This window comes from Nyctereutes procyonoides, unplaced genomic scaffold (assembly GCF_905146905.1).
Source record: "Nyctereutes procyonoides isolate TBG_1078 unplaced genomic scaffold, NYPRO_anot_genome, whole genome shotgun sequence".
In the NCBI taxonomy this organism is placed as follows: Eukaryota; Metazoa; Chordata; class Mammalia; order Carnivora; family Canidae; genus Nyctereutes; species Nyctereutes procyonoides.
In genome coordinates this window covers 4,813,085-4,885,173 of record NW_026575148.1, presented here as the reverse complement: position 1 = coordinate 4,885,173, position 72,089 = coordinate 4,813,085, and the positions used below count along the sequence as shown (strand labels likewise).

Sequence of the window (72,089 nt, the reverse complement as noted above, 5' to 3'; positions counted from 1 at the left end):
TGCTTTTGAATGTTGGCTATGTTTGGGGGAAAAGTACAAATTGGATGTCAGCGTGGCAAAGTAGGCGTTTGTAACCACCAGAGGTCTTAATGATTGAGTGTCTACACATTACATTTAGGTGATGATCCACGTTGGTTATAAAGATGCTCGAATGGTTTATGTGAACAGAGTGGGGCACTCCTTACTGGACCATTGTAGGTGCCCATTTCACTAAATAAGCCATGTAAGTGCCAGCTTTTCATTTTGGTCATGTTATTTGCCCATAATTATCATCAGATGGTTTCCATGAAGTAGTTAAAGAGTCTCAGGAAGGATAAGATGCACATTTTACTGGCTGTTGATGAAAAGTCTTTGATAATTCTGTGCAAAAAAGAGAGCCGCCTTCCTCTTCTTTCTTCTTCCTCCATTTCCTCCTTCTCCTTTCTACAAAAGTAATAATAATAATAATAATAATGATTATTGTACTAAGCAATAATAGTAGTTTCTCCTTTAAAGTAACTAAGATTCTACTTCCATTTAAAAAGTAGACAGGCTATCTTCAATTGCATCTATCTTGGAAAATATTTTCCTTATCAAATAGTAATTTTGCCAAATAAATATTTTGGTAAAGTTTAAATAGGCTAAGAAGAAATTACCAAGCCAAATGCTTGTTTTGTTGAGATGTGTTTTAAGTGGAAATAAAAATTTTGATAATTGTGGCAAAAGACAACCTTGCTGTGTGAGCACAACAAAGGATTTGTTGCTGCTAAGGATTAGCCCCATGGTCCCTACAAGGTGTTCTTACATGCCAGTGATGCCTAATCACGAGAAATTGAACAAATAGCATGAATTTGCCTGATTAGGAAGTAAACAAATATTTAATATAGAAAAATCTTCAACAGCATTCTTTGCTGACCCAAGCTGACAATGCTATATTAGTCAATGGCCAAAGACTGAAAAACTATATTTTCTTAATGACATAGTTTGACAATGATTTTTTTTTGCAATTTTTATTCTGAGAGACCTTCTGAATGGTTTAGTGCTTATGTTAAATCATTAAGATGTCTAGAACACTTTGATCTTATGGGAAGACACCTGAATAGCATATCTGGTATTGATATTTTATGATCTTTCTTCATAAAGGAAAATATGAAATATATGGCTATATATTTACATGTAAAGTAGAGATTTAGGTTGAGATAGTGACTTTTACAAGTCAATTTTTCAATTGTGACATCTATACTGATTAACGAATTCAAGAAAATTCACTTAGTTGAGATTCATTAAACTACCAGCATTTGTTGATTTTCTAATTTAATTCTTAGTAACTTTTAAAAAGTTTTCATACATAATTGTGATGATTTTTTAAACGGAAAAAATACCATAAAAAAATCAACAAAGGGTAGAAGGGTAGTTTTGATTCATTTACTATGATTCCCTGCCTTATGGAAAAAACTATTGGTGAAACAATCTGAGAATTGGCATACTTTTAGTGTTAATCTATAAAGATGCTTTTAATCTGCTTGTTGTATATCCAAGGTGCATTCATTTTTTGGTAAAATCCTTGATTTTTAAGAATAACATTAGGATTCCAAATTCCAGGAAAGTTTCATTTTGCATAAAGAGACACCTATGAGGCTTTAAGCTTTTTTTTTTTTTTTTTTTCCCTAGATCAGGTGAGGCAGAACCAATTATTTACCTCAAGCTGGAGAAACCCAAGAATGTCACTTCCCAGGATCCTATGAGGCTAGATGAGATTACTTTCCCTTGACATCCTTTTCCAGCTTGGAGAAGACCAAGGTCAGTCCCTAGAGCTGCCTGACATCAGATTGAACTCAGAGCTTAATACCACAAATTTGTAGGTGCATCTGGAGAACAGAACCCAGTCATTTTAGCCTCAGTGGTCTGAGGATCTTTTCACATACTATTGACCCTAAATTAAGCATTTAGGAATTCTTTCACATTACTCAGATAATCTGAAATATGTCTCCTTGACACTTTTCATCAGAGTCCCAGAGCAAATGGCACAGTGAAATCCATTCCTGAGCTGCTTAAGGAAATTGTTGAATATTGCTGCCTGGTGCTAATGGGAAAATCTATATTGTCAGTTTAGTAGAAGATCAGAAGTGTCTCAGCAGGTGGAAGATCCAGAATTAGCCATTGAAGAATCAGGATTGCTTTTAACCCTCTGAGACTTCAAATTCTCTCTCAAATAGATGGCACTGAGACCCTAGGAAGTGCCATTCTTGGATCCCCAGCCTACCCTTTGGAATGAACTTATATGTAGTGACAGGTCCAGGAAATGTAACCACAATTTCTGAACTATCTTTTGACAAAGTCTCCAATGCTACTTGTGCATCTAAATGAAAATGAGGAGACATTAGAATCTAAGATGGATATTTCCTAGGCTTTCTTAGATCTTCTAGACAAAGCAAGGGTTTTTACTCAGGACTTCTTTATTAACTTGTCAAAATGCTTAGCTGTATATTTTGGCTAAGATCCCCTGAAAGTCCATACTCTAGGGAGATAATGGCTCAGCTGCAAAGAAGACCAGAGGGAGCTGGGAAGGTCAATTAAAATGTATTAAAAAGCTACTTGATGCCAAGCACTATGCTAGGTTGTTCTTACAACTCTATCATGTCTTCATTAAAAAAGGGGAAAAAACCCAAAGCATTTTATTACTATAATAGTGATCATAACAAACAAAAAAAAATACATTTGATGTTAAAGGAACTAAAACTAAGTAGCTCCCAATCAAACTCTTAAAACCCTTCTTAACGTGCTGTTGGATCATGGATTTTATAAACTGGAATCATTTTCCTGCTGGCAGTTACTTTAGGTCATAAATTGAGCTTGTGACTGCCTATGCAAATCCTTCCTCCTGGTCTCACTGAAGTCCCAGTGGGGACTTGACTCTCTTTGTAGAAATCAGGGGTAGCTTGTTGAGCCTGGAGAAAAGCCAGTGGTATTCTGGGGGTTGTGAAAATCCCAAGGGCAGAGATGTGAAGTCTCACGTGGGGAACCTGGAGAGATTGGTTTAGTATGACTTTTAAAACTGAGCTGGTATCAGACAAAGTAGCAGGGTTGGAAAAGGCCTCCTCTGACAGATTATTTGATGGCAAACTCTATGTTATTTTAGAACATAAAATAGTGACTAACCAAACCTGGCTGATATTACCGTGTCCTTAATAGTAAACCTTCATGGCTCAAGGTTGCTGTATGTGTACTAGATAAGGCAGTGCATAGGAAGATAGGGCCAGGAACTAGACAGAAGAGAGTGGAGATCTCACAGACACCCTCACTTAAGAGTTGCTGATTCTGGATGGGATGGCTATGCCAAGCTAGGAAACAAAGTCACCAAGGATATGGACTTCCTCCCTCCACTTTGTCACATGTTCTGTTGTGATTTAGTGCAAAGCATATCCTACTGCTGCCATCTCAGGAGCAGCAAGGGACATTAGGTTGTGGACTGTGAAATGGACCCATCTTGTGTTGCTGAAATGGTAAGAACTTCAAACTCGTCTCTTGAAGATGTCAAGCTCAGTCTCTACACGCAAAAGGGATAGTGTGACAGCATTAATTCTTACTCTCTTGATTTGGACTCATAAGGGTTTATGCCAACATAAAAGACACTATTAGCATCTGGAGCACCAGGAATTATTAAAAATTAATTGCATAGTTTTTGCCAGTTTTCTCTGCTCTAAGGTAGGGGACCATCAGGCCATGTTTATGAAGGGAGCATCAAAATCAAGGCAGTTAGTATGGAACAATCACGTGTAAACACCGTGATCTAGGGAGTCTGCTATTTCTTCTGCTGTGGCTGAGTACATAATCACCCCCAACCGTGCTGATCACGTCTTAGATTTAGATCTCATTTACATAATACATAAGCATGCAGAAAACATCCTAGAGGGCAAATAAACACATCAAGAAAGAACGAGGAGAAACACTGAGAATTATTCTTTTATTCATTTTACATGCCTTTTTTTTTTTTGGATCAATTTGGAGCGCTAGCTAAGCCACCAAATAATTTTTCTCACAAGCCCTTCAACATAGAAGGCATCCAGTATACTAAAGTCTAATACAGTGCTTTCATTCATCTTCCATTTGTAAGCAAGTCTGTGGGTTCCATCGTCATGAGTACAATTCCTAGGGTTTTGGGGAAGTTCCTTGGGAGATGCTTCAAAATGAACATGTTATTTCAAAGCACTCAAAGCTACTAGGTTCTAGAAAAAGTAATCTGCTTAGCTTTTAACCATTCTTATTAATTAAGAAGCACAATGGCAATGTTAAGTCAATCATGGCTCCTTTTTAGAATGTTACTTTACATTTTCCTCACACGTTTTTTCATCCATATCATGGTGTCACATTTTTGTGACCAAAAAAAAAAAAGTAATAAAATTTTCTGAACTTAAGCCAACAGAAGGTCTAGTAATTAGCAGAGGTCCCCAGTCGTCGTCGTCTTCTTTTTTTTTCTTTTCTTTCTCTTTTCTTTTTTTTTTTTTTTTTTTTTTTTGTGGTTCCAACTGGAGAAGGTTAGAAGCTAGAGGAAAGAATATTTTAAGAGCAAATCCTTAGGCAAGTAGTGACAAAATCCTTGTCCTTGAAGCTTATATAAATAACTTTCTAGTGTTTTTTTAACCTTTTCTCTCCCCTCCTCCATTCCCTCAGCAATGAGGCATGTCACTCCACTCGTTCACATCCATCTTTTTTTATTGATGTCCACTTTGGTGTCTGTACAGGTCATCAATTTTGCTGCCTCTTAGGCAGCCAGTGGGAATGTACAAGTTAAGTCACTGGACTTTGTGTGTCGAGCTTGAGGAGGAGGGAAAGGGAGGAAGTGTCAGCTTTCTTTAGCACTAACAGTCCCAATCAGATACTGGCACTGGGCCTCATAAATCTTGTGGCTGACCCAGGTGAACCCTTGAGGCGCAGCGCTCACTGAAAACTGATCAGGCCTCTGCTTAGCTTAACAGGCCGCTCTCGGTGACAAGTGAAGGGTTCAACAAATGCACAAAACAGATATATATTAGTTGAAAAACTAATGGCTTTTAAAAGAATGTTTGACAATTGTTTAAGGCTGTCTGTAGATCCATTATACTGATAAACGACCGACATGGTGTATACTAAAGTGGAGCTGGTTAGGAGGACGCCAACTTAAAGTTTGTTTTTTTCTTCCTCTCCTTTTCTTTCTTTCTCCTTGGTCATCTAGGGGTGGACTCCGTAAGCAGCACATCACCAACCTGGGAAAATACCTGTGCTGCATAAATTTAACCTTGCTGTCCAAGTGGAATTAAAGAGATTCTGAGACTGCCCTCAGTGACCTGCAATTGACCGCTTGAACTTCTAAGGTAGGGTCAGTTGGGGCCCAGAATAAGAGGTCAGAAACTGGTCAGCTTTCTCAAGCCCCAACATGCTGAATAGGAAGACTTTATAGCTGTGATTTATGCAATTTGCCGAGACAGGTTAAGGAGACCTTAAAACACACCACGGGGCTCACTTGCACAGGGACACCCTCCTCTTGGAAAATAAATTCTGATTGTCCAGCGGGAAATCTCTTGGGGATACGCCTTGAAGTATTTTACCCTCTGTGTCTACAGATTCATTCCCACACTCGACCCCTGAACGTGACAGGGTTAGTGTTTCCAGATTTATTTAAACAATACAAATGCACCAAATGAAGCACTTTCAAACCTGATTAATTGCGAAAGCAGAATAACCATTGGTAATGAATTATTTGGGGGAGCAGTAAACTCCCACAAAAGTTAACTCTTAAATCAGAGTTAACTTCAGAGGCCCAACACAATAAAAGTTACAATATTTAAACCTTTCCAAAGAAAAGATGTTGGGATTTGTGTTTGTCTTTGAAGCTTGGCTCTTGCAAACTGTATCAAGGCTTTTCTGGATAACATAGATGAGAATTATGCTGTTTTTATTAGAGTAAATGTTAGAGCTCTTACAGATAAGTTTCTGTTCCTCTTCTGGGCACGATGGAGTCAGAAACAGATCAACACTCATGATTTCCACTTTTGCGGAAATTTGCAATGTGTGTGACATTCTTTGTTCGGCTTCCACGTTTGTTAGCAGACAAACAATCTGGTTTTTGTGACGCAAGTCATGATATGGCCATGAATGTCAGTTTTACTCAGCCTGAAAGCAAAGAATTGAACCCAGGTCTTTTACAGATGAAAAGCTACTTGGTGCTATAAACCTTCAAGCTACCTTTCTGCTTTTTCACAGGGCATTTAGTGCTTCTGGGTGCATATGCCTCTATAACTCAAATTGGCCCTGATTTAATAGATGCAATTCATGAGGTATTAGTCTGTAATGTGGTCTAATTTCATTTGGTAAATGAAAGAAAAAGGTAAAACCGTGAAAGATCCTCACTTTGAGAAATGGCTAGTGTGTAATATTCAGCAGCTAATTTCCGGGAGAGTTTTAAAGACACACTTTAAACAGGTCATATGCATACCCCAAACATGTGTTTAAGCGTGCAATTGGGATGACTTACTGAATTACCTATCAGCTGGTCAGGTAACTAATAGCCAACCTAGCTAGGTGTATAAGCTTATGTCAGGAAAAACTCAAAGGTTATGAATTAATAAATGCTGTGGAAGAACTTTTCTGCGCAAATATTTAGCTGATTGACCTCAAGACCCCTTTGTTTTATCAAAGTCACACTGATTTTTCTTTCCCTCTCTTTGACACTACCCAACGATGAATTTTTTTGAAAATAGGACTTAGCTATAAAAGGGACTTCTTTTAAGGGCATAGAAAAGCTTCTTGTGTATTTTTTGAAAAAGATGTAAGATTCTATTGTATGGGGACAGAGGAAAGGAAAGGACTCATCCTCTTGCACACCTTACTATAATGTTTTGCCTCTGGTGGTAGAAAACTGATCCTCACGCAGGTTAGAGGTCTTGTAGATGCGAATGGGGCCTGCTAAGGGTTACTCAAGGAAAGTTAAGGAAAGGACAAGAAGCTTTGAACAGGGCCTCTCCTCCCTCAGATCAGACTGTCATAGCCTTTGTCTTCTCAGCAGCACAATTGACTTTTGCCAGTGGGTTCCCACACTTTAGTGTGGTTAAAATGTTGTTTTCCTGCTGCATTTAATCTGTTGTAAAAAGGGTATCTTCATTCTTGAACAATAAAAATTAAAGCTAATGTTCCCAGTTCACTGTAAATAGCTTTTTGGAAACTCAGTTAATTAAATCTTCCATTATGAAGTATTTTCTATTACTAGAAGAAATTAAAAGTAGACAGGGAGCACAGGGCAGCCATTAATGAGGTTACTGCAGATCCAAAGGGAGGCTGCATTATGAGATTGGCTCCAGAGAAAGTCTGTGGTTAAGCAAATCCCTGAAGGAATGAAGGTTCACCATACCAATGATCACTATTGATCCATTAGTATTTTTGAAAGCTCTTGTAGCAGTCAATGGGCAGTTTTGTCTTTTGGCCTTAGTACTAACTGTTGATTGATTTATAGATGGCCTTGTTAAAAATAAACAGATTAACACTGAAAGCATGTTAGTAAGTAATGAATGAATTAGGCATTTGGTGTACTCTGTAGTATGGCCCTCTTAGGACAGTTCAGTCCTTCCCATTCTCCTTGGACTAAACCCCTTCAACTTTTTGTGTTATTTCTTTAATCTATGCCAACTCAATCTGTGGGATTTCCTCATCACTTGTGTTCAAAACCATTTCTATATTGACGAATATTTGGAAGAGTTGAGTCCTTTCCAATTGCTTTTCCTGCCAACTCTGCTGGGGTTTTCTCTCTTTGGGTTAAAATTAAAATATCAAAATATGGTCTTGTTTTCTTATCATCACCAATAATTTTTGCAATCTTAAGAACATTAACTTTAGGTATTATGGCCAAATTCCAGTTCAAACAACATGCAGTTTATTTTTTCCAGAATGCAAGCAATATGAATTTACTGAGAGAAAATGGTTGTCTTCTTAGTGAGGCATTACTGGCAATAAATAATTGGCCATTGTGTTCCAGACCTGAGACACAGCAAGTTGCTTACTCCTATGCTTGGCAGTTGGCTTTCTTCAACAGCTCAGGTCAACAACAAGGGCTGTGAGGTTTGCTTCTCTTGATACCTTAAGGATAATTTCATCCCTTGTATATTTCTCTGCAGTTCTAGAATCTTACACTTAACTTATCTCAAAGACACTGCCTAACAAAGGAAAAAGTGTTTAAACTGATAGGAGGCTAATTTTCCTGGAAAACCAACTAAATAATTACAATGGAAATGTTTTTATTAATATACCAGTTCAATATTTTGAAGGCCCACAATCACAAACACGGTATCTTCACTCTTTCTTTATGTAGCCTGAACAATAGGTTGATATACTTTTCATCATTTATTCTTACTAAATAATAGGAAACAATACATTAAGGCTTCACTCTGCTTGCTAAGTGTTTTTACCTCTTTTAACTCTAAATCCTCATAACAACATTATTAGATAGGTATCACTATTATATTCACTGAACAGATAAGGAAATTGAGGCACAGAAGTGGTAACGTTTAAGGATAGTCAGAAACTGATGACAGGGTTTCAACTCAGCAAACCTGCCTTTGGAGCTTGTGCTGATGAACATGCTAAACTACATCAAACAATTCATCCACATAGAGACAGAGTCAAACTGGGCTGGCTCTAGACAAAATCATGCAAACTACTCGACACCTGTGGTGTCCTTTCCCAGTGCCCTTCCCTTGTACTTGGGATCTAGCAAGAAAGAATGTAGTATTTATTGTTTATCCATTGATTAAATCCATTATACTGTGATACCTTCTTTTAAGAAATTTATATTTGTTCATTTGTTCATTCCACAGATATTTATTGAGACTTTATCGTGTCCAGAAGCAATTTTTTCCTTCCTTCCCCCATCTCCTCTCTTTTTCCTTCCTTCCATCTCTCTCTCTCCATCTTTTTCTCCTTCTTTTTTCCTTCCATTGTCCCTAACTCTCTTCCTTCTCTCCTAAAGAAGTCCAGGGGTACCTGGGTGGCTCAGTCAGTTGAGCATCTGACTCTTTTTTTTTTTTTTTTTTTTTAGAATTTTTTATTTTTTTTTTTATTTTTTTTAATTTATTTATGATAGTCATGGAGAGAGAGAGAGGCAGAGACACAGGCAGAGGGAGAAGCAGGCTCCATGCACAGGGAACCCGATGTGGGATTCGATCCCGGGTCTCCAGGATCGCGCCCTGGGCCAAAGGCAGGCGCCAAACCGCTGCGCCACCCAGGGATCCCGCATCTGACTCTTAACTTCGTCTCCTGTCAAGATCTTGGGGGCCTGGGATGGAGCCCCACATCAGGCTCCATACTCAGCAGGGAGTCTCCTGGAGGACTCTCTCCCTCTTTCTGTCCCTCCCCCAACTCATGTGCACACACACACACACACACACACACACACACACACACATTGTCTCTCTCTCTCTCTCTCTCTCTCTCTCTCTCAAATAAATATATCTTCAAAAAAAAAAATCGTCCAGGACTCAGTAGCAAACAAGTGGAGGAGATGCAAGGTCTTCTCCTTACTTTTGAAATTCTAATAAAGTACAGACTGGACTCAAGGTAAACCTTCTTTAACCATTTTGGGAAGAGGGAAACCAACAGTCAGGAAGTCACTCCACAAGGACCAGATAGTGCTAATCCCCTGGAGAAGTTTTAAAAAATACACACAGATCTCTCTGAAGCCTTTACTAAGTCCTCTTGATTTTAGAGGCTTAGCTTCATAGACTTGGCAGACAAGCATTTCATTAGAAGTATACCAAGTACAATGATTTCCCAGTATGTACTGGAAGAGCACTTGCCGTAACTTCTCAAGGGAATGATGAGGCATTTTTGTTAATGTGATATAGTATTCTAGAGTTTTGCTTTTAGCTGTGCATTTTACATGCACAATTTCAAATGAAAAGTTAATTGAAACTATCATATTTTACTAAACTTTTATGGCAGCTATCCAAAGTATGAATCACTTCATTTGAAATAATCCCAGGTTTGCAACAAGATTCGTGCTTTTAATGAGCCTGGTCTAAACCATGGATTTAATGCAGAACCAATTCAGTTAAACTGTGTGCTTTTTCTGATCCTGTTGTAAATGTTTTTTATAGTTTTAATGCTTAAGAGACTTTTGTCAAACTTTTTGGTGACAAGTAGATCAAAAAACCCACAGTTATTTGGCTCTATCCTTCTCCAAAGCTGGCAGAGAATAGGAATTGCAGAATGCAATTGGCAGAGCCACATGCACACAAAGACAATGTAATAACATTTCAAAAGGACAATTCCATGGGGTTCTTTGTTGAAAGCATTATTTTGTCTGGTTTCAGTGATTTACTGTTTTTTCTTTCTAGATTTTATTCCAGAACTTAGAAAATATCATATTTAGAAATAAGAAGAAAAAAACAGTGCTTTGTACCTTTCAAAGACCACAAAATACATATAGGAAAAGACAAAAATAATAAAGAACTTAAATTGGAATTTGTTGAAATGCTACATTTCTTTGACTTTATTTTGTATTTAACTTATCTTATGCATTTATACTCATACTGGTAATGCACTAAGTTTCTTCAATAACATGGAGAAAAAGCAGAATTATATAATAAATTTAAAAGAGGTTGCAAAAAAAAAAGAAGAGAGAGCAAAAGTGAACTTAGAATTAAAATGACCAAGGAAAATATGTACATGAAAAGATGTATAATATTCTTAGCTTTTAAGGAAATTCAGATTAAAACTTCAGTGAGATAATACCATACATCTAGTGGAATGGCTTAAATAAAAATCTTGACAATACCAAGTGCTGACAAGACTGAAGCAAATGGAACTCTCACACATTGCTGATGGGAATGCAAAATGGTATATCCACTCTGGAAAACAGTTTTAGCAGATTCTTATAAAGTTAAACATATATCTACCATCTGAATTAGCAGTATCGCTCCTGATTTTTATCTGTGGGAATTAAACGTTATATTCACATAGTGTCTATAGATGAATGTTGATAGCAGTTCTGAATGTTACTGTTGTGAACTGGAAAAAAAAATCCAAACTGTGGTATACCCATGATGTGAAATAATACTGAGCAATAAAAAGGAACAAACTACTGATACATGCCATAACCTAGATGATTCTCACAAATGACATTATGTTGAGTGAAAGAAGCCAGTCTTAAAAGGCTATGTAATAGATGAGTCCATTTATATGACATTTGAGTGTAGAACAGCAGAGGTTGCCAGTGTTGTGGTAGAGGAAGGATGTAATTATTTTGGGGATAATGAAACTGTTTTGTAGCCTGATTGTGATGGTCTATACAAGTGTTAAAATACATAAAATCATGCAAGAAATAAAAATAATAAGTCTGAAGTATTTAGGTTCAAATCTGGCCTCAGGTTTTCTAATGGAAAAAAGGAAGCTTATTCAGTTATACAATTAACAAGATCCCTAATGGAGGAAAAGGAAAAAAAAAACCAAAACACCGGGAACTCTGAGGAAGTTCAACTAGTATTCACGTTGGTACCAGATGTGCCTTCACAAAGGGACCATGTGTTAATCACATAATAAGGTCCTATGTAAACAATGATTTAGTTTCACTAAAATGTTTCATTTTAGGTCCTTCAACATAAGCCATAACTATACCAAAAGACAGCTGAATAAAATTAATTTGAGGTGTGTCAACTCCATGTAATCTAAAAAAATAAAAAAAAGAAGAAAAAGAAAAATCCTTATTTTGCTCCAACCAGAGGTAGATTTTAACATATCCTTCAAAACTGTCAACTTATGTCACTTCTGTGAAGCCTGCTTCACCTGTGGCAGAGTTAGGTGTAACATTTGTCCTGTTCCACAGCATTCTGCGTCCAACTTTAAAGAGAAACTGTGACATTATTTGTGACTATTCATTTACTTGATGATTGCTCTCACTATATTGAGTTTTTGGAAAATAGGAATTTTTTTAATCTTTGTACTTTATCAGGCTGCCTGGCATATAATTGATGTTATAATATTGGTTGACTGAATCAAATACATGTGGCATTGGTAGTAGTGGGGAGGGGTAGTGCTGAGGATGGAGAGGAAAGGTACTCACCAAACAGCTTTCCCTCTGAGGACTAATTTGAGAAGACTCAACACACAACTGTGAGGAAGATATTGCACATGAGGCTATTGAATGGGATTTATGAACTGTGCCCAGAGAACAGCAGGATTTTTAAGGCTGTATGGACATAAGTATTCCATAATGTTTAGAAGTAAAAACAAAAGAGTTAGGAGTCATTAAGATGTCCACACCTTCTAGTTTAAGTCTTAAATTAATTTGCCCATTTTGCCTTTTTTTTTGTTTTTTTGTTTTTTTTTTTTAAGTAATTTACACCGGATGAACTGCTATGAAATTTCTCTGTGACCTTGGGAAAGTCACTTAACATTGCTAGGCCTCAAAATGCTTATCAGAGAAATGAAAGGGATTTAGTATTCACACAAAACCAATATTTTGTTCTTTCCTGACGTCTTAATAGTTTAATGAAAGCCATATTTTATAGGCTTAATACATAGAATCTGACTTCCTTCTCTGACTTAATTGATGGGCTGCTCAATAATTTCCCTACCTGACTTGTTTTTTCTCATCCGTTTGCTGCAATATTTAAAATTCCCACCAGGATCTGCTTGGGTTCAGGATTACCTCTCTAAGGCTCCTTTTAAAATGCAAGCAAATTATCTAGAGGATAGACACATAAACTCATTAATACATATTCAATATGGATTAGTGATCTTTAAAACTTAAATCCAATCAGGTCACCACCTTACTTAAAATCTCTTAGTGGCCTCCCTATGGGCTTAGGATAAAGACAAACTGCTTATTATAGCCTTTGAGCCCTAGGGTATTCAATCCACCTTCCAACCCACCTCTCCAGACTCACCCCCATTACACTTCTTCAGCTCTCTGACTCCAACCTCTCCACCTTCCTTCAGTCTTCTGCTATCACCCTGCTTCTTTCAGCCTGTCACTTGTCCTTCCCCTAAGCACTTTTTTCTAGCTTGCCTCGTTCCTGCCTATTTATCTTTCACTTGCCATTTAATTGCTTTTTTCTCAGGGCAGTGTTCTTGATCTTCATAACTAAGTTACTTTTTCCTATCCCTGACTTCCATAGTAGCATCCTGCCCCTCTGCTTAATTGTTCAGCAGAGCCTTTCTCCTGTGATTATCAGATTACTGTCTGTCTGCCTCTGCTAGATGATAAACTCCCTGAGGACAGGGATTATGTCTGCTTTTGCTTACTGTGATAGCCTTACTGCCTATCATGAGGCCTATCACGTAGTATGCCTTCATAAATAGTTGTTGAATGAATGGATAAATAAAGAATTAAATGAATGAGTAAATAAATATATCATCAATCTATTCATCTCTAGTCTTAACAAAGCACAGAACTCTGTGGAATGGGATTTAATAGCCAAAGTTTTCCAGTGGTCTACCAAGAGGCCCACTCCTCCCTAAGCTTGTTTTGTTTTATTATTTATTTTTTTTCTCACTTCTTCCTCTATTCTCCTTGTTTGCTCTCTTTCAGTCACAGTGGCCTCCCTGTGGTTCTCCAAACATATCAAGCCTCCTCTGACCTTAGGGCAATTGGTCTTTTCTTCCTGGAAGTTTTCCTTCATATTTCCACATGGCTGACTTCTTTACTCAGAAGCTGCCTTCTCTTCACTCAGCATAACACCCTCCAGTTCCATCCATGTTGAAGCAAAATGGTGGGTATTCATCGTTTCTAATGGCTGAGTAATATTCCATTGTATCTATAGACCACGTCTTCTTTATCCATTCATCTTTTGATGGACACCGAGGCTCCTTCCACAGTTTGGCTATTGTGGACATTGCTGCTAGAAACATCGGGGTGCAGGTATCTCAGTCTTTCACTGCATCTGTATCTTTGGGATAAATACTACATGTTGGCAAATAGAACTTCAATAAAAAAAATACCAAAAAAAATAATCATTTTGTACTTAAAAAAAAAAAGAATTATTCATGAAAAAAAAAAAGAAAGAAAAAGAAAAGAAGCTGCTGTTTCAATGAGGCCCACCCTGGCCTTTCTATTTGAAAGTACAATCCTCTCCCTATCCTCCCCCAGCTCTATAATCATCATCCTCTTTACCATGCTTTCCTTTCCTTTCTTTTTTCCCCATAGCCATATTATCTGCTAACATCCTATATAATTCATGCGTTTATTCTATTTATTATTTCTTTTCTGTTTCTGTTCTTAGATATAAGCTGCACAGGGCCAGCGATCTCTCTTTGGTTCATTGATAGAACTCCAATACCTCCCTGGAACACTGCTTGGTGACGTGTGGTAAGTGCTCAATAAATATTTGTTGAATGAATGAAGGGAGGGAGGTGGGCAGAAACATTGTCTAGGTGAGGTATAACATGAAAAATACCAGGCAATCAGCAGTCACTAGATTATCAATGGGGAGCAACAGGAGGGAGACAGGGTTTTCTAAGGCAAAGCCAACCACCTCTCCACTATGCATTAGGCCTGACCCTGCTTTTAAGTTAATGAACATTAATGGAGGAGGATTCTAATTTACTCCAAAATAATTTATATACTAGATAGGCTTATGGGCACGACCATGCTTCTGACAAAGGAAAGATTTCTGCCTTTGAGTTCTGCTATGTAAACATGGCAGATGGTTATATAAACATAGTACTTAAGAACTGTATTTGGCAAAGAAGTAAGAAATAGTCTTACAAGGACATTCTGCACTTTGTGTTATAAGAACTAGAGAATTGTACAAAGACATAAAGTCCCTTCCTCTCAAACCTGTAAAAGGTATCTATTACCATGTCCACCCAAGTCCACCAGATTTCCAAACTGATCAAACTTTCTTGCTTTTACTCCATTTGGACAACCTTGACAAATTTGATATTTATTACCTTATATTTAGGAGAAATGTATTTGAACATTATTCCTTAAAATTGACAAGACATTTGATATATAGTTAACACTTGCAAATCTGGAAACTCATGACATACAAAAAGGGAGAAAAAAATAATGGAAGTGTCTTGAAATTATTCTAAATAGTATGCTACCTTTGAGAGGGAAACTTGCTGAAATTTTCTATTCAGTAAAAAAAATCATAACCAAGTTGGGTTTAAAGACTAATTGTATCAGACTTAGTGGAGGTTAGATAAATTTTAAGGTCAAACTTGAAGTCACAGGGAAGATAATACGGACTTTATTCTCAAGTACAGCTGCCAGAAATGTATTTAGCCTATCAATAAACAGATAAAGAAGGATCCTTTGTTTCTTCCACTGTTACTCCTGCTCTTTGAATCTTTACATAATTTCTCTGCCCACATTTCCTCTAAATTATTTTTTTACAAAGAATGGTCTTATATGACACTTTGCATCCTACATCTTTCCACCCTAGTCTTCAATCTTTTTATGAGAATCGGAAAAGTAAGAGAACTAATCATACAGTCAACGCTGTGATCTTCTCAATGAAATTATTTAGGCGACTGAAGTACTCTCTATTCATGTTGAAATCGTAAAAATTATTTGCATTAAAATTTCCTATGGCTTTTGTTATATTGGTATTCTTATCTCATATTTCATAGAAAGATTTCTAATTGATGTGCAGTGGTCTAGATTTCAAGGATCTGGGCTGTGACTCTTGTTACATAATAATAGCTATTTAAAGTGTTAAGTCAAAAAAACCTGAACCAAACAAAATAAGATGGCAGGTAGGTGGGATCATGAGATATGTGGTTTGAATAGGGGAGTTGCAAACCTTGTATTTCAAAAAACTGGAAAACTGAGAAAGCTTCCTTCTCTCCATGAATTTTAAAGAGTGAACAAGCTTAACCCACTGAACACAACTCTGAAATGTTTCTAATTCCCTTATTATCAATGAAGGTAGACCAGAGAATGTGAAGAGAATTTTACCTTAGGGAAATGTACTGCTGTGCCTTCTCAGTAACTGTATAGTCCATTTCTGCCTCTATGCCTGAAAATTAACAGCATGTTAACAGGACGATTGCCTACACTGTGGCACTGTCTGTTTAGGATTAGGCCATTAAATATTGATGGAGATAATTGTTCCTGCGCTTGAACATCAGAAAGATGGAACTAAGAGTAGTTTAACTGGCATTTGCCTTTATGCTTGGTAAATAGAGGGCTGGATTTCAAAGTATAGAGGGATAAGTATTACCATGTGCTCAGTTCCACAGCCAAAGCATCATTGATCAGAAACTGTGGTTTGTAAAAATGTTATAGTAAAAGTTCAGTGAAATAATTCAGCTGAGCTTTGTTGGAATTTACTGAAATAGAATCTGATAGAACTGCGTCTTAAGAACATGCAAGCAGGATTTCTTCCCATTTGTCTAGGTTTGTTTTTGTTTTTTTTTTTTTTTAATTTGAAATGATTGTGTGTTTTTTTTTAATTTTTAATTTGTTATAGTATTGACTGCTATGGTACTTAGTGCATAATCTAGATTTCTTACACTTTCACCAAAAAGCGAGGACCCTTGAATTTGGACTGCCTTTGTTTGGGTCTTAGCTGTGCTTATGCCTACCTGTGATTTGTTGGGCTACTTACCTCTCTGAGACTCTGCTTCCTTCTTAAAATGGAGGTTTCAGTGTATTCATGCTATAAGTCACTGTAGCATTAAATGAGATGATATGTGTGAAGCTCTTAGCACAGAGACCTGCACACAGTAGACTCTCAAGTCATGTTAACCTTTGTGATGATAGAGCATCTATTTCTAGGAAGAAACAATGTGCTTCAACAGTGGCTGAATTTCGTGCCGAAAATACATGATCAGAAACTCGTTGCCTCCGAAAGGCTAAGCTGTTGCTTTATTTCAGGAGCAATGTTAAGGTGGATTTCATGTCTCTCATCTTTGAGTGGGGCCAAAGCCCGCTGCAGCTAGTTTTCGCCTAGAAATGTGGCGCAGAAAATTATAATGAAGCATTTCTCTCTTCCCTTTTTGCTTTTTTAAAGCTGAACCCTCTGAAGTCTTTACATGAGGATGAGATTGTTCACTATTTCATTCTTGATCTCATTTTGATACTAGAAATTTTTGGACTTTGGTTGGGAGGAACAGAAAGTAACTGAATGCATTTCAACATTCATTTGGTTCAGCTAAAAAAGACTTAACATCTGTAACTACATTTCCATTCAGTCTCCAACTTCTGGTGTTCTTGGAGTACAGGACAATGCCAACCCAAAAGGAACAAGTTTATTAAAACTGACAGAAGTGCATTCTGACATGTAGGAGGTGGAAATTCACAGATTCATTTCTTTTGGACTGTTTTTAAAAGTTTTTACCCACTATTCTCAGGAAGGAGTCACCACTGTTTGACATAAGAGAGCACAAAAAAAAAATAAATAAGAGAGCACAAATAATGTGGATGAACTCCGTGGAAATGTTCAACGTGCCCGTTTTAACAGACCTTCAGGGTGGAATAAGTCCTATTCTAATTTTTTGGTTACTTTTGTTGACTAGGCTAAGAGTGTTAACTTAAGCTATGTTCAGGATAAATATTAAGGACTAGAAACCATTTTTCTTTTACAATTATTTTTGAGAAATGCTTAATGCATATTCAATTTTATAATCTCTTTCTTTTCAACCACACCAAATTTCTACTGTCAAAGCTAGAAAACCTCTGTAGAATTAAAAGAGCTAAAATTTTATTTCGAACTTTTTTCTAAGTAGATAGAGTTTCATTCACAACCAGATAAAGATATCTTTGTATCCTACTTATTGCAATAATAGACCGGATGGATTCTTGGTAAAACCTGAATATTTTTAAATGCTCTATATGTTCTAGTTCTAAATTGCATGTTTTAAGCATATTGCTTTGAAATCCTGAAAAAATGCATACTGAATTTTGATGTGTTCTAAAACAGTCATGAAAATTAACATCTTCCCTCAGCCCAGGGCCAAGCAGATTTTTTTGCAGGGCCAAATTAGAATCTGCCTACAGGCTTCAGATAAAAAAAGGTAGCAAGCAGGCAACTTTTTAAAGTCAGAAAAGGCGAAGTAATCTTATATGGCTATCTTTTTTGGTAATCTAAGTAGCTAGGGAGGGGAATAATCTTTTAATTTAGGCTTAACCCTCTAGAGTGTGTGGATGTCAATAGATTTGTTTTCCAGGATGTAAGCTGGCATAATGGTACTCACACCTATAGAAAACAAAATGTTTTAATGTAGTTACTGGGAGTAGGACACTCAGGGCACATTAACTAGGTATTTATTTTAGATACGTGTTCTTTCAGTGTTCACATTTTGAGTTCACTAATTGGATATGTGGCATTGGGAGGTCAGAAGCCAGAATCATGGATTACTAATTGCAGATTACTATTTCTTCCTGCTCTGAGATTCTGTAGGTGAAACTAACAGCCTGGATTATGACAACCATTAGACTACATACAACACTAGAGAAGCAAAGCCCATGGCATCAGGAAAGGAAGAACATAGAGCAGTCTAGAAAGAGAAGGCCTGGGAACAGAAGCATGTGAACCTGGAAACTATGATACATAAATGTAGATATACATGTATAGAATGAGGAACCATTTCAACATTCAGGAGACTGTTATGAGCACCTACTCTACTGGGAATATACTAGATGTTTAGAGTAAAAAAATGGATAAGACACTCTTTGCCCTCAAACAGCTAAAATTCTGGTGAGAGGACCACAAGAAAATGAAGGAAATATGACCTGACGGAGATGGCAATAAAAATGGTAATATCAGCAAACATGTTTTGAGTGCTTAAAAGGGTCCAATCTCTGTTTCAAGTCTATTAGCACTCATTTTCATTTATACAACAGCTGAATAAGTTAAGGACAATGATTATTTCCATGTTGCATTTAAGAGACTGAGACTGGAAGAGATTAAATAACGAAACCAAGGTCACAAATCTAGGAAGTGGTGCTGCTACCAAGAGGAGGGAAATATAATAGGAATAAAAAGAGAAGGCAAGGTTTGAGAGGAAGACCTGTCTATCTATCTGTTTGCCTATTTATGTCTATATATCTCAGGACAGGATTAGATGTATATGTATCTATATGCGTATGCCATTGTATCCATCCTTACCATGCTTTATGTGTTCCCGCTTTTCCAATTTTCTGTGTTCCATTACCACATCTGGGCCATACTCAATGCATTTCCTCATTCTTTATGTCTGTCCACCTGTCAAGACCAGATCAGATTCTCCTTCGTTCATGAGTCCTTCTCTAATGATTTTTGATGGAAAAGATCTCTCCCCACTCCAAAACGTCATTAGCTTTATTCTTGTTCATTTACTCACTAATACTGTTTTATAGAGTATGTTATAGCTAGTTGCTTTGCTCGAATGTAGCAATTTGAAAAGTATGTCCCTTCGGTGTTGCATGTACAAAGCACTAAGGTATTTTTTGATGCGAGCAAGCAAACCCCTGTCACTTATATATTGTTGCTCTTGTACCAAAGTCTCATGTGCCATTCCTTCTTGTGGTTCCACTGATACTTCAGTTCTAATCAGAGATGTTCAAACAAAGTCTATTCTTGTATGTTCTTTACTGGTAGAAGTGCTTTCCAGGGTTATGCCCTGCTGGGTCCTTTGCTGGGTTACTTCTTGGTTTTACTTTGACAAGCTTGTGTCACAGTTTTCTATTCTTTCTAGTCTGGTGAACAGTCTCTTACAAGGAGAACCTGGAAAGGAATCAGCCAGCCAGCCAGCAAGCCAGCCAGCCAGCCAGGATGTTTTCCTTACAACAACATTTTATGCTCTTTTACAAAGCTGCTAAAATGGGAATCATTCTTTTGCAATTCTCTCATCAGATTGCAGTTTCAATGCCTGGGGTTTTGGCCATATTCAAATCCAGAGATTCTTAAAGTAGATGAGATCTCTCTCTTCTCTGGAGTCCCCACAAAGCTTAGCCTGTGGGATGGTCCTTTTAACCAGAAGACTAGGAAGAACTGAAATCTCATTGCAATCTTTTCAGCTTCCTTTGAATTCCTTCCCAGAACAGTTACCCCTAGTAGGCTAAGCTCTAAGAGCTTGGTAAAAATACCCCAATTGTTCTCCATTCCACTCTTTCTATTTTCTGTGCTGACAGAATCAGATGACTCCACAAAGACATCATGTTGGCTGCAATTACTCCCCCTCCCCACCCCACTACCTCCAATCCTTGTCTTTTCTAAGCTGTTTCAAATCTTTGAGGAGTGAGTCCTAGGGGAAACCAAAGTTCAGAATTCTTAATCTAATGAACTTGAGTTAAAAAAAATTATAATTATGTTATTCTTGGTTTGAACTGGCTAAACATGAAATTCTTTGTCTACGAGTACCCACATTATGGATATACTGGACTGTAATAGAATCTCATGGTCTGTTGAATTAAAGCCAACCTGCTAGGTGTGCCAACTGTGAAGGAGTTTTATGATGAGAATGTCATGGTCTAGTTTATCAAGAAAGATGTGGCACAAATCTCTGGTTCACGGTCCATCTATAAGGTCCATCTTTAAGAAGTTTGAGAAACTCTTTGTTAACCTTTTGGCTAAATAGTGGGTGAACATACTCTATTAAATATTGAAGAAGGGGGGATGGTATGTGTTGCTGGTTCTACAAAATTTAAGAATCTCTGTGGATTATCCCAATTTACCCTCCTCCAGTGAATAAATTATGCTTGCTAATTGTTGAGGGGAAAATTTCCTTTAAGTCCTCTTCAGAGACTCTCTCAAAAGACTGTTTGACCTAACTGGTAGTCTGATAGTGCTCAGGTTAATGCTAGAAAAACTAGATACATTCTTAAAGGTGGAAAAAGTGGATCACACATTCTCTCACTCCCCTCACCTCTATCACCCTCACTGTGTTCTTTGTCAATACCAGGTTGTACCACAAAGAGTTGTATAGTGAAAATAAAATGGAATGACTGAATGGTTAGCAGAAATGTGTATTAAGCATATCCACTATAGGCCATGTACTGTGTAAGGAGCCAGAGAAAGAAAGAAAAGCGAGGGATGCCTGGGTGGCTCAGCAGTTGAGTCTCTACCTTTGGCTCAGGGTGCGATTCCCGGGTCTGGAATTGAGTTCCATATTGGGCTACTTGCAGGGAGCCTGCTTCTCCCTCTGCCTATGCCTCTGCCTCTCTCTCTCTCTCTCTCTGTGTCTCTCATGAATAAATAAATAAAATCTTAAAAAAAAGAAAAATGAGAAACTATCCCTGTCCCAAGTCTAATAAAATGAATAGAAAGAAAAAGAGCATGTACATGGAAGGGTAAATATGAAGAGTAAGGAAATGAATAAATCAGAAATCATACTGGGAAGCAACTATGTAGAAGGAAAGGAAGTTTTCACAAAATACTCTAAAAATGTACCAAAAAAGGATTTTATAAATGCTTATGACAGTTTATAATGAGGGAGATTGTATTTTTTGCCCTGTAAAAAAGAAGCTTGCCATTCTCATCCATTAGAGTAGGACATGTGTTGTTTGTTATCTTTTGTTTCTGTTTTTATAAGATAATGAATTGTACTCATTCCCTTGTGATTTGGAGCATAAGCTTTCATATATGTGGGATGTAGCAGAAATATTAACTGTTCTAAACAGAGATTATCCTAGTGATGTTGGTCTTATTAGCTCAAAATAATAAATGTCAACTCCAAAAACAAGGAAATGAAGCTAAGCAAAATTCCACTAAGGTATGCTATTGTGGACCATAAACATTAAACATTTGGAATCTCTAATCAACATTTTCCTATTTTTATTAAATACCCCATTGTGAGTCCTTGTCAAGGTAAATATCTATATGTAAGTTATAAGAGGCAGAAATAAGACAAATTTTTACATTTTCAAAATTTGGAAAAGGATGATATGATAAAGAAATGTTTTCTAAAGCATTCAAAGCAAAGGTCTTTCAACTACCACTCAACAGAGAAATAGCTTCTAATAAATCAGTTACAAATACACTGGCATATTTAAAATTGGGTGGTAAATCTTATTAATTACCTTACCAATCACTGCTCAAACCCAAACCTTTTGAAGGTTTTCTCAAAATATTTAACAAAGCATGCACATATTTGAGATTATGGGTAATGATAGTGTATATAGTACAGTATTGATGATGCTCAACCATTTTCAATAATACAATCATTCCTTCCTGTATTCATTCACACATTTGGTATGTTGCTGTACTTGGGAACAGATAGAGGACCATGACATGGTTCCATATCTCAAGAAATCACAACCTTTTGGAGGAGATGCCATCATTTCAGTTTCAGAAGTGCTCATCCCCTTTCATGGCATACATACAAAATGTAGTGTGATGAATAAGGTTTTTTTGGTTAGAAACCCTGGCTCTGAAGCCTTCTTCTTCCAGTTAATAGTTATATTCTAAGCAAGGCAGCTTCTCAATGGTAAAATGAGGTAGGAACTCCTTCACTGAGTTGAGAGGATTATATGAAACAGTGCTTGTGAATCACTTGGCACAAGACCTGGCACATTCAAATTGATTTAAAAAAAAATGAGCTACTGTTATCATCATATTACTTGAATCTGGACCAGAATTATTATTTATTTTTGCTCAGAAAAATAGCAAACAGCTTATTCAGGGATATACAGATCAGAGGTAGAAATGCTCAGACTCAAACTCAGGTTTCAATGCTGAGTGATTTATATGCTCAGTTTTTTGTTTTTTTCTTTCTACTACATTAGATCTCTTCAGAAAGAGCTTCATTTCCATGAGTTCCTTGAAAGGATACTGCTTCTAATTAATATGGAAAAATCATCCATGCCATTGTTTCTGAATCTCTTTTTTCTCTGGACTATTTTACCAAATATTCTGTAAGAGTTATTCTTTTTTACTCTTTTATAGAAATATTCATAATGTTATAGAATCATAGTTGTTACTAAATGATGAATAATAATTATAGGAGAAGTTATTTTCACTTTTTCCCAACTAAATATCACCACATTATGGATCTGGCAAGTTTAGGCCCTTGATTAACTCTTATTTTGTAGCTACTAAACACAATCTTTAAAAAAAATCCTAAGAAAAAGATGTCAAGCATGTATGAAAGCTTTGTCAGTTCTGTTTTCAAGCTAGAGTTGTTTTTTTTTTTTTTTCTCCTAACTGCTAAGTTATACACCCCATTGGAATCCATTACCGTGGCAGGTTTTTCTAGGCAAATAGCACACCAGAGGAAAGTTTGGCTGTGGGTTTTCTTCTTTCTGATTTAGTTTATTCTTTGGTTGCTAATTTGCATTTTTCTCTGAAATGGATTAGAATTATAATACATATGCAAAAGCATAAAGCAAAGAAAGACAACCCCTGGCCCCTAACTAACAGTATGAACTTCAGGAGAATTATATGACTAATTTCTAACTCAGTTTAAACATCTGTAAAAGAGGGTCATAATTTCTAATTTAAAGTTTTGTTTTGAGGATAGAATGTAATGATGTGCTGAAGCTGGCCGATTGTTAATTATTCAGGAATTTTGAGAGCTGGGTATCAAAATCTTGGTAGTTTAAAATCAGCCATGGGGTTAGTATTTATACCATGGAAATTGGCAAATGCTATAAATTGGAATTTTCCTTTTCCTTCCTGGCAAGCAAGTTGGCCAGCACCTCACTGGATAATCCTTGTACACCAGTTAGTAAAGTTCCAGACCCATATTAAGAATTCAGTATTCTTAGTTCTTAGGCATATGATTTGGATGTTAATTCAGAAATCTGCATAGGAGTGTTTTTCTTAGTTACCTCTCCAAAGGCTTGTACCAATTTATACTTTTATGCTAATAATAAAGATGTCAAGATGTTTGTGTTAAGAAGCTTACCTTTTAGGACCTGCACAAAAGAATCAATTAAAGAGGAATAAAGAGGAATATGCATGGCTTCATGAGAGAAAACTCCTTAGTTGATAGCCAGGATGGCTTAATGAAATGGAGCTGCAGAAATACTGCTGATTGCAGGTCATTGTAAGTTTCTTGGTTTAACTTTGGTGGTAGTACACAGAATAGTTCATGAATTAATATGAACTAGCATATATTCTCATTTATTTAAAAATATTTTCTAAGCATAGCATGTTACCTCATCTCTCTGTTCATAGGTTGGCTTTTATTACTTTTGTTTCTTCTATGCGATGAATTTTGCTTACCTGGAAGTGAAGTGCTTGAAAATCATATACAGGTTCAAAATGTGTTTTTAATGATAAGGTCCATGGCTTGGTTCGGAAAAGAGCATTTGTATATCAAATACCCTTATATAAGGCTCTGCCTCCTACTTGATAGGGACACAGGAAAAGCAGGATTCCAGAAGGGAACAGTTTCCTAAACCTCACTTGCACAAGTGATCCCAAGTAGCTATTGAATTCACATTTCAGAGAATGAACTCAGAAATGGGCCACATTTTTTAGTACGACTGTTTCTACTAGGAGGGGTAAAGGTGTCTGCTACTACTAGCTAGAGAACTCCCCATTTAGATATAAAGTAGGGAAAAGAATATGAAGAATAAATAGGAATTGTCAGAGAATGTTGAAAGAATACATTCACAGAGTGAATATTGATTGAGAGAAAAAAATTTTGACCTAAGTAACTTTTGATGATGTATTCAGGAAAATTATTGCCCAGATCCAGTTATATTCCTCTTAATTTCCTAACATCTTATTGGTGTACATAGTTTTGTCTTTTAATAAATACCTAAATGTATAAGTTAAGTAAGTTTATAATATCTAGCTGCATAGTCTCACAGTAATTTTGATTATAAATATTTTATAACTCAGTATAAAATTTCAAGAAATGGAGAAATGGATAAAGCATAGATAATCATATCTTTCTGAAACAACCACAGTTAATATTTGGGTAACATGCTTTTAGACATTTTAAAAACAATATGCAAACACATATATATGTCCATATGAACATAAATATGCATATATATGATTTTCCATTTACCTATTTATTTATATTAAGTGTGGAGCCATTGTATTCTAACAACTTGCTTTCTCATTTAATATATCAAGGTTATTGTTCCATATCAGCACACGTAGCCCTATCTCATTATTTTTAATAGTATTTACATTAATCTCTTCTTTTCCATGGGGGGTATGTTGTACAACCCCAGTGGATGCCTGAAACCACAAATAGTACTACACCCTGTATAAACTCTTTTCTTAGATGAACATATCTATGATGAAATATAATTTATACATTAAGCACAGTAGGAGATTGGAAACAATAATAATATGATAGAACAATTATAATGATACACCATAAAGGACGTTATGTGAATGTGGTCTCTCTCCCTCTCACTCAAAGTATTGCACTGTACTCACCCTTCTTGTGATGATGTGAGATGATCAAATACATACTTTGTGAGACCAAGTGAGGTCAATGATGTAAGAAAGCATTGTGACACAGCTACTACTGGGCCACTATTGCCCTTCTGACAATACCTCAGAAGGAGGATCTTCAGATCCTGGACTACAGGTGACTATGGGTGATGGAAACCATAGAAAGTGAAGTCACCGATAAGGGGGGACTGCTGCAGTATTCTGCTGCTGTATATACAGTAATTTATATAGTAATATGTTGATAGAAATTTAAGAGTTTCTAGTTTTTCAACGTTAAAAACAGTGGTTATTCATATGTAAATCTTCCTCTTTAGACTTATATATAATTATAATTTATGAGTGTTTCTGTTGAATAAATACCCAGAAGTGTATCACTTATTACTGCTTTTGATTTTCACCATGACCTCGCAAGGTTACTATTGTATATATTTTATCATGAGAGAACTAATGAGTAAAAAGGTTAATAGCCTATCCAAAGTCAGGTAGCTAAAAAGTAGAAGAGGTAGGTTGCGTACACACCTCATATATATATGAGTACAGCACTCATGCAGCTGCTACAGAGCACTCTACAAAGCCGTCTCTTATCATTGCTGTCTCCTAGCATTTCATTTATTCTAGTAATTTAACATTTTTGAAGTTGGAATCCATCTCCCTGTTAATGCCATTTTAACAGTCCTCATCAGCTGGATAGCAGCCTGACACAGACTTCATTCTTGACATGTGTGCACCTAGATTATTACTGGTTCCATGACTGGACGCTTGTAACCCTTCAATAAGCCACTTAAGGATCTTGAAGGAAGGAATATGAGTCTTGGCTGTATCTGAAAACCTTCTGTTGTTGACACCTTTATTTAATAAATAGAGTGCTAATGACCAAAGTTGGCAAATGGATGTCAAAAACCTAGTAGAAAGCCATAGAGACGTTAGTAGAGAATTCTTTAAAGAAATACCACATCCCCAGCAATCTCGATGGAATAGTGGATAACAGTTGGCAGAAAAACACAAACATTGTTAATGCTGAGTAAAAAGGAATTAAGGAAGGACGGGACCTCAACAGTGAAGAATCTCAGCGAATTGATTTAATTTGTATATTCCGTGTTATATATGCATGCGTGTGACATATGATAAAAGTTCAAAGTAGAAGAGCTCTTTGAGTAACTAAAAATAAAAGTTATAAATGGCAAGAAAATGTTGCACATAGTAAAATTCATTGTTTTTTTTTTCTTTATGTAACATAAAGGTGCCCTTTATAATTAACGGCTTTTTAGATCCCATGAAATATATTGGTACCTACCTTATAGAATTGTTATAAGAATGACTGTAAGTGTTTAGGCCAGTACCTAACATGTGATGGACATTTTGTAAATGATAGTTATTAAATATATTAATAGAAATTATAAATTTTCCTCCAAAAAGAGTGAATCAATTTCCAATACCATTTTAACAATTTAATTACAGTAATTTATAACCTAAAACATAATTTGATGTAATTCTTCATCAAAGAAAACAAAGCTATTATCTCAAAGCTATCGTATGTGACCATGTATCCTCTATATAGATGAAAGGAATAGTTAAGTTTGGTGAAAGTCTAAACCCACCACCCCAAAACACCTTCCTAAAGTAGTCTCATAATCACTTAATTCTACCTTTTATTTTTTCAAGTAGATTTTTTTTTGTTCTTTTTTCTCAAATAGATGTTTAAGATTTCTGGGTTATATATGTAAATAAAGATTGTACCTCCACTAATGATTCTTTGACCATTAGCTAATAACTCTTATTATTTGACAGATACATTATATTTTAAAATTAAAAAGTATTAAGGAAATTTCTCGGATGCTTTTTTTTTAAAGATTTTATCAATTTATTCATGAGAGACACAGAGTGAGAGAGAGAGAGAGAGGCAGAGACACAGGCAGAGGGAGAAGCAGGCTCCATGCAGGGAGCCTGACGTGGGACTCGATCCCGGGTCTCCAGGATCAGGCCCTGAGCTGAACGCAGTGCTAAACCACTGAGCCACCCAGGCTGCCTGGATGCTTTTATTTAAAAAAAAAAAAAAGCAGTGAGAACATATTACCTAACTAGATTCAGGAATATTTTGATATATATGAAATCAATCAGCTCTTCTATACAATGCATGTTTTGAGACCTTGGTCCTTTATTGATTCAATTTCCTGATCAGTGCAAACTTGACATTACACTTTGACTTTAAGACATTGAAATTGTTACTCTTTAGTCAAGTTCTCATTTCAGATATAGGAGTGTCAGACTGCTCTAGGTAGGAATTAGAGAAAGAAATTTTCTAAATAGAAATAACAGAAAACTTTCTGCTTGTTATCTTCTCATAAGGTGTCTCCACTTGAGGTGACATTCCTATAATGTTTTCAAAAGATTTTATTTATTTATTTGAGAGTGTGTGTGTGTGTGTGTGTGTGTGTGAGAGAGAGAGAGAGAGAGAGAGAGAGAGAGAGAGAGAGCGAGCACATGAGCAAGAGGCAGGGCAGAGGGAGAGAGAGAAGCAGACTCTTCACTGAGGAGGGAGCCTGATGCAAGGGCTCCATCTACTTTGAAATCATGACCTGAGCCAAAGGAGACAACCAGCTGAGCTACCCAGGAGGCTTCATTTCTATAATTTTTTAGAGCCAGTTCTCCTGAGTTCATGACTTCCTAACTTTCATATTTGAACTCACACATATTAAAAGAAAGATTCTGAATCTTCTTAACTTCCTATGGGTATTTTTTGGTTTACAAAGATTAATTTAGAATATAAAATATAGCTGGCATTCTGATATAGAAAAATGGTAGGTTTCTCTTTCCCTTCCTTATGGGGGAATATTTGCTAACCTTTTGGAATCACCTGAAGTTTTGGTCTTCCTATATCTCTTGGCAGATATTTGTTTAGGACTTTTGGTGGGCCATCCAACAGGCACTGTCAGTTGTCTCCCAGAAGACCATGTCTACTTGGAGGGCTGACAAACCTTCACCCCATGATCCTTGAAAGAATGAATGGAACATTGTTCATCTCCCATTTATTTGCCATTCTCTCCCTCCAGTGTCTGTAAGACTTAAAGAGCAGAGTCTGCTTAAAGAGCACAGGTGAATTTCTATGGGGGATTCAGGGAAAATCAGAAGGAAATTACCTTTATGTAAGGATAAAGTTTATTTTCTGGATAATTTGACTTTTAAAAGAAATCTCATAGGAGAAAATACCTAAACATTCATACTTTCAAAACAAATGTTAAGGATTTGCGCATGCTGCCCCCTCTAAGAAAATCAGAATTCTGATGGTATGGCAAATAAAGAAAAATGTATAAGACACACATCTCTGGTTTTTCACATCTCTAGATATTCACCACTTATTTCAAACATACAGAGGAGAAATTTTATTCCATATTATGTGTTCAAGCCATTTGCTGACAGATGTCTTTCCTTTCAGTCATCTCATACCTCTGCTCTCAGAGCTGTTTATAGATATCCTAAGGGATGGCCAAATTAAAGTCCAAGTTAGAACAAAATTATTGCAATGAAGTTTTTAGTTGTTTCTGGAGGTTCAGGAAGGAGTTTAATTTGTCTTTATGAGGGTACCCAATAATGAGTCATCCTTTGATGCCCACAAGTCCAAGAAATTGCTGTATCTACACAGAGAGCAGCATGGCACTGCTTACCTGAGTAGGGGTGTTGAGGCTGGATAGTTTATGCTTAAAACGTAGCAGACCTCATGCCAGCATATCTAGTACAGTAGTTGTTAAGATAGGCGAGCAAACAATTGTAATTGAAAGTGGAGTCAAGCATTTAGAGGCAGAAACACTAATTAGAACTAATTGACAAGTGTTATAGCACTCACCAGGGTAGCTCTTTACATAGGAAAATGATAGTTATGTAAATACAGTGATTAATTGTATTCACTTAGCCATTACTTTTCTTTTTGGCATGAAGCATGACCAGAACTTGGCCATTGATTACAACTTCAAATTTATGGTAGATTTCTCAATGAACATTTCTGTTTCTCCAGCCAGTTTTGCTTTTGTTATTTGTGTGTGTGTGTGTGTGTATCACATTTCTATGTGTGTGTTTTACTACAACATCTCTGTTGGATATACATACAATTTGTAAGCATCTTCAATTTTGTTGTGGAACTTACTCTAAATCCATTGACATACTGAAAAATCATTCCAGGCTGGTAAACATAAATACAGTTATTTGCTCTACTTTTTTTTAGGATTTAAATATTCTGGTAATAATTTGAAAACAAGTCTTCAAATCTGTCAATCTAGCATCTGCCACAAACACTAATTCTCATAAGAAAAAGGAGTTGTGCTGAGTGCATTATATGTCTTTAAGTACATTTTGTCATATTAAAAATATTGTGAGAAGACTCCAAATATAGAGGTTTCACAAAAGCAAAACCAAAGAAAGCACATTGGACTACCTCTTATAATGTGAAAAATGGTGAAGGAGAGTCTGATTAAAGCCAGATACCAGGTGGGAGCTGCAGTGGAAGTACAATGGGGTTGAGAAAATTTTGGAGATGTGGGTTCAAGCTATGATTCTATCATGAATTATCTTTGTAACCAAGGGAAGCCACTTGAGCTCTTTTGATCTTAGTTTTCTTGTCTTTAAAATGAGAGAAATGAAACAGATGTTCTCCAAGGTTCTCTCTTCCTTTGAAAAAATTAGTCCATTTTAAATTATTTATTTTGAAACATTTCCAAAGTAAGTTCAGTAGAGTGGAGTTTAGCCCATTTTCACAGACAGTGGTAAAGATCCTCTGATGATGCTAGTGGTGGCTCAGACTTGGGATTGAGTCCTGTCTGGTTTATGACCCTTGTGGACTTTACCCATTTCCTTGGGGAATGGGGTGGGAATTGGAGAGAGGTAAAGGCATAGTATATCCTTGGATTGAGATACTCAGGATAATTGAAACAGTTATTCTGTTTCAATTACATAGATATTATAAACCATCTTCTGATTAAAAAACTTATTTCTTTTTTTTAAGTTTTAGGGCAAGGAAAAGGACAAAGTTGAGAGAGTTGACAATCTACTTCTATGCATGATCATATCTCTAAATAGCTATTTCTTAAGAATGTGTTTGTCTGATTTTTGCAACAAGTCATCACAACCTCTTCTACAACATAATCTCAGGGTAATTTAATGTAAAAAAAGAATTTTATTATTATATCAGTTTCCTAGTGCTGCCATAATGAATTGTTATAAGCCGGGTAGCTTGAAAAGCAGAAATTTATTCTCTCACAGTTTCAGGCTAGAAGTCTGATATCAAATGATCAACAGGACCTTGTTCCCTCTGAAACCTCTGGGAAAGAATCTGGTCCCTGTGTCTTTCAGTTTATGGTAGTAGCTGACAATCCTTGGTGTTTCCTGGAAGCAGCATTCCAATCTTTGTCTCTGTTGTCCCATTGTGTTATCCCTGTATGTCTGTGTCTCTGTCCAAATCTCTCTCATAAGTACACCAGTCATTGGATTTAGGGACCACCTTAATACAGTGTGACTTCATTGTAACTGATTACATCTGCAAACACTCCATTTCCATATAAGACCACATTCTTCTGAGTTTTTAGGTAGACATGAATTTGGGGGAGACACTATTCAACTCAGGAAAATTGTCATCTAGAGGAAAATGCCAACCCAACAGGTATCTGATGACAAATAAAAAATATATATTTTGAAGAGTTATTTACTGGTTTTAGAGAGAGAGTGAGCGAGCATGGGCAGAGAGAAGGGCAGAGGGAGACAGAGAAAGAGAGAGAGAGAGAGAGAGAGAGAGAGAGAGAGACTTCTTGCTGAGCATGGAGCCTGATGCAGGGCTCCATCTCACAATCCTGAGAACATGACCTGAGCCAAAATCAAGAGTCCCATGCTTAACCGACTGAGCTACCCAGGTTGCCCACAAATAAAAATGTTTTAATTTAAAAATCAAAAGTACACAAAAATCTGACACTCTTAAGAATTTTAGATGTAGATGTTAGAAATGATTCTCAAATATATGGCTTAAATGTGAAAATTAATAATTTTACCAATAAATTTTAAATGTATGAAATTTGTGTGATGAGTCACAAAATTGAGTGTATGCCAAGCATGTTCGGTTAAACAGCTTTGATGTACCATAATTGTAGTTGAATGTGTAAAAGAAGAACAAAAAAGAATGTAAGGTAATGTGTATTTATTTAATCCCTAAATTACTTCTTTTATGGCTTTTTCTTTTTCTTTTAAAGCATTTTCTTCTCAATAATTCCATCGCATATAATCTTACATATCTATTATTCTGTTTTCTTGATTTTTATCTTTTTTTCTAGCATATTGATTTTTATAATTCTATTTTTAACTTTTATATGAAAGTAAAAACTGATTTAAAGGTGATTTATTAAACCTGACTATCACCAGTGGAACTTGATCTAATTTAGCTACGATAATTTTTTTTCCTTTTTTTAAAGGATTTTATTTATTCATGAGAGAGAGAGAGAGAGAGAGATAGGAAGAGGAAGAAGCAGGTTCCCCATAGGGAGCCTGATACGGGACTCAATCCCTGGACCCCGGGATCATGCCCTGAGCCAAAGGTAGATGCTCAACTGCTGAGCCACCCAGGCATCCTGTGTTTTCTTTTCTTTTTTTTTTTAATAAATTAATTTTTATTGGTGTTCAATTCACCAACATACGGAGGGGGACACTTGACGGGATGAGCACTGGGTGTTGTACGATAATTTTTTTAAAGGAAGGAACTGTGATTCATTTATTGACAAGTTAAAAAAACCCTTCTATTATCACCTTTTCTCTGAATCCTTCACTTCTCTAATGAATTTATAGTGAGATTTTAATTAAAATGTTGATAATAAAAGTATAAAGCATGTGTTTTAAATTTACACCTGTAAATAATTCAGCAAGCTTAAAACATTTATACATACATGACACTGGAGAGAAAGATGAGGTCTGATGGTAGAGGGGCATGATATGTTCAATGAAATAGTGAGCAGTAAAATGACCTGATCAAATTTGTGTGTGTGTGTGTGTGTGTGTGTATTAAAGGACTTATTTTTTTAAAAAAGGAAAGGAAGTGAACAGTATAATGCAGGAATCTACATAGCCAGGAATGAGAGTGTTTAAACAAGATAGTACCAGTAATAACTGAATGAAAAGGGATAGATTTAAAAGTATCAAATGTAGAATCGGCGTATAGGTTGGACAAAGAAAAGGAAGAATTTGAGGATAATATATAGGTTTCTCTATTTGTCAGTTTGGTAGTGGGTGATGACGTTAACATCACAGGGAATATAATAAGAGATGGATAAATAGGATTTTGGAAAAGAATATTTGACTTTGTGTTTGTAAGTTCAGATGCTTATGGAGCACCAAAGAATAGACATCCAAAGTGAATATTTGAAGCACAGGAAAAATATCTTAAATCAAGAGAATTTTAAATTTGATTTCTCTTTTTTTTTCCAAAAGAAAATTTTCAATCATTTATGAATAACAAGATAAAATAAATTGAAAATAATTAACACAAATGTAACAAAAAATAATAAAGGTGGGAAAATCAAAGGTGAGATAAGTAAAAAATCTCATAAGTGAGATTAGTCAAAAAACTGTCTATACAACTGCTTGATGTGGGGTAGAAATATTTATCCAAGCCTGTTAGCAGCAATCATGAAGGAACACCATCAATATTAACAGGGCATGGAGTTTTGTTAATTATTGAATCCCTTGAACCTAGAAGAATGTCTGACACATAGTAGTGCTTCAGTAAGTATTTGCTGAATAAGTGCAAAAAGTTATTTGAAGATTTTAAAATGATTTTTAATGATAATAGTTATTTGCTCTAGGAAAAAATTACTCAAATGTTTGAGATAGATTATATTCTTTTTTCCAAGGACACTGATATTTGGCTAACAGTTTGATAATAACAATATTAACAATTGACAATTCAGTTACCAAAATGTATTAGTATCATTTGCACTTTGGAGAGGGGAGGTGAATCTAGGTTTTCTTGAAATAGTTTTATACACTTGACATTTCCTTGAAATAGTTTTTTTTTTAAATTTATTTATTTATTCATGAGAGAGACAGAGAGAGAGAGAGGCAGAGACACAGGCAGAGGGAAAAGCAGGCTCCATGCAGGGAGCCCGACGTGGGACTCCATCCTGGGTCTCCAGGATCAGGCCCTGGGCTGAAGGTGGTGCTAAACCACTGAGCCACCCGGGCTGCCCTCCTTGAAATAGTTTTACACACTTAATAGTGGCCTGTTCCTCGATGCTCCAGAACAAGTTTGCTCATGAAACTACTTTATGAATGACTGTGTTCATAACTGTCAAAGAAGGGTTCTTGGGCAGCCCGGTTGGCTCAGTGGTTTAGCGCCGCCTTCAGCCCAGGGTGTGATCCTGGAGTCCTGGGATCGAGTCCCACATCAGGCTCCCTACATGGAGCCTGCTTCTCCCTCTGCCTGTGTCTCTGCCTCTTTCTCTGTGTCTTTTATGAATAAATAAATACAATCTTAAAATTTTTTTTCAAATGTATTGCTGTATCTTATTACTCTACTTTCTTTGAGTCTTACTACCCAATGGTAGTTTAATTTTTTGTATTGCCGGGAATAGTAAATAATCTCTAGAACAAGAAGGTCTTTGTTCAGATTTTACTGCCTATTTAGATTTTCATTTGAGAACACATCAAGAAAGCTGGTCTTTTGAGGTGAAATATAATTTTGTAAATTTTGTTAGTAAACCAAATGAAGCCTTCAGAATCCAGACCATAAAGTATTTTCTGTAGTATAGAAATTATGTTCTTTCTGGCTGGGACTCCTCACCATGAGGCTGATAACCTTGGAGTAAAAAGAATTTATGATAGAACTGAAATCTGCCCCTTATGATCTCCAGAGATTATGAGCAAGACAGAGTAAAGACACACAGAGAAAAAAAAAGTGGCAATAAATCAACATTCTTAATCTTAGGTACTGTATGTCCTTACCACTTCTATCCTTACTTACTTCTGCATTCCATGAGAAGGAGGAGTTTTACTTAGGACGCAGGAACTAGTAGTGTACTTTTACTGGCATATTAGCGGTGTGCCTTTACAAGCCTGTCGCTACCTTTCAGGAGAATCCTCAAACCTGGAAACTTCCAATATGGCACTGAGGGGGCAGGAAAGGGCAAGCTTTGTTAGCCTGGGACAATGTTGCCCCTTCCACATGGCATGAACGTAGCACTCAGTGACCCATATTTGTTCCAATAAGGATAAATGGATGTCAGTACGACTGGTGAGCCATCAGATCTTGTTGAACAGTAAAGAGGTCATCTTGTCTGGGTAATTTTGGTACCACAGTACTAGTGTATCACAATGAGACAGCCTGATGGCTGTGGTAGCTTCTCAGGTGTCACCAGTCCAGGGAGCAGCCAGTTTAGCCACTCTGCAGCCTGGAACTTGGAAGAATCCTAAGAGAACCAGGCACATTGAAAACCCTTTTTAGGGCAGCCTGGGTGGCCCAGCGGTTTAGCGCCACCTTTCAGCCCAGGTGTGATCCTGGAGCCCCGGGCTTGAGTCCCACGTCGTGCTCCCTGCATGGAGCCTGCTTCTCCCTCTGCCTGTGTCTCTGCCTCTCTCTCTCTCTCTGTGTCTCTCATGAATAAATAAATAAAATCTTAAAAAGAAAGAAAAACCCTTTTCATTTCCCCCCCAGCACAAGGCTATATGCCAACATTGCCCTCTACACCAAGATGCGTTCTCAGATAGGAGCAAGGGTAGGCAGTAGGACTTCATAAGACTGAACATTTTCTTGGGTTGCCTAGCCAGGAGCATAGTTACCTGTGAGGGTTGTTATAATTACTAGGTGGAACTAAACTTACTGAGTTGAACTAAATTATAGTCGCTTCAGCTAGAAGTAGCTCTATTTTTATTATCCGGAAGGATGAAGAATTTTTAAAGAGATTGGGTCAGTAATAGAAAAATAAAGGCATTTTCTTTCCATATAGGGATGTGAATAAACGGAGACTCTTTTTAAAATTATATTTTATCTTTGTTCAGATAATTTGGAAATGGGACCAATCTAGGAGACTTTTTATTAAAATTATACAAACCAGTGTTGCATACTAGAGAAAGGCCTTTTGGATCATAGAGTAATTAGTCTGGTTAATACTATTTAAAAAATTCTAACCCATTCATAATTCCAGAAGGTCTACAGTGAGGGTGGATGTGACTTCTTTGAAAATAATTCCTTGAGAGGAAAGCAAGAAAGGCCTGGTTTGTGAGTATAAATAAGTTTTAAAAATTACAGTTATCTCACTTTAGAAAAGTAGTCAGGCTCGGGGTGCCTAGCTTTTGTCAGGGACACAGAAAGTTCCATCTTTATTTTGATGGACGAAAGGAGAGATTAGTTTGAACAGCTGATTTTTATTCCAGTCATTCCACAAACTGTCAGGGTTTGTTTGGGATTTCTTCCTAGTAGGCTGTTTATCACTCTGACTTTCTTTGTTCTTCCTGGCTTTGATCTCAGTGGACCAGATTTTTGTCCTAAGTAACTCTAGGGGAATTCCAGGACAAGAGCAACATTCTGATTTGATGTTTGGAAGCATTGGTTTTGCTTTCTCCATCATTTGTCTTTGCTACTCTGTGTGCCTCTTTCATTTTCTTCTTTTACTTTGGTTCATTTTAGGAGTGCAACATATCAGAGAAACAAGAAGAAGATGGGTCTTCTACAGAGTTTCTCTTTCAGATTGATTTTTCAAAGAGCTGCAGAATAGCAGTAAATGCCTTGCCCTGGTTCTGCCACATGGGAGTCAGTCCAAAGACAAGTGTTTATTTTCTTGGTGAAAAATAATATCTCAGCCTGTTTGTGTGGAGTGGTTACAAGCATTGAATTGCATTAGCTGATTATTGTGAGGCCTAACCCTTTGTAGATATTTTTTGTTTGATTGTTGTAAAATGTTTTAAAATCATAGCCAATTTTTGGTTCCTGGTATTTTTTTAGAATACTCATAGATTTTTGGTTGTTTTAGACATGTATATGTATGATTTCTGCATATATATATTTTTTTCCCCAAGTGTTATTCCCTTTTGCAGATTCTTTTCCCTTGATAGAAGTGTGCTTTATACTTATATACTAAGGGATCCTGTGAATCTGAATAGATCTAAAACAATTTGGAATCAGTATTGCTTAGAGGGTCTACAAAAATGATTTATAAGACTATAACACACATGCATATATATTTAAGGTCAAATAAAAATTGGATATATATCAAATTTAAGATGGTTTGAGAGGGCTAAATTGACACTTTGGCTGGAATTGTAATAGTCCAGTGCAGTGCAATGATCAGAATCACAGAAAATGTCTCTCTATATATAATTATTAACAAAGATAACATGAAATCATAAACTGACTTTTACTTAGTAAATACAATATATTTAGCGTGCAGAAACTTTTGAAACATGGAGAACAGTAGCAAAAAGGGATAGGGGCAGCCCGGGTGGTTTAGTGCTGACATCGGCCCAGGGCATGATCCTGGAGACCTGGGATCAAGTCCCACGTCAGGCTCCGTGCATGGAGCCTGCTTCTCCCTCTGCCTGTGTCTCTGCCTCACTCTCTCTTTCTCTCTCTCTCTGTCTCTCATGAATAAATAAATAAATAAAATCTTAAAGAAAAAAGAAAAAAGGGATAAGGGAGATCTTGTAATTGAAGAGGTGGAAAACAGGTGAGGTGACAGGTGCCATCTGCTCTGGGAAGCCTTTCTACAACGCTCTGTGCATTTAAGCGACATGATTCTTTGGTTGAAGGCAATGACACTACTTTGATAATATCATTCCTTGGCTACAAAAGAGTTAAATATATATATTTTTAAATCTGGCCTAAAAATGGCCCATACCTAGCACTGAAGCTGCAGAACAAATTTATGCTAACAAAGAGACTGAAGAAGATGATGTGACTAACATATCCCTAACAAACTATGCCTGTTACTTGCTATGCTATATAAAAATATTTATATAATTAGTCACCTCTTGTATAAATCTCTAAAACATGTGAATCTGCTTGTCATTATATACTTAAACCTTCATTCTTTATGTGTTACTAGCTCTTTGCATCATTTCTTTCTCTTATGGCCTATTTTAAAATAAGGACCCTTTCACTAGCTCAAATAATTGGAGAATCACCAGTTGGAGACATTTTCCATAGAGATTAGAACAAAAGGCAATAATAGGAATAAATCTCTGGAAGTTGGACTTCTTATACCAAGAGTATACTCCCTTCTCACTTATAGCAGAAATATCCATCATTTAGGTCTTTGTCCTTTAAGAAATTACCAATTCTTTCCATGTAGTAGTTTGTCCTCAGAAAATACTTTTAATGCAATCTATGAAATCTATTATATCCTTGCTGAATTTTCAAATCAGATTTTAGTAGTCAGTCAACTAAAATGTCAGTGAAAATGTGTAATTTATTATCTTTGTCTCAGCTTACAAGTTAACACAACACAACATAACATATTGATGGCAAAATGTAAAGCCTCACATAAACAAAAACAAAAGGCAAACAGATGGAAGCTCAACACATAGGAGAATAGCTATGGGGTAGAGAAAATGTATTTATTTCTTATTTTCATTTAGCCATCTACATTATGAAATTGTTGGCAATTATATATATTTTGGGCCAAAGTTTTGAATGAGAAATTAAACTATTCAAACTAATTTTCATAAATTATGAAAATGCCATAGACTGTTCACAAAGTAAAATTTATTAATTCAGTTTCATACTATTGGAGAAGGCATGCTGATAGTGCCCAAATTCCTCAGGGCATTCAACAAAGGCATGTACCAGAAGAGTCTAGGAGAATGGCCTAGTTCTGAGAAGACTAGACCATCTGGGGAGAGCCCTGGCTAATCCCAGGGTTTTCATTTTTTAAATTTACCCCAGTACATAACTAAACCACGTGAAGAAACGATAGAAGTTGACATTGAACTTCAAAATTTTACTAAGCCCAGACTAAACCTAAAATGTGCTTCTTTTACTGTATCACAAGTGAATATCAATTTAAAATGGAGCCAAACTAAGAAAATGAAGGTGCCTCCAGATATTCCTGAATTCCAAACCTAAGTGAATTTAGAACCATGACCTTTAGCCATGAAGCTAAGATAGGATTTAAAAGACTTCCCTAAAAACAGCCTGTTCCTCAGCCTTGAGATTTAGTTAGTATACATTTCTGACAATCATGCACATGAAAGAGGCTTTGAAAGAGCACTTTCCAGAAAACCAGTGCATTAATCTGGAGACTTTGAGGTGCCTGTCCATGATTTGTGCTTTAACCAATCCTCTTCTTCCCCCTAAATATACTTTTCTTTTTTTCCTTTGTATTACACATGTGCTGATTTCTCTTTTACCAAACTCTGAGCCCTTTGAACCAGGAAAATGGTCTACAATGTCAGCTTTGTTTCTCTCTGTCCTCTCTTTTGAGAATCTAGATTCTGGAATCTTTGTATGCATAAACTACTTCACACATCCTTGTATGTAAAGGATACTAGTAAATAAGACTACTGAGATCTAAATACTTTCTGCAATGTATAATTTTGTCTAACATTTTTTCAGGGAATAGCTTTGCAAGTTGAGTGAACCAGTTTATAGCAACTCATGTTGTACCATAATTTTACAAACTCTATGAAAAATATCAGGGGCACCTGGGTGGCTCAGTGGTTGAGCATCTGCCTCTGACTCAGGGCATGATCCTGGAGTCCAGGATCGAGTCCTGCATCAGGCTCCCAATGGAGAACCTGCTTCTCCATCTGCCTATGTCTCTGCCTCTCTCTCTGTGTCTCTCATGAATAAATAAATAAAATCTTAAAAAAAAGAAAAAGGAAAAATATCAGCTCACTCTGTAGTACTATATATTAAATATATGTAGAATATAATCAAGTTTGTAAACTAAAACTTATTGAACTAAGTTATTCACCTAACAGTTATTGAGTTATTAGTGGGTACAACTAATAAGTACTACTAATAAGTACCACTCTGGATTGGATATTGGGGGTGCAGTTTAATATCCACAATCCTCAAGAACTTTATTTAGCTCTAGAACTTTACTAAGTGACTACTTCTCTGTATTAAGTACTGTTTAAGATGCACTACCATCTTTTCCTCATTTAATTATCATAACAGTTCATGATCTCCATTTTACAGATACAGAAACTAAAGATCACATTTAGATCTTTCATCCATTTTGAGTTTATTTTTGTGTATGGTGAAAGAGAGTGGTCTAGTTTCATTCTTCTGCATGTGGATGTCCAATTTTCCCAGCACCGTTTATTGAAGAGACTGTCTTTCTTCCAGTGGATCGTCTTTCCTCCTTTATCGAATATTAGTTGACCATAAAGTTCAGGGTCCACTTCTGGGTTGTCTATTCTGTTCCATTGATCTATGTGTCTGTTTTTGTGCCAGTACCACACTGTCTTGAGGACCACAGCTTTGTAGTACAACCTGAAATCTGGCATTGTGATGCCCCCAGCTATGGTTTTCTTTTTTAAAATTCCCCTGGCTATTCGGGGTCTTTTCTGATTCCACACAAATCTTAAAATAATTTGTTCTAACTCTCTGAAGAAAGTCCATGGTATTTTGATAGGGATTGCATTAAACGTGAAGATTGCCCTGGGTAACATTGACATTTTCACAATATTAATTCTGCCAATCCATGAGCATGGAATATTTTTCCATCTCTTTGTGTCTTCCTCAATTTCTTTCAGAAGTGTTCTATAGTTTTTAGGGTATAGATCCTTTACCTCTTTGGTTAGGTTTATTCCTAGGTATCTTATGCTTTTGGGTGCAATTGTAAATGGGATTGACTCCTTAATTTCTCTTTCTTCAGTCTCATTGTTGGTGTATAGAAATGCCACTGATTTCTGGGCATTGATTTTGTATCCTGCCACGCTACCAAATTGCTGTATGAGTTCTAGCAATCTTGGGGTGGAGGCTTTTGGGTTTTCTATGTAGAGTATCATGTCATGGGTGAAGAGGGAGAGTTTGACTTCTTCTTTGCCAATTTGAATGCCTTAAATTGAACACCAATAAAAAAGAAATTTATTAAAAAAACCCAAACAATTAATAAAATTAAATAAATGGAAATAAATTTTAAAAAATGTTAATTAATAAAAACAAGATTAAATTAAACAAACAAAAAAAGAAATTAAAGATCAGAGAAGTTAATTGTTTTCCAAAAGCTGAAATCTCAATCAAGATGTCTGATTATCAAATCTATGCTTGCAAATATGGCCAGAAGACATGTTTTCTGGTTACCAGAAATGTTCTAAAAGTGAATTGGTTTCCAACTCTGAGATTTGGGGAGAATTCATAAGAAAAAAACAAGGTATTTTAATTCTCTTGAAAAAGAAAATCTAGCAACCGTTCCATATGGCAAAAATTGGCTGCAGCTGAGTAGCAGCTATTTGCTTTATACTGGCCATTTTCTTCCCAATCTGATGTAGTTTCCAGTGGCTAGCTGCACTTCCTTATGTTATTTGCATTGTTCCTGCAGGCATTTGTGTTTAAGACTCCTATATTCTTCCATGTTTTCTAAATGTAATTCATTTTATTAAAAAAAAGCATACTGGGACCTAATTAACAAGTAAAATATATTAAAATTTGGCCTTATTAATGTTACAACTATTGGAGGGGAAAGTATAGGTAGGACAACAGTGAACTTCTTATTCCAGAACTCCAATATTAGACAGCCTTTCCCAGCCTATATAAAAAAAGACAGGCACATTTAAAAAATAAGCACGAAAAAAAATAAACACGAAGACAAAAAATTTCTATAAATTAACAACACAGTTCATTAAAAATCAAAACTTTATGAATGGGCCTAACATAGCTGGAGAAAAGCTTAGTAACATGGAAGATTCATTTGTGGAAAAATCCAAAATGGGACACAGAGAAATGAATAGATACCAAACATGAGAGATCATTAAAGAAACATGGAGGATGAAATGAAAAAGTTTATTACATACTCAGTGGAGTTTCATACAGAGAAAGTAAATGGAGAGGGGAAATATTCAAAATAATAAGGTCTTAATACTCAAATCCAAAACTTGTGAAGACATAGTGATGAATTCAAACATCATAAACATGCAAGTCCAAATGAAGACACATAGATATTGAAATTGCATAACATCAGTGATAAAGAGAAAAATTTAAATGCAAACAGAAAAGATAGATTACTTGCAAATGGGTGACACTTATTGTCAAAAGGTAGTAGATTAATGTCTTTAAAGAATTTAGGGAAATTATACTTTGCATGGTCCAAATTATGCTCAGCCAAATTACCATGTAAGAATGATAGTAAGATGAAGACTTTTTCAGACAAGAAAGATAGGGCATTTACACCCTAGACAAATTCTGAGAGAACTTTAAAAGAGTACATTTAAGTAAGGAGAAAATCAACCACAGAGGAGGGAATGAAAATAATAAAAGCCTCAGTGAGCAAATTAATTTAAAAATATATATTAGCAATCTCAGGCAGCCCGGGTGGCTCAGCAGTTTGATGCTGCCTTCAGCCCAGGGCCTGATCCTGGAGACCCTGGATCGAGTCCCATGTTGGGTTCCCTCCATGGAGCCTGCTTCTCCTTATGCCTGTGTCTCTGCCTCTCTCTTTCTCTGTGTGTGTCTCTCATGAATAAAATATATATATATATAAGCAATCTTGTCAGAAGATAAATCTGTTTTTGGAAGGTGGGCAGTTAAATGAGGGACTAAGTGATAAATAATAATATAGAACTAGAAAGAAGATTGAATTAAAATTTTCCATGTTCTTGATACTGTTTGAAAAATAGGTTATATATATTGTTAAAGATAGATTTGGGGTAAAAAAAATGCATGCCAAATATTTAAGGCACTGATTCAAAACATTTAACAATGTACATGGTCTGGACAATAGCTAATTATAAAAGGACACTGAACAATGAGAAAGGACAATATTTATAAGCAACCGGGACTGCTATTCTGACATCTTCCAGTAAATATAAGCTGATTCAAAGATAGCCATTAAAATAATGGGAATGAATGAATAACTTTCCAAAATGTAGATGGAAAAAAGGAAATAGAGAAATTTTTATCAATTCTACAAGATTAAAAAACCGAGGTCTAGACAAATTACATGACTTGCTCAGATCACTTAATAAACCGGGTGGGGTTAGGAGTAAACTTGGATTTTAATTATGTCTAGTGTTTCTATACTGTGGTATTTGGCCCCACAAATTCAGTTTTCACATCAATATTTTATAAACATTTACTAGATTTATTTTCTTATTTCAGGCAGATGTATGCTATCATCATTATTGCTGATTCATATTTTAGTAGTTTTTAAATATCTCCATTTATGCTTTATAGAGGATTATTAACGAGTGCAGCTCTAAATGTTAATATCCCTTAAAAATATTACCTATAATTTAAGCTTTTAACAATGTGTATATGTTTTAAATTTTATTAAATAGAAAAGTATTGCTATCTCTATTACAGGCATAAGTAAATGGCTGTTATTCAAAAAAGTAAGAATTTGTTCTGTGTATTTATAAAAGGACTTTATTTCTTCCACTTCAGTTTTCCTGAGGGAAAGATATTTTGTCAAATTTTATCTCTCTTTGTAACATGATTTCAATGGGTAAAACATGATTTTCTTGATTAAATGATTTATAGTATCCAAAGCAACAAGTTTGAAAGCTTAAAAAAACAAGCAGTCTAGAAATAATTCTCTTTATCATTTTTTTCTTATCTTACATTTATCCTTTGACCCCAAATACTCCACTAGCAGTGTAAGTTAGCTTCCTTTTTCAATAGAAAAAGAAATAGGAGAAATGTTTTTTTAAGATTCTGTTAAAATTGTGTGATATCACTGGGAAATTGCTATCAAAGTTTAGTAATGACATAACTACTTCGGAAGTTAACCAAGGAGATTTTAGGTAGTGTAGTTTTTAAGAGTCCAGTTAAATCACATCAAACCATTAAAAAAATGAAAACCTGTCATTTAAGGGAGTAACCATTTTTTGAGCACCTACTGGGAGCTAATTACCCTTTTATGATAGGTAATTGGTATAATATTTATTTATTTATTTATTTATTTATTTATTTATTTATTTATTTATTTATTTATATTTTTTTAAAAATTTTTTTTAAATTTATTTATGACAGTCTCACACACACACACACAGAGAGAGAGAGAGGCAGAGACATAGGCAGAGGGAGAAGCAGGCTCCAAGCACCGGGAGCCCGACGTGGGATTCGATCCTGGGTCTCCAGGATCGCGCCCTGGGCCAAAGGCAGGCGCTAAACGGCTGCGCCACCCAGGGATCCCTTGGTATAATATTTAGTAGTATTTTCCTTGTACACGGTGCTGAGGAACTTACATGGAAGGGAGAACCAAAGAGAGAAGGAATGGAGAAAAAAAGTCTGAGTCAGAAACATAGTTACCTAATTGGACCAAAGTTGGCCATTGCCTACAGAGGACCTGAGAGAAATTTTTTTTTTTCCCTCATGAATCAGCCTAGATTTAGAGAAAAGGAATGTTGTTATGGGATGAATATATATATCATGAGGAATCAGAGAGAGAAGCTGCTGAGTATCTTTTGGCATGAAAATAAAGGATTAGCTTGGGCAGGCGCAAGGGATCAAACCTAAAGCTATGGAAATTATACTTATTAAATTCCTGCAACCCTTTGGGCTGCTTGATTTAAGTGCCTTCTTTCTTAGTTTCAGACTTTACTGTCTTTATGTGTGTACAATGAGACATGAATTTCTTCTGGGAAAACAAAGAGAAGAAGTCTGATCTAGTTGAAATGACTTCCGAGGATGATGAGTCCCTTCCTCTGGCCACCAGCATGCATGCTCTCCGTTACCCCACACATGACTGACAGGACAATGGGAACCGCTGTGACAGTGGATGCTGATGTGCACCGGGGATACCACCCTTGGTCTGCCTCTAGGTTTTGGGTCACCTCTGACGATGACGTCATGTCCCTTGGCCATAATGTAAAATAGATTGCCTTCTTGGCAGTAGGAAAAGTTGCATCTCCAAGATATCATTTTTGGATCTGGTCAGAATCCTATTGCATTTGAATTTTAGGATATGTTCCTGTTCTACTTGATTCCCTCAATTATAGAGCTTTACCTCCGGTATCAACTGTTTTCCATTACGTTTTCACACTGTAAGTTTCCCAGAAAAATTCATGCCAGTTATTATTATTTTTATGAGTTTATATGCTCAAATACAAAACATACAAAATAGGCTAGAATTTATTAACATGAAACATTTAATACAGAAAGAGATAGGGCATTATAAAGTTATATGTCACGAGCATATTGAATGTGCCCAATTGCTTTTAAATGTCTAAAGTATAACCATTATGTGCTATTATAGGGATTATAAACTATATTGAAGTAATATATTCAAACATCCAAAAAATCAAAGTAAATAAAAATAATTCTGCTCATTGGCTCACAGTTAGGAAGGAATGAGAGTAATAACAATAAAATAATAATGTGCAGGCAAAGACAAATACGTCGTGCAGCAGCCTGAGCTGCGGCAGGCCCTGATTCAAGGGAGGGAGCCGGAGGCTTCCAACTCATAAAAATGAATATTTGTCTGCCAGGGGAAGACTGCACACATCTCTTTGCCACTCTTGCCCCCTAGGGGCCTCTTCTGCCCTGCCTTTGTCCCCAGTGAGGGAGGGGGCAGAACAGAGGGTATAGATATGGCTAGGAACATTTCATTCTGGGAGCTTGCGACTCCAAGGAGTAGCTGAGCACCTGCATCTCCAGAGAATAATTTAGTGCCTGGGTCACACTGACCTTGCATCGTGGAGTCTGTGATGAAGATCTTATCTGGGCCTTTCCTTAGGGTTTATTCTCATTCGAAGATGAAGCGAGGAACCTTTTCAAGTCTTATCATTTAGCAAATGGGAAAACTTAGGGATAGATGTAAATGATACCTTATTCCACTTCAATTATTTTCCAGAATCCCCTTGCTGAAACCCAGCATCACTATTGTGCATGGTGGCAACCGTCAGCTTGTTTTCTCGGGAACACAGGATAGACGCAGGTGTTGTAGGACAATGCACATTTACTGTCTTATCCCGGGGCTGCCCCAGCCATGCTCCCTGGGAGGGCCTCCATGTGCTACTTCACCATGGAGCCTCACCGAGGTGAGCAGTGGGGGAGAGGCAGAGAACCTGGACGGGCAGGCTGGTGCTGGAGAGGGAGCAGGGCAGAGAACGCTTCCTTGTCAGCCCTTGTTAGTCACAGTCATAGGCAGTACAGCAGAAGATCAAGCTCATTACAAGGAAACATTTTTTCTTATGGCAAAATGTATGAAAATCTTAAAGGTCAAGCTGTATGCTAGGAATTGTTGAAGAGCCTTTGAAGCATTTGCTAACTGAATCATGAATTATAGTGTATGTTAAAAATGATTATGTGTAAAAATAAGACACATACAGGGTTGAAAGTGACTTTGAAATTCCCCTTATTCATGTACATATGTGAACCTGAAGGACGTGTATCCAGTTTTATATATATATATATTTTTTTTTTTTTAATAAAATTTTTGTTTTAGGATTGTTTCAGGTTTGTGGAATAATTGCAAAGCTAGTACAGACAGTATTTTCCACATCCCTCAGACCCGTTTTCCCCTATTATTAACATCTTGCATTAGTATGGTATTTTTGCCACAAGTTATGAATCAATATTGGTATTTATTAACTAAAGGGCATACTTTATTCAGATTCTCTTGGTTTTTACCTGTTGTTCTTTTTTTTTTTTTTTGCCCTCTGTTCCAAGAACTCATCCAGGAAGGTAGTTTGCATTCTCTTAGTGAGTAATTATGTGGATTATCCTCTCATATCCTTATCTGCCATCTATATGTTCTCTCCAGTGAGGTGTCTTAGATCTCCTGCCCATTTTACCATTTGACGTTTCTCTCATTCTTGCATTCTATTCTGCTACAATCTACTCCATCAGATTTATGTTTTGTAAATATTTCTCCAAGATATGGCCTGTTTCCTCATGTAATACTATCTTTCAAAGGGAAGTTTTCAATTTTGATAAAATATAACACATTGATATTTCCTTTCATGAATCATACTTTTGGTGCTGCATCCAAAAACTTATCACCCAATCAAAGGTCACCTAGATTTTCTCCTACGTTTTCTTCCAGAAGTTTCACAACCTTGTATTTAACATTTAGGTTTATGATCCATTGTGAGGCAATTTTTGATAAAGGTATGTAGTCTGTATCTAGGTTCAATTGTATGTATGACTGTCCTATGTTCCAGCACCATTTATTGAAAAGACTGTCTTTTCTCCATTAAATTGTACCCTTGTCCAAGATCAGTTGACAATATTTGTGTAGGTCTATTTCTGGAGTCTGTATTCTATTCTACTGATCCTTAAATATTTCAGGTCACAGTCTTCTTTCCATGAATTCTGGTGGAAAGTCTACTATAATTCTTGTTATTTCCCTCTAGATAAGGTGTCTTTTCCTCTGGCTTCTCTCGATATATTTTTTTTCCTTTTTCCATTTATTGCAATATGAATATGATATGCCGAGGTAGGTTTTTTGTTTTGTTTTAATCTATGTTTTAAATTCTATCATAAATCTTGACAATTTTACTTTAAATATTTCTCCTGCTTTGTTCTGTCTTTTATCTCTATCAGAGATACTCCAATTAGGTATTTGCTATACTTTTTGAAGCTGTCCCATAGTTCTTGGATGTTTTGTTTGTTTCATTTATGTTTTCCTTTGCATTTTGGTTTCTGTTAAGCTATCCTTTAGCTCACTGATTCTTTCCTTGGCATGCTGGTCTCCTAATGAGTCCATTGCAAGCATGCTTCCTTTTTACTATGTTTTTAATACTAACATTTCTTTTGAATTCTTCCTTAGTGTTTCCATCTCTCTACTTACATAAACCACCTGTTCTTGAATGCTGTTTATTTTTTCCATTAGAGCTCTCAACATATTAAACATAATTATTTAAAAATTTTGATAATTCCAACATCTGCATTAGTTCTAAGTCTGGTTCTGATGATTGCTTCCTCTCTTCACACTGTGTTTTCTTCGTTATTTTTGTCATACCTTGTCTTTTTTTTTTTTTTTTTGAAAGCCAGGCATATTGCATTGGATAGTAGCGACTGAAGTAAACAGGCCTTCATTGCAAGGATTTATGGACATATGGCTAGGAATTTGACTGTGCTTAATGACTGTTGTAGTTACAGGTATCACAGGCTTTAAGGGTCTCTCTTGCCTTTATTTTTCCTTCCTTCTAGACTTTGAGCTTTTCTAATACTTCTCCACAGAGGAAGTCAGTGCCTTGCAGCTCTTTCAGCCATAATCCACTATTATTATACTGGAGCCCTGTTGGTATGGTAGGAGGATGTTGGGGGAAGGAGAGCGTTCTATTGCCTTCCAATTGAATATCCATGTTCTGGTGGGCCTTTGTCTGGTGGCTATGACCATCAAACATGTGCCTCTATTTATCTCGCTCCCCCACTTCCCCTCTAGTATCCTTTCTGACTGCAGACTTAACCATTCTTTTTCCTTGAGGCACTGACTCCTACTGAATATGGTTTCTTCTCCTTAGTAAAGCAGAAACGCTATAGGGAACAGGAGTCAAATGATTGGTTGGCCCTAAATGGAATAGAGTTCTGGCAAATCTTTCTCTTTCTCCCTGGTGCCTTCGTCTATCTTTGTTATTGAGAAAGCTTTGGGAAATTTCACAATGATTCTCCTTCCCCTCCCTCTCTCAGAGCCATGAGTGTATCTCTCATAGATCTTCACTATGAGAACATGGTAGGCTTCCTGCAAGTAGAGTCCATAAAAGTATGAAGGCTTCCCTGAGATTGTAGTCCCCAGTAGTTTCTTATTCTCATACAATACAAATTCAGTTTGTAAAAATTAATCTTTTAAGTGTTCCTACGAGTTTACAGCTGCACATAAACACATCTTGTTTGCTTTATCTCAGGATGTTCCTGTGTTCTTGATTTCAGGGTAATATTTTGCCCTGCAACCCTCAGTGCTCTAAAAAGGCCAAGAAAAGTCATTGATTTACACATTGGCCAGCTTTTTTTTTTTTTTCTTTTTGGCTGGATAAGGTGATGTGTTCTAAGCTCTTTGCATATTGGAGCTGAAACCAAAAGTCTACATCTGTTAATTTTAGTTTTCTTTTTTCTTAAGGTTTTATTTATTTATTCATGGGAGGCACAGAGAGAGAAGCAGAGGGAGAAGCAGCTCCCTGTGGGGAGCCTGTTACGGGATTCAGTCCCAGGACCCTGGGATCATGAACTGAGCCAAAAGCCATCACTCAGCGACTGAGCATCCCAGATGCCCCTAGTTTTAGTTTTCTTCTAAATGTAATGCATAGTGTTGTGAAACATGCCAGATTTACACCATCATTATTTCTACTGTTGTAATTTTTTATCATATTTCTCCTTGCTCTCATTGGAAACAAAATATTCAATCATCAGAAACTTCATCAAGCTCAGTTTCTCCATTTTGGAAATCTCTTAATTTGCTGGATTTTAATCAAAAGCTAAATAAATTCTAGGCAACTGAAAGAATAAAGTGGAATAAATTTGTTGCATTGGAAGAGTTCAAGGTCTAGTGGTATACACAGACAAGTACTAGGACACATACATGGATAGAGTGCTAAGAGCACAAAAAGGCAGTTAAAGCAAACACCAGGTTGAGGAAGGTTCTGGGACAAGTTGATGGAATCAAGAGTAGTGTTGAAGTAGGTGGAGAGAGAGGAGGGAGAGAGGAACATTGCAGCCAAAGTGAAAGCATGAAGGATCCATGAGACAGTGTGTGAATCTGCTGTGGGGAGGTGGGCTCTCCTAAGGCATTTGATTTTATCCTGAAATCTATGTAGGAGCTATTGAAGGGTAGTAAGCTACCATATGTTTGGATTTGCCTTCTGTACTGAGGACTCCCACAGTGATGGGGGGATGAGGTGGAATGTCTGAGACAACAGAGAAGCTGGGTGAGGGCTAAGGCAGCTGTGGAGGTGAGAATTAGGAGGGTCTGAATTAAGGCAGTGCGAAGGGGGTGAGCTAAGCGACAAATACATATCCTATCAATGTGCACATATTGTATATGTATATGGTATACTGGGAGAGTATAAGAGTTAATAAAAATCCAAATGAGTTCCAGGTTTCTGTGATTTTGGTAATAGGAGGAGGTTAGTGCCAACCACTGAAATGGGATTGAAGGTGTAGGAAGAACAGTGATGTTTGGAGAGAGAGGGGGAAGGACAATAATGATTTTTTTCCCCTCTATATTTCAAAAAGAAAAAGAAGTATTTCTTTCTTAAGTATTCTAAAGACCCACTTTATGGAGAAGGAGAGGTAATAAAAGAGGTTGCCACAACAAATCAAATTGTATAATTTTCTACTCTTGAATAGAAATTGGAAACCGTTATCATAGCTACGTTTCAAAATCAAATGCAGTCTCCTAATTCAGACCATGCGCCTTCATCAAGAGGTCATGTTCTCCTCTGCTCTGGTGACTCCAGAAAGACATTCTGTTTTTTGTTCTCCCACACAACTAATTATTGGGTAGGAAGATCTGGTTAAAAGGATAAGAAAACAGGTGGTGGAAACATAGCTACAGGTTAAACACTTTATTTAATCACTTCCTGACTGATAAATGAGGGATAATCTTTTCAAAATTAGGAAAGGAGATTTCTTTTTTTTTTTTTTAAGATTTTACTTATTTATTCATGAGAGACACACGGGAAGAGGTAGAGACAGGCAGAAGGAGAAGCAGGCTCCCTATGGGGAGCCTGATGTAAGACTCAATCCCAGGACCCCAGGAACAGGACCTGAACCAAAGACAGACACTGAACCACTGAGCCAGGTAAGGAGATTTCTAACTTCTGCAAAAATTCCTTCATACTTGTAACTACACAAGTAGTTGTTCAGATTCATGGAAAATTCAACTAAAGTTTTAGAGGAGCATCTAACCTAAGGCCCGAATATTATTTCTTTAGGCTAAAAAGTATAATTTAGTAGGTACTTCATAGTTATAGGTAAGTTTCCTATGACTAGGTATCCTGATAATCATTGTAATTTCCTATAATATTGCTCATATATCATTTGAACTTTCTTCTTTGTTTTATAATTATATTGCAGACTGTTTTTGTTTTTATTTTTAGACCTTGAGCCCCCACCCCAGGAGTAGAAGTGAGTAACATAATAGTTGCTCAGTTAAAAATAATCTTTCAACAAATATTTACTGTTTAGGAAATACAATATTATCACTGCCTTTACAGAAGTGGTGTGTTACAGAGTAGATAAATTTAGACTGTGACTTCTGAATAACCGTGACCATCTTTTGAAATAGGTTATATTAAGTAAAGAATTAAACCAGATCCTTCTTTGAAATTGAGAGAGAAAATTATTTTATTATAATCCATCAGAAAAAGCAAGCACTTTTGCTTTAAAAATAAAGACATACTTTGTTGACAGAACTCAAATGGAAGTATATAATAAGTCACTAAAAATAATAGACCAAACTTTTAAAAAACTTGAGTGATTGATGTTGAAGCACACAAAATCTAGTCAAAAGGGAAGTCCCAGAAATCTTTAGAATCATATAATAACACATACACAGTTTCAGTTAGGGACATCCTTACACTTAAAGTTCTAGTGTTTATACCATAATGAGAACTCCTATGTATAATTATTACTCAATATTTGTGGAAGATAATGAATTATCTTTCACATTAAGCTATGTTCCTCTTTAAATATTGGATCTGTGAGGTTTTACTGATATGCATGTTAGGCTATGCACTAGTAGGTTCACCTCTGCTCTTTCAAATCACAGAATGAATGGAAACCATAAACTGAGCATATACTGTATCAGTTAAAGATTTACCAAATGAGTTCCCGTGGTTTCTCTCTCTCCCAAAATGCATTCCCTCATGTTGGAAAAGATCTCTGAAGCGGAATGCATCCTGGTCTTTAGGCCTGAGGGTACATTATTTCAAGCATATCAGGCTGCCTGGTCTAGTGCCTTTTACATGGGAAACATCTAAAGACCCTGTTCCCTCACAAAGATTTCAGTAAAAATCCAAATGAAATTGATTCCTCCTTCGGCTTTGTTTTGATTTGGGAGATAGGAGTTCTGACTTACTTATTATCTTACATTGTTTTAGCTCACTTGGCTAAACACAAGGAAGAAGTCACCACAAATTGTTTGTTTACATAAATTGACACTGTCTTTTTAAAATCATGTGCTGGGTTTCCTTTTTATTAAAAAAAATGTTATTGCAAATCCATTAGTAGGTACTATTTAAGATCTATTTTAAGATGTGAGGTCTATTAATTACTGAAATTCATGTAATATCAAAATAATGGTCTCTTGCAAATGTTTAAACTATGTTTAAACATAGTTTAAACTATGTCATAAGTTCATAGGGCTAACTTAAATGAGTCTAAGTAGAGTGCTCCATTAATCAGATGAATGCCATATGTCAACTTCTAATGAATTTTTTAAAAAATCCCACATTTTCTTGATTTTCTCCCTTTAATTTGTAAATAGAGTTGCGTATCATACCTTGAACTTCAAAGGTAGATTTGTTGGTTTATCAATTCAAGTGTTATATCAGATTGTAGAGGTGATTTCCCTCCTTTGGGAATGTCATTTGGTGATTTTCTAATTAATGCACTACCATGAGCGAAGGCGACAGATTAACTATAGCATGAGCAGGAACATGCTAATTCTTCACCGAAACTCTCAACAGTTGAGTCACATGCAGTTCCAATTATTTTGCATGTTTGGCAATCTTTCTTCCCCGGTGGAACAATAAACATTAACTCATTACTGTGAAAGAAGCTTATGAAAACATGGTTGACATAAATTACTCTCTATTAAAAATTTTTTATTACAATACCAGTTTTCCTTTTTGCAACATTATAGAGTTGCATTTTATTTTTTAAAGGACATGATCAAACATTCTCCACAAATATTCCAAATTTGCTGTGGGCCACTAAAATGTCAGATCTCTGATAGTTTTGTTAATTCATTCATTTTCAAGATGATATACAAAACAGAGAGGAGAGTGGGATATATTATAATCTGAAATTTAGAACTCGAACAGAGACTTCTTAAGGGTACTAAGGGGGTGACTAAAAAATCACAATGCCTTTGTGTCTCAGATTTGTTTTCCAATGCCAAACATTCCTAGAAATACTTAAATTATAAACTCAATGTCCTTGTATTTACAACTATGGTAGTTTTAACATGGGTAGTTCATGCCACATTTTCCCTTTTTTGGTTTTACTGAAAACACAGATAAGATCATTGGACATCTCTGCAGCCTTTTTAGAGGCAAAGCTGACGTCCGGGAAGGCTTTGGTGGGCGGCCTCCGCTGTCCAGGCCCCCTTGTGAAGGAACCTTCTGTCCTGCAGTGGGATCGCAGCTTCTTGGAAAGGGGAGCCATTTATCACAGTCCTAAATGAAAGCATTCTTTGAACACAAATGTCTTTTTCTCCCTTTGTCTAATTACTGAGAGGAAAAGTGAGAAGGAAATGTCAAAACAGAGAAACAGTGGTGTATAGAGAGAGCAGCCACTCTGGAGCTCAACCGGCTTTTGTGAGGGTCTGGGCGATTTGTCAAATGGTTGTGGCATAAGTCAAGCTCTGAGGTTGAAAGGTCTTGACCTAAGGAGTCCTGGAATCAGACAGTGTAAGCAAGGGGTCCGCTAGAATTTTCAGCTGTAGTGGAGATGAACAATAATGGGAGCTGGACATAACAAAACCTCATTTGCATAATTCAGGTAAGTAATTTTATTGAAACTGACAAGGATGTGACAGGCTAAGAAAGAGACGAGAACACACTCTTGCTGGGAACCACTAAAGCTCCTCAGTTAGGTATGTGAAAATAAATGACAGCTAATCTCTTCACTAAAAAATCTGTAAACAATGCTATTTTACCCAGGACTCACCCATGACCTTTTGTAGAGCTGGCTATAGAATCTTTAGTTTAGTCTTCCAGAATATAGCAAATAGAATGGACCAAATTTAAATTATGTTTTAGCCTTTAACTCATAAAAATTAGTCCCCTGAATAGGAGATCCTTCCAAGGCAGGTCTACATGAAGAGAGAGTAGCAACTTTTGTAAGTGGATGGTTATCAAAGATTTGAGATCCATACTATAAAAAACCTTATTTTTGCTTAAGAACAGTTTTTTGGGGGGAGAAATTTTAACTCGGGTAGCTTGTACTACGAATCTAAAAAAGTGGAATGCCTTTAACACTTGAGCTTGCTGATATGTGTTCAAGAGATTATATTAATCTTTACCAGCTGATCTTTTCAGCTGTTTTTGTCTTTCTGCTTCACAAGGTGTGGATTTCAAGACATGAATTTAGTATTGATACATAATTTTAAAAACTGGAATATTTAATGCCTAACTAATAAATGCTGTTTTTGAATTTTGATAAAATCTTATGACATCAGCAAAAACTACAAATTAGATTTTATGTGGCCTGGATATACCTATCCATAAAAAAAAAAAAAAGCAGTAGAAACGGTAAGGTTATCAATAAAAGGATTTCCTTATTTTAGATAAGAGAAACGAAATTCTTAAAAGCACTCTCACTGTCCTATATTTGGCTTTGCTTTTATGTGTGGATCACCAGGAGATAGCTACATATCTTTTGTAAATCCAGGCTGCTCACCAGTCATTGGTGACTTTTATAGGCAAGGGCAGTAATGGATGGAAATAGTAATCAGGGTAGAGGAGAATGCTACTCAAACCTAGTTTGCCAGAGGAGAACCATGTCTGCTGTGCCCTTCAAAGATGAAAAAATATGAAACCTACTTAGTCACATACGAGTAGCAAAATCTCTAAGATTTTCTGGGTAGCAAATACACAAATACTCTTTCTGCAGTATATGGAACACATATATAGTTTGACCAAAATGTGGATCATTCCATCGAATGGGAAGCAGTTGAGAGTTCTGGCTAGATCAAATGTGGATCTCAGTATTATAAGCAGTCTAATGCATAATTCATGAGGCTTAATGAATATTCCAATTCATGACAGCCAACTGGCTCCATAGGTCACACCTCCTAGTCTCATATAAATAAAGAATGAGATACTGGAAAGCATACCAGCTGAACCAAACTGAGTGCCAAAAACATGCATATTAATGAGGCACTATAATAGATACTTGACTCTTTGGAAGTGCCTATATTGGTTTCCAGCTACAGAGGGAAAGAAAGTTCACAATGTACCTTTAAACACACCATACTGTGTACCATAAAATGCAGCTCTTTCTATGAAATATGGAATGAAATTACACTGATGTGATTTCAGATTCAGTCATTAACTCCATAACATCCTCTGACACTTCCATCAACACTGAAACATTCTGGAAAGATCCCTACCCCCTGCTCCCATGTTCCTTTGCAAGACTCAACTTGGTAACTAGGGAGAGGAAGTCCTTCAACAGTGCTGTTCTTTTATGTGTTCTGTTTAGTCCTTGGATCAGGATGAATGGTAGCTCAGATGAATGCATTTGTGCCATTTTTCTTGGCCCCAGACTATGTTTCCTCACTACCATGACATCTGAACAGAAGGAGAAAACATCTCCCTTTTGTAGCAGGCTAATTTAATTTGTACCTTCCACCTAGGGGTAAATATGTTTGTCTGTCTGTCTGAACTTTTTGCCTACTTTCTTTTCTCACGGGAAACCCTACTGAGTCGAAAGCAGGAAATTGCTTAGTGCTTTAACTTTATTTTAAAGTAATTTAATTTTAAGTCTTCTCACACCCACCCTAAAGTGAAGCAACTGTTGGAACCCCCTCGGGATACCCTTAATGACTTCTGCATGTCTCCCGTGTCACAGATGTCAAAGGCTTGTTGTTTCGGAGGTATTTTATCTTTCGGAATAGATGGTTTAAAAGAGATTGCTTTGGGTTTTACCCACAGAAGATGTGCATTTGTTTTAAAAGAATGAAGAAAAAAATCTTGCGGCTTTTACATTGATTCACATCCTTCCAAATCCATATTACAAGTTATTGATTTTTACTTGATCTTAAGTTGATCTTGGGCATTATTTGTGGCTTGACCTGTTTGATGTAGAATTTGTCAAAGATTTCAAGTAGACTACCAAAAAACACAAAATAGCAGTAATTCATTACTCAAAAACTATGAAATGTCTAAGCATTTGATTTGAATATTGTTACTGTTTCTCAGGGCCTCTGGAGTGAGCCTCTCAAATGAAAGTTATGGCAAAGAGCAAATAGTGTATTTATTAATAAAACCTTTTGAATAGAGGAGAATTTCTTGTTTACATGAAATGTACTTCTCAAAACACAATTTAGTTTCTTTTAATTGTAATAGTTTTCAAATGAACTATAGGAAAATATTGCTGTTTTGTTTATGAGAACACATTCTCATACTTTTATCTCTAAATACCACTTTTAATAGAGATATAACCACAATTAATAATTTCACATTATAAGAAATAAGATATTTTTGACATTTCATTATAAGCAGGGCTTGTTTAAAAGAGAAAAATAACTTTGTTAAAATTATGTTATTAATTCCTATTAAGTGTAAAAGACCATTCTGAAATATATTATTAGCTTATAATCCAGGAACCTTTAACTACTCATTGCCAGACCACTCTTAGTTTTTGGTACCATACCATGATAAGTTATATTTTCATGCATATAATTTAGAAAGAGTATCAATAATAGTAATAATGTTAATGACAAAATCCTATTAGTTGAGCTTGAATTCTTAACTGTATGAGTTAGTTGACAAGATAATTCAATACATTAAAAGGATTTTATGTAATTGAATGAATACTTTTGAAAATTTCTTATATTAAAATATTTAAATATCTTCACATGAAGCTGCATATTTAAAAACACATGGACAGATATGGCTTTTTCTGAAGAATTCTCAACTGTAAGAGTATTACAGTTGGGTATAAGAATTTTTCAGTGCCTCCAGAAAGTCTGAGTTTTGCACTTCAGATCTATGTTTCTTCAAAATATGTCAAAACATTTTCAATTCTAAAATTTTCATTGGACCACTTTATTTCTAAAGCATTACTTCTGATAGGGAAGCCAAATATAATTAGTATGATTTAAATTAACAGAAATTTGATAATTTGATTCATTGCTAGAGAAGTTTTTCATCTTTTGGGGGGCTCTAAACTGGCACAAATTGCTGCAGAAGAAGAGAGGTATCTCTGGTACAATAATGTGGCATTTCCAACTGAATCCAAAATTGTGCATGAAGGCTAGCCACTAGTACATTAGAATCTGAACCTGGAATTGGCAAGGTATATCTGTAAATGGCCAGGAATAAATAATTTAGGCTTTGGAAGTTACATATGGCCTCTGTCACATATTTCTCGTTGTTTTGTTTTCTGTACAACCCTTTAAAATTTTGAAAACCATCCTTAGACTGAGGGCCATGCAAAAACAGGCCACAGGCTGGACTTGGATCAATGACCCTAGTTTGTTGACTCCTAATCTAAGGTTTTAAAACCTGGTCTAATGTTGCAAAACATCTTCTTGTCCTCAGACATATCGTTACACAGATGATCATTTCAAGTGCACGATTTCTTTTTTATTTTATATTCTACTATAATTTGTGGAAGGATATCTTATCTATAAGGCTTTATATATTTATTCTATTTGGAGGGCTTAAAATTTTTAACTTCTAGTACTTAAAACAGTCCAACAAACGCTATCATATTTCTTACCTATACATGATATTCTTTTATCAGCTGAAATTGTTGTAGTGGTGGCAATGGGGGGTCTGGACAACTTTCAACAAAGTCTTAGCTTTTCTACATTGCTGCAAAGTGAATGATTCTATGTAAACATTTCTCCAATTAACTTTAAGAGAAAATACTACAAGGTACAGTACTATATGCATTTTACTTGTGGAATTTTTCTTTAACACACGTTTGAAGCCAAAGTCTTTTAATTTGAAATAACACAAGATGTCAAAGAATTCAGGATATTTTTTCCAGCAATTACTTCAAGTATATCAGTAAAATATAGTTTCTCTAATCTTTAAACTAATATGATGTGGATTCCCTCTGACATACCCAAAATAGTAGGTCTACAAAGGCAAAGCTCTCCTCTTTGTAAAAATGCTTTTCTTTAAATTAAAGTATCTGGATGAAGTGGGGATTATCTTTAAAATATCAAAATGCATTTTCCAGTCTGCCTTCCCCACCTTCATCATTAACACAGTGCATACTTAATGACTGTGTTTTGGGGCCAAATTTTCTTCAATCCTACCACAGTTTATTTCCGCATTGCCTGTCTCTCCCAGTTTCTACACTCATCCCAGTCCCATGATTCTCTTTCACAGTGTCTGGAGATGGGACTGCTCACCAAACAAATGCAGAATGTGAAATAGATTCACTGGGTGATGAGGGGGAAGAGATTTTTGCCTTTAGGCAGGTTGTTATTTTAAATGCAGCGCTAAAGATATTATTTCATTTTACAGTGATACTTAGGCCCTAACATTTTGTCTTAATACAAAAGAGATCATGGTCTAATGGCCACAGGGTTGATTCCTACCAACAGGAGAAATGCAAAGGCTACTCAGACCCTGCTGGAGGTGGTAGGGAATAAGAAGGGGGGTGATATAAGGGGGAGTCTTTACCTTAGAGGTATAAGAACCATTTAGCATCAGGCAAAGAACTATAAGGATGAATATTTAGTTGGTGGCTTATCCACAACCTTTGCTTTTTTCAACAAAGGTTATTTTGTGCCTACCATACATATGCCAGGGGTGGCTTTTTGGCTCCAGGGATATAACATGAAAAAGATCGTCTTTGCCCTTAAGTATCTCTGAATCCTTTCTTCCATCTTGATTGGCTTTTTTTCCACACTTGTTCAAATCATATCTCTATAGTCATCACAAAGGCCCCCAGATCCTAAAATATGTAAAATTTACTTCAAGTCCTGTAAATGTCATGGTCTTTTAGGTTCAGTACTTATTGTCATCATCAGTGAATTTGGCTGTTTCTCCCACTAACTAGGAGTTTAGAAATCCCCTGATCTTCATTAAAAAATGTATGTGTAGGTCCACAGGTGCACTATTCTGTCAAAGGACCCCTAGCTTTTTCCTGTGTCTCAGAATCCCATAAGCCAGAAGAGATTAAGAAACAGTGAAATAGACTCTCATTACTTAAAGGCTTTACTTCTTTGCCATGAGAAATATGGTAGTATTGTGAAAATAACATTATCGCACCTAATAAAACTAAAACTTATTCCTGAATATCATCTCATACCTGATCCATTTCAATTCCCAGATATACTCCAAATATGCTTTGCACCATGCACCCTGTCCTTCAGTACCTTTTTGATGATGCTCTCGCTTGCTGAATGGTTACCAGCAGGCATTTCCCACGCTGGTGGGAATACTCTGTTCCCTTGGTTCCTTGTGTGAAAGAGTTGTTTTGAAGCTGATGAAATGAACTTTTAATAGCAGGATCAAACAGTCTTTTTTTTTTTTTTTTTTTGGTCAGATAAGGCAATGAATTCATCTGTGACAGAAGTAGAGGCACTGGACAATACAGAGATTTGGAATTACAGTGCCACCTATCCTGTACTCAAATATATTATTCCTGTAACATGACTGTCCAAAGTGGCTGAGGACAGAGTTCGAGGACTTCTTTGAGATTAAAAAAACCAAGATGTATGACTGTCTTTTTTTTTGCTTCCTTTTTAATAATTGTTTGATATTTGACAATATAGGTTTAAACTTGCTTTCACTATAGCATTCCACTTTGTCGAAAGGCTCAGAAGAAAAAAAAAAGAAACATTTCATTTATTCATCCCATCTCTTCTTTTAGTGTACATAATAAATACATGATTATATCAATACCAACACCCATACACATGACACAAAATAAACAAGTGCATATAAAATTACTTACGGATTTGTTAATTTTCACTGCCAACCAGTACCAGAATATTTTTGGTACCGCCAGACTAATCCAGCCTCTACAAACAGTGTGGAGAGATTGATAGATTTTTAGATATTGGCACATGTACATTTATAGCTATTGACAAAGCTTAACTCTTTTCAAGAACATTCCAACTAATATTGGCATTCTGTTTTATCCGTTGACACTCAACATGATGTACTGTGGAAGACTTTAAGACTTTCAGTGTTTGACTAAGCTTTACAGTCATTAATGTTTAATCACTTACAATTCAGTAAGCATTGTACTTTCATTTTTTATGTGGCTTGTTTATCTATGTAAAGTAAATCAACAGTGCCTTCCTGATAGGCTCCCAGTACGTTTATAATCAGTCCCTTTAGTGATCAGTGATGAATACGGACACAACTATTTGGAATTACTTCCTTGTTTTATATATATTCTGAATTCAATATCCCTTTCACAACAATTATGATAAAAGTAAATTCTAGCCAAACTCTCCGAATCTATGAACATCTTGGTGGTGGGAGAGCAAAGATAATATTATCTTTTTTCCCCCTAATGTACTGTTTAAAATGTGTTGTGTGTTCACGCACTATTTCTGTACTATAAAAAAAATGGTTACATTAAACAATATTTTGGACAAAAGAGACTTTTAGCCATCGAGAGAGTCAAAATTTCATAGTATTCATCCTTAAGGGCAAGTACAACTCACTCCCTGGAATGGTTACCCCGAGGAAACAATGACGGAACCTTGAACCATAGTTCTGCACATGCCACTGCGATGAATGCACACTATTGTGTCATCATCATCAGGACACTAGTGAGAGACAAAATGCACTTGGCCAAGGCCAGGGGAAATGGAGACACAAAGAACCCAATTCAAGCAAAGCATAGTGGGTAGAGGGCACATTTGTCGAATTTTAACAGACTCCTGGCATTTGTATTTACTCTTTGTTTACATTTGGGCTTTTGCAGAAATGCTGAAGTGATTTTGCAAGTCCTCACTGTATATCGAGAAACTGAAAATGTAGATAGATAAAAGCACAATTTGTTACTTAAGAAAATGTATTAATGTTCCCAGAAATATTTTTTAAAACTGGTTTCAAAGAAACTAAGAAACAATTGGAGACTATTCATATAACAAATAAAAATGTCATTTTCTTTTTACAGCTCTCCAAATGGAAAAATACAGTTCTGTTTTTCCCTTTCGTGAAACTGGCCCAAAGTGTGAACAAACAAGCCACGACCAGGCTGACAGGTACTCAGTTATACTTTACTGCCGTTAGAGTGCCACCATCGTGTCCAATATCACATTCTCCATTCATCTGTCTATATTTGCAAGAGAAAAGATTCTCGTGTGTAGCTCTTTTTTAAAAAAAAGTTTGAATGCATTGTTTATTCTGTACTGTCTATTTTGAATACATCTTCATCTTTTATTGACATATAATTCACGGCCACTGAAGATGGCAAGAAGATAGGTCAGTAATGCAAAAAATCAGAAAATTAGATCCATTGTAACCTTCGAGAGAATTAGGTAAAAGGCTGAGCCAGAGTGTCTGTGTGCTGACTGAAAGGGTGGCCGTAACTGAAATGCCCAGAAGGGAATGGCACAGCTGGCTTCCTGCTGCCCCCACCGGGTTAGGCTGGGGAGCAAAGTTGCCTGGAGTTGTCCTACTGCGTTCACTTCAGCTTCAGTGCATAGAGCTGCCTAGCAAGTCAGCTGCCAGGGTCAGACATAGGGCCCATTCTTGGAGGCGGTTCTCTGGACTCCCAGGCTGATTTTGCAAGGGCCTTTACATGTGGCAATGCCTTACCTCATGTGCTTGCTGCTTTTGCAGACGTGGGTTTCCGAGGCGCATCTATGACTCCTGTTGTGTGCCAGTATGGATTAATTTTTCTGTCTGATTCCTCTGGATCAGTGCATCTCAGACTTGTGTGCATCAGCAAGTCCTGGGAGTTTGTTACCAATGCAGATTCCTAGGTTCAGATGGGTGTGGTTAGGACGTAGGCTATCACTGGGCCTCATTTTGAGAAATCACTATCCTATCCATGGTGGTAAATAGAAATTTCTTTTAGATTTCTCTTTTCAGTTCATTTGTGAAAAGTCGTATCACTTCTCTGGAACACTGGAAAGTATCCCAGATAATAATTAAATCTTTTCTAATATAGACTAAAACACCGACGGAAGTCACATTAAAATAATTTTGTTCTGCATAATGATGAAGCAGTGGAGCATTCCCTCATTATACAGGGAACAGATTCGGTAAGTCACACATGTGGGAGAGGTCTGAAACTCTAAGGAAGTACATTATGTGTCACCAGATCATGGCTCTTTGACTAGTCACTTGTTAGTGCTGAGGAGGAGTGAATTTTTTTTCTCTTATTTGTTTGTTCATCTTGCTAGGCTAATACAGTGTCATGGTTGGTTTAATTTTTATTTCTTTTATTACTAAAGAAATTACATACTTCTTTTGCTAATTGGTTATTTATATTCCTGCTTCTTTAGATTGTAGTATGTATCATTTGCCCAATTTTTCTCTTTCCCATGGAGGCATTAGAGTTGACTATTGGTCTGAAAGAGGTCTCAGTACACTTATTGTATTTGTTGACAATTTTTACTTCTCTTAGATTTTAAAATGGCATAGCAGACATTGCTAACTAAACCAAGATGAAGTTTTAGAATCATTTTAGCACATCAATCAGACTGCAAAAGATAGGCATTTTACTCAAACTAAAACAACCTATTTAATATTCCTGTTATAGTTTTAATTTTTGTGTTACTTTTCAGTGGTTTTGTAATTAAGTAGCATTTTAAAAATGCACTTAAAGTAATTTTCCTGGGAATTATCTTTTTTCTTTAAATTTATAGAACTCTTTGGAAAATCATTCTGGCCCTGGAGTCTTTTGTAGGATATATATATTCTCTGTCCAATAATTCCAAGTAGTTTAAGACATTGCAGGTTTACTTCTGCAGTTTGCTATGTCTGTTGACTATTGTCTGGTTTTGCTTTTAACAGTGACTGGTTCCTGAGGTTACCACCCTGGGACCACTTTAAATTAATTTTAACCTTCTTTCTTCTGTGTTCTAAAAGAACACAGTTAGTGGCAGTTTTGGATACATAAAACTAAGTTCATCAAGTATAGATAAAAAAATTCAAATTCTCATATTCAAAACTCAGCGCAAAATTTCAGGCAATTTATTAGACTTCTCTGGGCCTGTAGACATACTGGCCTCCTTGATGTTCTTGAAAATGACTTAAGTCCACTTCAGCATCATGGCCTTGCACTTCCTATTCCTTCCTCTTAAAATGATCTTACCATAGGCTTCACATGCATGGTTCACCCTATCTTTTCACTGAGGTCTCTGCTCAAATTTCATCTCCTAAGAGAGTTCTAAAAAGATTCTCTATCCATGTAGTATTCTGCTTCTTTTTTTAATACCATTTTTTCATTATTTATCAATTCTTCTATAAAATGTAATTTGTAATTATATGTATTGACTTGTCCCCCTTTCTATGTGTTATATGCACAGTGGTGTCCCCACTCTTAAAACATTTATTGAATTAATGTATAAGTAAATCTAAAGTAGTAAACTTAAATTCTATTTAGATCTCTTTTAAAATAGTTTTTATTTTCAAATATCACCAATATGAGATAATATCAGCATAATAGGAGACTGAGCAATAAGTATGAACATCCTGAGTATAAATTTATCTTGGTTCCTTGAAACTTAACCAAATTGTGAATAGTAATAAAAAACTAATAATAATTAAATTGTTAAAAATTCATTAACACCTACTTAATATGATCACTAAGATAATTATTAGATAATCATCCTTTCATTCTTCATGTACATAAAATCTTCAATTCAGTGCTCTGAGCACTATCTGTACACCTGCAGAAAAGACTACTGATTATTCAATTACAGCCCAATTGTTGCCTTTGTTTAAAGAAAGGACCACTTCCTCATTTCTTATAGATATAAGCTATGTTGGCCCAGTTTATTTCCCAGAAGCAAACTGAAATGTAATACTTGACAATGGGTTACTTAGACTACTCAAATTCTTGCTTGTATTATCTTTTTATGATTGGCTTTTTTCTTTCAGCTCATCAAATAGAGATTGATTTCCTAGAACTACTTAATATTTGGATGATGGTGCAATGATCGTGTTTTCTGACAGTTTACTATTTATGTGTATTGCATGTGTGTGTGAGTTTTGAATAAAAATATTGGAGAAATAATCTCTCTCAATATATTTATGTATGTGTATATACATATATGTCGTATTTCTGCATTTTTGTCTGATAATGAATGCTATTACTATTCCATTCTATGAACTCTATTCTCTAAACCCCCCATTTGATTGCCTTTATTATTCATTTGATCGTTAATTGTCTTCTGTTAAATATATTTCCCATGTATCATTTTAACTAGATAGTTAGTTCTTTAGGGTAGACACCATGCCTTATTCTTCTTAATTGGTATCCCCCAGTGCCTAGTACAATGTCTAAGACAGTGCCTAAAATGTGCTAGGCAGTAAACATTTTTCTTAAGAGTTTGACTTATTTGAGTTTGATCTATAGCTTTGTGTCCCCATGACTGCCATTATTGCTACTGGTGTTACCATTCGTAATATTAAGTACTTATTTTTGAGTGCTTACTATATTCTAGGATTGTGGTAAATGCTTTTAACACTTTTTTTTTTTAAACCTGAGTCTCAAACTGATTTTATGACGCAGGGTCATTTTACAGGTGGAGGGACTGAGTTGTAGAGAGACCAGCACTGATCATTTAGCTTTTAAGTCTTGATCAAGTTCCAATTTAAATTCAAAGTCTTTACTGGACTAAGCATCCAGGTCATCCTCCTGAGCACTCAAACGCTGTGTCTCTAAAAGTAGAATGGGGTAATAAATAAAGACCTTGACATGTTTCTTCTTTTCATGGTGACCACCAACTGTTTCTCTGTCTTCTCTCTTCTTGTTTGTCTTTCATATGGGACAGAAAAATATTGTTTCACGTTTTGACAATAATATGATACATCAGTTAGAAAAAAGGAACAAAGGGGCAAGAAATAATAGTGTGATAAACATTAATAAAAGCTGATTTGGAAATTGTTTTCCCTAAACCCCAAATGATAAAAGAGTGAGAGATTAGCTTACAGTGGGCAGGTTAAAATTATTTTAAAAGGGTTTTGATTGAAGTTACACTCCTTTGGCCTTTTTTTTTATGGAAATACAGAGTAAAACAAAATAAAAACAACACCAAACATAAACAAAACAAGTCGGCTTCTTTATGTCAGTAAACTTATTTAAAATGTTCCTTTTATTGTTGAATGTAGTGAAATATCTTTGCATCTTTCCAACCGTGTTTTTCCTACCCCAAGGGAAAATAGCTTTGAAGAATGCGGCAAATTATTTTGTATACTACATCCAAGGCTACTGAACCAGAAGAATAAGGACATACTGCTTGTGAGTTCAGCTGGATCAATAGCTCAGCCCTGGGATTTGCTCGTCTGCTAGATACTGAATGAAAAGCACTAAGCTGCCAGTTTGTAGCATGGATATTTAAGACCCCAATGCAGCCAGGAGACGTTTTTCATAAGACAGAAAGCAACTTACCTGTAAAAATGTTTAGATATATGAGCACACAGCATACAGAGACTATGAAATGTACGTGGCATGTCATGTAGGAAATTCTCTTTCTGTCCTATTACTCAAGAGAAGGAGCACACACACACACACACACACACACACACACACTCTCACATAGACAACTATACCTAGAAATATATATTTGTGGAATACCTTTGTTCCAAAGGCCTCAAAGCACTCCACAGACATAATCAGATTTCATTCTCCTATCTCTGTGAATAAAAAGTGAGTGGTTGTGATTACCTACTTTTTCTTGCTGGAGAGCATTATACAGCTGGCCACGCCGGATCAGGAGCCAGGGTGCTGGATCTCTCTTTCCTGGGTGTGCTCTTCACCATTGTTTAATGGTTGCCTAATGTGGGTGCAGTTGGACGTGTCATCGGATTAGAGTCCTGTCATGTTGTCGTTCCTGTCTGCTTTGCTGCAACTCCTGGTTTTTCCTCAGTAAACATCCATTTGGTCTTGGTATCACAGCAGCGAGATTCCCAAGCAGGCCTATTAGATAGGAAAGCAGCAAGAAGATATTAGTTCCAGGCTTTCATGCTTAGCTTGAGATCTCTGTGGTACTGTCACTGTTCTGAACATAAAAGACTCCCCAACGTGGTATTTAGAAATTGCCACGAGGAAAGGGGCAATACAAATAAAGCAATTAAAAATGCAAAAATAAAAGTCATCCAGCTGAAAAATAGATATGCACTGAGGCAACGAGAAGTTTCTGGCAGTTGGCTGTGCTTATTATTCTTCCCGCTTGTCCACAGTCGGAGTCGACACAGGCAATCCAGAATGATAGGATAAGTGAAAGCTTTCTACATCCCATTTAGGCCCAGTTGCCATCCTGAGGATCTAGGAGTGCTTTGCTGGCATGGGGCCCAGCCAGGATGTGCAAGAGAAGGAGAGCTAGCACTTGAATCTCTCTGTGACCGAAAAGTGGCCCTTGCCTCTGGCATTCTCCCCAACTTCGGCTTCTGCCTCAAGCAGTGGCGCGGTGACTCAACTGACAGAACGGATGCAAAAGCCAAGTGTGAAAATGTTTGGGAAGACAACTCCTTCCATTAGAGCAAAAGGAAAATTCTGTTGTGATTTCAGAATCTACTTGCTCATTTGCCTCAGGAGTCTGGGTCTGGCCATCAACCCAGGAAGAAAGGAGGGATTTCCTTTTCTCCTTTCTTTCTTTTAAAGTATTTGTTCTTTGATACTTTTTAAGGAAGTGATTACTGGAAATTTGCTACACCTGTGTTGAAAAAAAATACCCTGAGAGCACATAACTGTCCATCTTATTCTCTACTCAAAATATTCTTTCAAGAAAGAGCGCACACCAGTGGCCTAGATGCAGCTCACCCAAATCATTATTATAGCACAATCTCTGTAACCAATCAAATTCAAGTGCAGATTTCTGCTTCACTTGTTAAACTGTATGACCTTAGGTAAACTGCATAATGTCTGCCTGCCTCAGATTTCTTCTCAGTAAATTACCGGTAATAATGTTTATGCCATGAAACATTGGGATGTTGGGATGGGGTTGGTTTGGGATGGGGATTATATTAGATACTGTCTCTAATGGCTACATTCAGCGCCAGGCAGTAGGTAAGCCCGTAATGAGTGGTGTGTGATTGGTACTTCTTGATGGTCCAACTTTTTTCTTTTCTTACCACCAACGCAGTCACCAATTCAAGTGACTGGATTCTCAAAAATTGTTCTGTGTCTTGCCAGGGCATGTTGACATGCATAACATGACTGTATCTTTAAGGATTTATTCTCATAACTGTTTTTTTAATATTTATTTATTCATGAGAGAGAGAGAGAGAGAGAGAGAGAGGTAGAGACATAGGCAGAGGGAGAAGCAGGCTCCCTGCAGGGAGCCCGAAGTGGGACTCAATCCCAGGACCCCAGGATCATGACGACCTGAGCTAAGACAGATGCTCAACCACTGAGACACCCAGATGTACTCACAACTAGTTTTGGTTGACTTTTCCCCGCTAATTCTGAATGGCATAGTCTATCTTGATAGAAACCAAGTAGAAACAAAAAGGGGAAAACCAGAAATGGAGTGGAAAAGACCAAGTTGAAAAGAATGACTAGGGAAGATGAAAGCCAAAGTGTACCAGGAAATCCATTGTGATGTTGAAGCATGTGGGATAGGATAAAAATGAGGGCAAGATTCAGACACCACCAGCTTCCAACCTTTCCTCTGCCACTTACTGTTTGTGTGGCTGCTGGTGAATCATTTAACTTCTTGTTAATTTGTAAATTATCCTTTTTGTCCCCTCCAGACATATAGTAATATCAATTACACCAGAGAGTGTTAGAAGTATTAAACAAGGATCACAAGTCTCAATTAAACTTAGAACTTTCTTCTTTATCTTCTTTTTGGAAGAATATCCTTAAACATGCTGAGTATCCAGCTCATTCACATCACTCAACAGTTGATTGTAAAAAAAGACGTACACAGTATGAGCACGTAAAAAGCTAAAAACATTCAACACTTTTAGGTATAAAATAATTTGCTCAAATCTTAATGTCTTCTATTATTTATTTAAATTTCTCAAACAAAATGAAGTGATCTATTTAATACCATGTCTGAGAGTATAGCATTCCAACTCTATCCACCAGTACACTGTATTTTTTTTTTATGATAGTCACAGAGAGAGAGAGAGAGAGAGAGAGAGAGAGAGAGAGAGAGGCAGAGACACAGGCAGAGGGAGAAGCAGGCTCCATGCACCGGGAGCCCGACGTAGGATTTGATCCCGGGTCTCCAGGATCGCACCTTGGGCCAAAGGCATGCGCTAAACTGCTGCGCCACCCAGGGATCCCAGTACGCTGTATTTTTACCAATTAAATTTGAAGTCTTCAACATAGCTAACCGAAGGCATTTGTACCAATACCCACTTCAGCCATATTTGTTGGCTAAAAATGGCCTCTTGACTGATTTTATTGGGAAGTGGGATTGAGATTCTAAGGAACAACCAGCTCATCAATACTACATAACATTGTTTTTTTAAGTGGACAGTGAATTGTGCTGAGCTCAAATACTATTTAGTCCAGTAAATGTTCCATAAAATAAAGCCTTCTTATCATGCTTTCAAATATTGTAGGGAAAAAATGCTATAAATAATAAAATATTTCAAATGGCATTGGAAATATCCACTATAGGCTTAAAGAGTGAGCACTGGAAATAAGAGTGTTACAAATAGACTTTATTGTTTTACTTTATGGATAGCACAGCAGTTTTTTTTTTAATGTAAAATTGTAGAAAATGGCCATTAGCGTCCCAGTGATCAATCTCTAAGTTACCTGTTGTTTTTGGAAGTACAAAAATTTTCATAAAACTGCTGATGTCAATACAGCTTTCAGGCATAGGAAAGTAATTAGGTTTGATTGCAAAATCAGACTACTTCAAGTAAAAGATTACTTGGATCTTACTTTTAGTTAAGTAAAAAACTTTTTAAATAATTTTAGGTTGGGATGGGAAAAATTTTCTGCTTGTTCTTCTAAGTCTCACTAATTAAACTTCTATTTCTAATTGATAACACATTTTCTTTTTTTAAAGATTTTATTTTTTAATTTATTCATGAGAAACACAGAGAGATGAGATAGGCAGAGGGAGAACCAGGCTCACTGTGGGGAGCCCAATGCAGGACTCGATCCCAGGATCCCGGGATGATCACCTGAGCCAAAGGCAGATGCTCAACCCCTGAGCCATCCAGGTGCTCTATAACACATTTTCAAGCAAACAGCAAAATATCACACAAAAATCTCTTTTCTGTATTAGCAGAAAATGTAATTCTATAGAAATTATTTTGGAAAATTTAAAGTGAATGTTCTGGTTTAGTTTTTATTAGGCATCAAATATACTTTCATCAAATGGTGATCAAGAGTATTTAGGTAAGCTGACGTTTACGCTACATAGAATGATCCAAACTAAGTTATAAATATTTTGAAACATTATGTAATTGGCTTTTCTCAATTCTTTTTAGTTGTCTAAGTAATTTGGTGGCAAAATAATGATTTATGTGTATAAATGTGATTCAAGCATACATGGGATTTCTGGTAGCCATTATGACATAAACCTTTCTAAAATGTCAGCCTGGGTCCTAGAATTCAAGCATGTATCACAGCCAAAAATGATGACTGGAATTTTTCAACTGGAAATTTTTCTGTGTATCAAGAGAGTCTTCTATGGTTTACCTCCCTGTTCTCATGCTTTATATAGTTTATAAGAAAAAGAAAAAAACCCTTCCCCTAAGTTTTGTCCACCCAATTCTCTTAAATTTCTTCTGTGATAGAAATCCTAGTCTGTTACTGTCACTCTATAGAAATGACACATTTCAATATAGGTAGTTAATGTGTCACTTCAGAGTCATCTACTGAACCTTTTCCTTCCACTGGGGCCATTCTTCTGCCCTGACTCTGCTCTTGATGGGACACTAAGGAGATGGCCGCACCCTCTCCTGAATGTTATGGATGTCACTTCAAGAGTCAGCTAAGTGTATAAAACCGGAGACTTAGACATTCAAAGTAAAGTGTTGAAAAGCTGTGTGTAGTGGCACACCAAGGATGAACTGTGGCGGGGGCTGGCAGTCCATCCTGGGTGAAGGCAATGAAAAGAGCATTGGTTGCAGAATTAAAAATGAAAGTGAAACTAATTAAAAGTCAGGCTTTCCTGACAATTCAGAACAAAGCCATTGAAAAAAAATTCTTCTCCCTGAAAATCTTTTGTTTGTCTAAGTTCTATGCAATTGTTGTTGGTTGCTGTCCCTTTTATAAAATCATGGTGGACATGCGTCTAGAAGACTACAATAGTACATACAGATCTGTGGTGGAAATCCAAAATTGACCAAACAAAATTTTTTTGAAATTGGAGACTAAAATAATCAGTGGTGTTATTAGTGCAATCCAGCAGCATCAGCACATTAGAGTTTGGGGAGGTGAATGCTGAATTGGGTTATAATGGAAATATATAAGGGACATATCTATAGATAAGGTAAATCTGAATTTATTCAATATATTTGAGGGACACTTGGGTTGCTCAGTGGTTGAGCATCTGCCTTTGGCCCAGGGTGTGATCCAGGCCCGGGGATCAAGTCCCACATGGAGCTCCCTGTGAGGAGCCTGCTTCTTCCTCTGCCTAAGTCTCTACCTCTCTCTCTGTCTCTCATGGATAAATAAATATAAATTTTAAAAAATTTCTTTATTCATTAGATTTGAGAATTACATGAAGGTCTACCTGATGTTCTGATCCTGGGTTACCCCAACTTCACTGTCCCCACTGACCGCTTCACTCACTTTGCTTTTTTCCAGTACTCCTCATTCCCTGCTGCCTTGGGGTTTCTACAGTTGTTCATCCCTTTGCCTTGGAATGCTTTTTCCCTCATAGAGTCATTACTTAGTCCTCTTTTTTTTTTTTTTTTTTTTTTTTAGCTCTCTTATCAAATATCTTCTTCGTAGGGAGCTCCTTCTTTGCTTACACTATCTAAAACCATACCTCCTGCCTCCATCACCCATTTGCTTTACTCTTCCATGTATTTTGCTTTTCCTAACCCCTTACTTAGCACTCTCTAATGTCAATGGATTTGACTTACTCTTTAAGAGTAAATTAAAATTTTTAATTTTCTTTTGTTATCAATTTTCCCTAGAATATAGGAGAGAATCAGAGAATTTTCTTCTTTCATTAATTGCCATATTCCAGTTTCTAGAGGCTCACAGGCTTAGACTAGTTACATAAAATTTATTTGTTGAGTAAAAAGAGGAAAGATACATGATTTGTGAAGGCAGTTTTATAATAAAGAAAACATTTTAATATAAATAATATAACTTTTTTTTGTCTAAGGACCCATGTCTTAGTTTCATGGTGCCCACCTCCATTTCTGCACAAAAAATACTTAATGAATGGGGTAAACATATGTCCTGGTTTACTCCTGTGGTCTCAGCATTAATTATTAATTGCGCTGCCTTCAGTTTTCACAAGTGTCTCAGGATAATAATATGATCTTCCAATCAATAAATGTTTAATGAATGAAATATTGCAGACTACTGTGGAAAAGTAGAGCTGTTTGAAGTATACCATACTTTCTGACTATCCCCCCAGCTAACTATGCATTTAATTGGGCGAAGTATCCAAAGTATCCAAAGAAAGTAGCTTAATATATTTTTTTTCTGATTTTACCTCCTGTAGCTGTCTTAATTTTATATTTCTATTGAATTATGTAATATATATGTTTCCACTGGATTATATAATATATATTATATATCACATGATATATATTGACATTGAATGGTTCAATTCATTCATTAATATTTACTGAGCCTCTACAATGTATTTGGTCTTTTAAGGAGCTCCCTGTCTGGTAGGGGTACTAATGGAATTTCAGGGCCAATGTCATGAATGTAAGTAGTTAATAATTTTAGAAACCTTTTGAGAAAAGGAAGCCATGCTTTTAATGCTAATAAGAAAAAAAATTAAATTAACTGAAATTGGATTCTTCTAAAATATCAATGATGTTCTTAGACATTTTCTTGACTCTGTCCTACTATAGGCTCCCCACCAACCCCCAGTCCTAACACCCTAAAAATAACACTGCCAGATTCTGGCATTCATTTAAGGCCTTATTTTTATAAATGTTTTAAAATTTTATATTTATATACAAATTTTGTATTCTATTTTTTACTTTTTCTTGTACTTTCAGACCAGCGCAAGTCACATTGTATCATAAGCACACATCATAATTATAAGTGTGGCTCTAATTTATGTAAACTACTTAATCCATTTTTGTAGACATTTGATTTATTATTACTTTTATTATAGAACAATTTTGTAATAAATGTCCCTATGCTTCCGGATTACTTTATATTTTGGTTTCCTTTGAGTAAATGAAAAGTAGAGTTACTCAAAGCACTGCACATGAGCTAAACTTTTTATAGCTCCTTATATGATCTTCTAAAATGTGTTTACGAATTTATAGCTTTGATGACAATTTAAGTGCTATACTTTCTCTTTTTTCTAAGTCTAACCTTCATCCTCACTAACTTAGATATTCTTATTTTCTTTCCTGTTGCTAGAAGGGAGATGAAAAAATTTGCTGAGCAGACAGCCAATAGCTACTATGATGCACAGACATATTTTTAGTATCTATTGGCCTGGTAATATAATTCAGTGATTAGGGGGATCCCTGGGTGGCGCAGCAGTTTGGCGCGTGCCTTTGGCC

The 72,089-nt window shown here is 36.2% G+C and overlaps 1 long non-coding RNA gene across 1 annotated transcript; it reads left to right on the top strand.

Annotated features, from left to right (window-relative positions):
• The first annotated feature begins 13,579 nt into the window (after positions 1 to 13,579).
• Positions 13,580 to 60,472, top strand: LOC129501612 (uncharacterized). The gene is made up of 3 exons (XR_008662772.1): positions 13,580 to 13,715; positions 14,226 to 14,311; positions 60,406 to 60,472. It is a non-coding gene; the product is annotated as an uncharacterized LOC129501612 (long non-coding RNA).
• The last annotated feature ends 11,617 nt before the right edge of the window (positions 60,473 to 72,089 follow it).